At 46.5% G+C, this 71,915-nt stretch overlaps 1 protein-coding gene across 1 annotated transcript; it reads right to left on the minus strand.

Annotated features, from left to right (window-relative positions):
- Window positions 1-7,012: 7,012 nt before the first annotated feature.
- STK35 (serine/threonine kinase 35) lies at window positions 7,013-54,604 on the minus strand. Its single transcript, XM_010379020.2, has 4 exons — window positions 53,941-54,604; window positions 52,752-53,349; window positions 38,139-38,888; window positions 7,013-11,806 (listed from the first exon to the last, which is right to left on the minus strand). The coding sequence occupies exons 1-3, from the start codon at window positions 54,232-54,234 to the stop codon at window positions 38,176-38,178; spliced, it is 1,605 nt and encodes a 534-aa protein (XP_010377322.2). The 5' UTR covers window positions 54,235-54,604; the 3' UTR covers window positions 7,013-11,806; window positions 38,139-38,175.
- Window positions 54,605-71,915: the final 17,311 nt, after the last annotated feature.

The following is a 71,915-nucleotide window of genomic DNA, read 5'->3' on the forward strand; positions in this document are numbered from 1 at the left end:
ATTTTAACTGTTCTCCAAAGCTGACTGGGGAGTGGGTGTGCGAGTCTCAAAGGACAGTTCAGGGAAGCGAGTTGGGGCCCTGAGAGCAGAGAACTGGCTGGGTTCCGGGGTGCAGGCAACTGGCTCAGCTCGGCAGGCATCCATGGCTAATCATCTTTTGTTCCCAGATTACTGCTCATTTGATGACCCAGGAAAATACAGTACTACTTTTCTGTGCTGGAATTGGGTGTCCTCCTCTCCCAGGCCCCATCCACAGGTCAGACTTTGCTGCCTGTCCAGAATTATGCAACACAGATGTCCACACGCTATCTCCCACCAACAGAGCTGGGACCAGACCCACCTCTCTTAGCCCCTTAGATCCCTCTTGCCTGGAACAAAAGTTCTCAAGGTATGTCCTCAATATATCCCACACTTGCCTCCACAACTCTGCCAAGTCTCTTTCAGTATTGTCATCTGGTGCATGGAGTTTTGCACATAGCAGAGGCTCAGGAAACACTTGTGTGATTAGGGGATACAGGTCTATATGCATTTCATCTGTGAATCCCCAGTACCTAGCAAAGTACGTGCTCAGTGAGTACTTAAGGCAGGCAGGATGAAAGCAAAGCTTTGTACAAGCAAAGCAAGCTGCTCCACGGACCCATGGAGCAGCTGCATGGGTCCACTGAAGGAATCAGAGCCTTCTCCCTCCAAGTATTCAAAGCCCTTTATTTGTATGAATGCATTTGACCCTGAGAATAATCCTGTGATGGCATTCTTATCATCTTCCTCACCTTAGAGATGAAGACAACAAAGCCCACAGAAGTTACATCAGTTTCTAAGGATCACACAGAAAGTGGCCAACATGGGGCTGTGACCCAGGCTCTGTATTTCAGACCCCACTCTCTTTATCACCAGATACTGCCTCTTCCCACATCTCTTCCATATTCCCAGCCTTAGAAGACAGCTGACACACAGAGGCCATGCATGTTTACTGAATAAATGGTACACCAACAGACAAGGGCTAGGCAGTTGTCTTGTCTTTGCCTAGGTCTGCAGAACTAATATTGAGAATGACAATACCTAGCCATTACTGGGATGAGCCAGGGGCACACTCCGCGTGGCAGAGCGGCTAGTTGCCTACCCCAACGTCCAGTTTCCCCTCGGCCTTCGTGACAGGACCATTGCCCCTGTTTCCCAGCCTCCTTGGCCTCAGATGTGGCCATGTGAGCAAGTTCTAGCCAGCGAGATGTAAGTGGAAGTTTGGTGTATGTCTTCAGGAAAGTTACTTAAAAAGAGAGGCAAGTTCTCTTCCTCTCTCCCTTTCTGCTGCTATTTGGGATGAGGATGAAATGCCTGAAGCTCCAGCAGCCATCCTGGCCCAGGAGGTGACCTTGAAGATAGAAGCCACTTGCTGAAGACCAGGAGATGGGATCCTTGAAGACTTTGGGTCACCAGCATGGATTGCCACCATTTCATGTGAGAGAGAAACCAAGCTCTAGCTTTCTCTGTGGCTTCTGTTTGGGGTCTCCTGTTTGTCCAGTGGTATCTAATCCTCACAGACACAGGTGCAACTTCCTGTTGTTTTATTGTACTTTATTTTAGAGACACAAATAAAATATCTCGCTCTGGCACCCAGGCTGGAGTACAGTGGACAGCCTCAATCTCCCAAGCTCAAGGGATCCTCCTGCCTCAGGCTCCCAAGCAGCTAGGACGACAGGCTCATGCCACCCCGCCTGGCTAATTTTTTTATTTTTTGTAGAGATGAGTTCACCCTATGTTGCCCAGGCTGGTCTTGAACTCTTAGGCTCAATGATCCTCCTGCCTTGGCCTCCCAAAGTGTTGGGATTACAGGCATGAGCCACCAACCCTGGTCCAGGTAGTCATTATCCTCATTTTGCATATGAGGAAACTGAATCCTAAGGAAGTAGAGCAACTTGATTTGAAGCCAGGCAGTCTCATGGTAGAGCCTGTGTACAGAACCACTAAACTACAGGTGCCTCCCGGAAGAATGCTAATTGCACGTATTAGGCACTGGGTAAACACTAGTTGGAGGGTGGCTGGGGTCTGCCAGTGTGGGAACTAGGAATGCAGGGGTTTTGGCAGTGTCTGTGGTCTGCTGGCTGGGGGAACTGCACTCTGTGTTCTTACCACATTCAAGTGGTTGATGCCTGGGCCCTACAGCATTTTGGCAGGGCACTCACTGTGGTTATTAAATTCTTCATATTCTGGTCTGTCCTTAAGGAACCAGTAGGCCAAGCAAAGGCAAGTTTTGGACGCTTCTACAGGAGGAAAATGATTCTAGCCCCATGTGAAACAGGATGGGGCAGCTACAGTCCTCTGAAAGGGAATTAGGATTTTAGAGCTGCAGAGGTGATCTTAGCATCTCCCGAAGTGGGCTCTGAAGCATTTCCCCCAAAACACTAGAATTAGAAGATGTTAATAGGTGTTCAATGTAGAAGCATCACGGATCCAAGAAGCTTGAGAAACCGGGTTATTGCAGAGCTTCTCAGGGCGGTCAGCATACATCGGCACCTTCTAGGAAGGAAAGGAAATACACAGTATTCCTTAACGTCATTTGAAGTTGGAGCCCTTCTATTTGAGAAGCACTTCACAGGATGTCTTTCTAGTTTTTAAAAAATACTATCAATAGATAATATTTATGAATAATTTACTGCATGCCAAGTATTGTGTTATGTAGTATATATGCACTAGCTCATTCATTCTCAGAAAAATTTGTGAAGTGGGTACTTGTAGTGCCATTTTATAAATGAGAAAATAGGCTCGGAAAGTAACATGGCCAAGGTCACAAGACTAAGTAGTAACGCAGAGGTCAAACCCCTCTGATTACAGAATCCGCCACGCTGTTAGATTCAGGAGGTAACTTGCCACTTCTGACACGGTTGGTAGGAGGCCATGATGGATCTGGATTCAGGTATTTTGACTCCTTTTCCAATTACTGTTTTGTACTTTGCTGCTTCTAGGTCACGGACACGCCAGATGGTGGGTGATGCCCATCTCCCTACACTGTACTTCCCTCCCACAGACCCAGAGCTGTGGCCAAGGGATCAGCTGGAGATGAAGCAGAACCTCTGGGCCTGCCCATCACCAACGTGCACATGGCCTCTCCTTCCCCCTGTGGACCTGACACGTGGACTAGTCCCTGAGCCCAATCTATCTGTCATGGGCCATGCTGTCCAGAAGCCGGCACTCAAGATCAAGCCCTGGACTACTCTAGGTGTGTGGTTTTCACATTTTTAAATGGTTGAAGGCAAACAGAATAATATTTTGTGACAATTTGGTGAAAACTATGTGAAATCCAAATGTCAGTGCCCATAAATATAAAGCTCTATTGGCACACAGCCCTGCTCATTTGTTTACATGGTGTCTATGGCTGCTGTGTGTTAGGACAGCAGAGTTGAGGAGCTGCAGCAGGGGCCCTATGGCCTGCAAAGCCTAAAATATTTGCTTTTTGACCCTTCACAGAAAATGTTCGCTGACCCCTGTTTCCAGATGAAAAAAATCAAAGCCCAATAATACCATCATTCACATCTGGTGATTTCCTTCTCAAGTAGTTGGTTTCATTCCTAATCAGGGGTTGGCGGGAATGAAGTGGACTGTGACTAAGCCTCAGGAAAGAAGAGAATTTGCAGGCCAGGCACAGGGTGTGGGCCAGGGCTCAGGAGGCCTGGATTCCTGTCCTGGCACAGCCCTCTATGCTGCAGGCACCCGAGGAAGTTTCTTCTACTGGGGTTGTGAACTAGCATGCTCTGATATGATATGCAAGCAATAAATACATATTACACATTTACTATGTGCCTTCTCAGGCACTGCTTAAGCATATCTGTATCTATCCATCTATCTCACATACATACACACAGATTCATATACACACTTGTGTATATATACAATATATAAATCTTTCTGCTAGTGATAAGTGCTATAAATAAAAATCAAGCATGCTAAAGAGGTGGTGATGGTAAGGTGTTTCTTTATAAGGGTGGCGGGGAGGCTCTCTCAGGTGAAATGAGCAGAGACCTGTATCAGGCAGTGAAGAAAGAACACATTCCAGGTAGCAGAAACAGCTGGTGCGAAGGCCCTGAGATGGAAGTGTCCTGTGTGCTTAAGCAATAAGGTCAAGATGGCTTGGAGGCAGAGCCTGAGGGGGTACTGGGTAGGAAATGGATCTGGGAGGCCATGGAGTGGGGAGGGTCTGGAGAATATCTTAGGCATAATAGGAGCCTACAGTGTCCTGTGCCACAGCATGATCTGTTCTGATGATTTAAAATGATATCTGTTAGTTAGAGACTGGATTGAGGGGTGGAGCTCAATGCCTCAGGAACTCTTTTGAATTCTCAGGGTGAGACATCATGAGGTAAAGACTCCCTGGGAGGCCAGCAGACCCTGCAGCTCTCCAAGTTGAAAGGCTCGAAGAGGGTGATGGCACCATGCCCACCACGCCTCAGAACAATGGGTGGTGAGCAGTCTGTCTGGGGGCACTGCAGGCTGAGGGGCTGTGGCATGGCCTGGAGAGGGGCAGGATTAGGCCAGGCAACAGGGTGGACTGAGTGTGGCCCTTTAGACCTCGTCTCTTCCGGAAGTCTCCCCGAGGGTCCTTGGGTTGCAATGGAGCCTTCTCCACGCTCCACAGCCCCTGGAGCTTCCCTCTCTGTTATACCTGGCATGATATGAGGATGTACCCGTCTTCTGACTCCCCTTCCGTGGGCCACGAGCTCCTTGCTGGCAAGGCCTGTCTGACTCAGAAGCACTGAGTAGGTGGCTGGGAGTGGGTATTAATCCAACAACTAAGGCAGAGGCTGGAGCTGGAAGGACAGCCAGCAGCGGCTTAGGAGAGGAAGATAGTGAGGGCCCAGATGTCTAGCTTCTTCCACTGGCACGGACACTGGCCTGGTTCTGTATTCCAGATCCTTCCCTCCAGGGTCTGGGTGACACACTCAGACCCTGTATTACAGTGATACATCCCACGTTCCTCACCATTCATCTTTGAACCCTGCCCTAACTCCATAGGACACAGGGAAAGGAGATGCTCATTGAAGGGGTGCCCGCCAAGCATTTTGCAAGAAAAACCTTTAGTCCTGAGAAGTGGGTATTTACTACTTTGTAAATGAGAAAATAAAGTCAGAAAGGTGACCTGCCTCAAAGACCCAGTAAAGAGCAGAGCCAGTTGTGTTCTTTTAACCATCCTAGGCACAGGTTATGCCCCCAGCAGTTGCTGGATCCATCAGTGTCTGGATCAAGAGTCTAAAGCATCTACTGTCCATTCTCCCCTTATCCGTTATTAACCTGTAGTACAATGGCATAGACCTAGTCTATAACAACTTGTGACCACTTTATATCCACTCAATTGACTATAATAAAAAGGACAATATAGCAAAAATGTGGGGCAACAGGAACCCTAGTGCATTGCTGGTGGGGATGGACAACGGTGCAGACACTTTGGAAAAGCCTGGCAGGTCCCAAAAAGCTAAGCAGTGACTATATGACCCAGTAATTCCACCGCTTGGTATATACCCAAGGAAATTAAAAACATGGAGGGACTAGGAAGTGATTGCTAGTGGGCATGGACTTTTTTTTTTGAGATGTTCTGGAATTAGTGTAATGGCTGCCCAACTCTGTACGTGTACTAAAAACCACTGAATTGTACTCTTTAAAAGATGAATTCTCTCGGTAAATCTGTTAATAAGAAAACAAATTTGTGGGCTGTCCTTCAACTTTCAGGTTATTGCCCAGGCTAACGACAGAAGTATCCTTTTCTAGAAGCCCCATCCCCAGCGGCCATTGGACACCAACTCTTGGGCCCGGAATGTAGTTTATTCACTCGCAGATTAGGCAAGCCAGTCTTATCTCTTCCTCTAACTCACACATTCCTAGGTCCTGACTCCATCCTCTTGCAGTTTTATTTTTCCTGGGTTCCCAGGTCTCCCTGGGAGAGCCCCCGAATGACGGGCTCCACAGCAAACATTAACCCTCACCAGACTGGGAAGCCCCACCAAGGCTGCACGATGCCAGGAGTCAGGGCTCAGCGCTCAGCAGACTCCGGGAGAATCCCAAGCCTGTCTCTGGGAAAATCAAAAAACCATTTGAGGGCCTACTATGTGCTGGGCCTAATACTAGGTTCTCGTTTAGCCTGCAACTGGTGTGAAGTTAGCTGTCATCACCCCCACTGTCGTTGAGGAAGTAGATGTTCAGCAAGGCCCAGTTACCTGTCCCGGCTGGCAAGTGGCAGGAGCTCTTCCCCCAGCCCACCTGGCACTCACCCAGCAGTCTTGACTTCTCTGGGTTTTAGTTTTCTTATGCACAGAGGGGCACACATCACACCTACTATGCAGTACGATGGTCATAAAAACATCTGGCTTTTCATAAATTCCAGTCCCTGGTTCTCATGGAATGTGGCTTTTGTTGGCCCAGGCAGAAAGGGAGATGGGCTATGCGCTCTTTTTCCCATTCCCAACCCAACCAGGATGGCATGGCTTGATTAGACCCCTTTGATGTTTGGACATGGATGCTACCAACCTCAGGGCACTGAGCTGACCTCTGACCTTTGATGGAACTGACTTCTTTGCTAGGCTTTTCCAAAACTTGATCCTTACACCCTTGCTGCTGTGGTATGGAGGCCCACCCATTTTAGCTCTTTGTTAAAACTCTCTCAAAGGTAGAACTTGCAGAACCACAGGGCGAGGGGTTGAGCGGGCTTCTGAGATGTCCGGAGGAGGGACCCACAATGTTTACTTAGGCCCTGGACCCCCTGGAAGGGCAGACCAGGTTTGGTTTGGATCCAGGATCCCCCAGTCGCAGCTGCACGATTTTAGACAGCTTCCTGCACTTCTAAGTGCTGGTTTCTCTGGTGTAGAATGGGAAGGCCAGTCAAAGGCCACCAGGCAGCTTCCTCAAGCACGGGGACATGGAAGCGGCCAAGGATCCTTCTCTCCCGCCACCCACCAGCTGGGACGGGGGGCTGCAGCATGGGCTGGCCTCGCCACCCTCCCAAACAGGGGCAACAAACCACAAAACACTCTTTTTCAAATCACATATGGCTTCTTTGACCCCATCAAATAACTTTATTCACACAAACGTCCCTTAATTTACAAAGCCTCAGTCATTCATACACATCAGGGGATCCACAGTGTTCAAGGAACTTAAATATAATGTATCATACCAACCCAAGTAAACCACGTACAAAAAATACTCATATAAAGTTGTTCACACGTAGGTCCTAGATTACCAGCTTCTGTGCAAAAAAAGGAAATGAAGAAAAATAGATTTATTAACTAGTATTTGAAACTAACTTTGTGCCTGGCTTAAAACCTCCCTCACACTCGTCTGTCCCACACAAATATTTAAGAAGTCACTGACTTCTTAAATGTATTCCTCGGCTCTGATGAAAAGAAGCCCCTGGCACAAAAGATTCCAATGCCCCTGAAGAGGCTCCCTTCCTCCTGTGGGCTCTCCTAGAAAAACACCAGGACGGCCTCCCTGCTGATACTGTCTGTAATCTTAGGGGGCCCTTGGGCAGGCAACGGCAACGGACTCATCTCTTGACGGCTGTAGATGCTAACACTGGCCAATTCAATGTCACACCTACTGGTTACCCTTTGAGGGTGCTTTCTCCAGACAGAAGCCCCTCGAAGCCTAGGTAGGGCAGGATCAGAGATGCACCTGTGTTGTCTCGAAGGCTGTGCCACAGCCCAGTATGACAGCTTGGCAGAGCCAGTATCTCTGGATTTCTGCCTCCAAAACCCAGTGGCCTGAAGAGCTAAAAAAATGTCAGTTTGGCTCTTCCAAGTTTGCCAGGGCTGAGACTCCCAGGAGCTATGTCTGTCTGGGGGCTGCCAGACAGGCCTAGGAGGGAAAACCAGTCAAGGGAAGGGATAGTCTGAGACCCACCTAGAGTAAGTGCCACCAGCGCCCCCAGATGTTGGGGGAAGAGGGGCGCATGGGCAGGATGGCGAGTGGGAGCAGCACTTGGTGGGCAGGGCTGGAAGGAGCCATATGGAACCAGGCAAGGGCAGAAAGTTAGGGTCCCTCCTTAGGGGGTGGCAGCCTGACTCCTGCTTTTCTAAGTTTCCAAAAGATACCCCAAGGCTAAAACCCAGACATCCATCCTATTAAGATGTCTTCTAAGAAGGTAAACAGCTAACAGCATAAAAAGAAAATTCCCACAATGCCAGCTCTTTTCCTTCTCTTAGAAAAAGATTCAAGCAAAAATAATCATCTTATTGCTCCAAACACTGGTTTTCTAGGCTAGGAGACAACTGATATGTTAAGGAGCTGAGATCTTGGAGGAAGGGAATGTGGAGGTGGGGAATGTGCAGCGCGAGGAGGCCGTGAGGAAGGCGGGGAGTGGTCCTAGCACCACAGGGTCGGGAGCAGAGGGAGCGGAGGGCGTTTGCCCCTGCCTGGGGCACCTCTGCCCTCATTCACTTTGGGGCCCCCCTGGCAGTGCCACTAAGGAGGCCAGGCCCTGTCCAGAGTCAAATCTCCACCCAGTGTTGGGTGTTTCTCCTCTGACTGTAAACAGGGTGTTTCTTAAGTAAACATTTAATATACTCCCTCAGAAAGGCAGCCACAGGGGCAAACTATGTCCAGGTGGGAGGAAAAAAATTCCCATTCTCCTGACCCAATGCCTCTGGGATGAGACGAGGCTAAGGCCTGCAACCTTAGTCCCCAGTGCCCAGAGAGGGTTCAGATGGGGCCAGTCTCGAATGAACAGACTGAGGCATCCTCCTGGCTACTCCTGGCTAGAGGTAAGAGGCAGAGAGTGTGCACCTGTCCAAAGCACAGTTTTTCTGTCCTGGGCTATAGCTGCAAGTGAGTGCCCTGGTGGTGGTGGGGAGATGCGGACCTGGCTACGGGCCTCAGGAAGAGGGTGTGCGGGGTGAGAGGGTGATCCCTCCCCCGTGGTTCTCTGGGTATGAGAGAGACAGTGAAAGAGCAAGTGACAGAGGACATAGATAGGGAGAAAGAAGCCACGCACTTCCAGCTGAGCCAGGAGGCCTGGTCAGGGGAGGACAATGGAATAAGGCACTACAATCTGTCCTGCTGATTCTTTTGATGGGAAAACCAAGTTGAGATCCCTAACAGCCGAGGTCAAGAGCCCCACTCCAATGGGCTATCCTTGCCACAGACCCAAGGAGAATGAGTGACTGCCGTTTTGAGGTTTGAAAACTCCTAGAACTTGGGCAGGTCCTACAAACTTGGCGGTGCTGAGCTGACGCACCAGAGAGCTGCTGACAGCCTGAGACCCAGTGAAGACGCAGGAGTGGGGACGTGACAGCGAGCGGAAGCCGATCCACAAGGGGACAGGGGAAGAGTGGCACTGAGAAGACTACAGGTGCTACCTGGGGCTGAGCCATGGCCAGTTCTCTCATCATGGAGGAGTTGGCTGAGTGCCCGAGGTGGGCAAGTGTTTGAGAAAGCAGGGGAGAGATAAGAAGGAGGGGCAGGCACTTGGGGCTAAAAAGCTGGCCTGCATTTACGCTACGGAAAGAGGTCATGCCACTAAGCAAGAACCAGAAGATGAGGGGGCATGGAGGCTGGTGACCCCTACCAGGCTGCCCACCCGACACCTACAGGGGTGCTGTTTCTTGCTATTCTGATAGCAAGAAAAATAACAAAGGGGAAGCACGATGGCTCCAAGAACTTATTATTTAGTTAGAGCTACGGGATCTGGGGAGGGAAGAAAAAGAAAATAAGGGGCTCATTAGGCTGGAGCCTCACTAGGGATGTTATGGCGTGGGCTGTAGCCAGGGACAGGGGTGCTGGGTTTGGGGACTGTTTTTCCCATTTGCTCATGTACAAAGAGACAGCTGCCCCCAAGAGAAGGCAGGGTGGCGGGCAGAGAGGGAACATGCACTGCAATTAGGGGACGCTGCTGTTCCCATCCTCTCGGCTACAACTCAGTGCACTCAGGAGGCTGCCTGAGAAGTCAGAGACAGGACAGACAGGCAGTCACAATGGGTTTTGGCCCAGGAAGGGAAGGGCCTGGTTATCACCTGTGGGATCCTGCTAACAGCAGTCAACCTTCCGCTCACAAGGAAGAAAGCTTGGTGTTAAGGGGGTGAGAGAAGGCTGAAAGAATGTGAGCAAACATTACTGAGCCTGGCCTGATGCACTGTTCTCTCTCAAATTCTCAGGGCCAAAGGATTGCTGTTTAGCAGGGAAAGGCCCCTGCCTTGGTCACATAGAAACGGAAATGCCCTTCAACCGTCTCCCCTATCAATCCTATGCTGGTTTAGGTGAAACAAAAAACAAAAACGAACACAAAAGGATTCCCTTCCCCCTCCCCAGAGGCCCTATACTATGTGGCCATAATGGGGTGAAAAGCGTTCGGAGTGGCCAGGCAAGTCCAGACAGGGAAAACACAAGAGCATTGCCCCTTCTTGCAGGGGGAGAGCAGATGGGTTCAGAGCAGCAGCCCAGGGGGAGGGAGGCTTCCCCTAGGGAGGTGCGAGTGTCGCTGCAGAGTGCAAGGATGGCTGCAGCAGATAGGCATGGGTGGCGGGCTGAAGCATCACGGCTGGGGAAGCCTGAAGGTGGGGGCCCATTTGCGGGCCTAACGCTGCAGGGGTCTACCCAGTCCCACGACACCTCCCTGCTCTGGGCAGGTCTGCTGTTTTCCCATTGGATACGTCTATACTGAGAGCAGGCACCTAACAGTAAGTTTCCAGGGGTGAGGGAAATGGCGCTTGACATTATGTGTCACCGCATATGATACCACGGACCCGGCACACAGGGCACGCCCTTCACTGTGAGGACACGACAATGGCAGCCAGTTCAGGACACCCTGTTATCATGGCAAAGTCACAACCAGATCTGAGGGCCTCAGGCCGTCTCTGTGACACGTGGACACTACGGGACACATGTGGGAAGATGACAATCCAGGAGGCAGTTAGGTGAGAAGTGCTGACCTCATGGCAGTGACAGATGCCTGCTGAAGACCCAGCTGTGTTCCACACAGTTTGGCACAACAGTTTTTCCCAACAGAAAGGCAGGCTTACAGCGCTGGGATGGCTGCCCCACCGCCAGCCAGTGCGAGATGGTCACCCTCCACCCCTCCCTCCCCGTTCCCTGCAACACAGGGCGGAGGAGGAATGGATCCTACCACTGTAAGTCCTGGTGTGGCCTGGGGCTCTCAATAGCTTAAACAGAACAAGGCCTGGACTTGAGACCTTCTTAGTTCTCCTGGCCAAGCCCTGGCCTTCCTCTTCCAGGTGGTTCTTCGCCTCTCATCATCTCCGAGGCCCAAGGGCGAGCCAGGGCCAGCCCACCAAGGAGTCCGGGAGTTCCTGCATCTGGTAGGGAGGCGTGGCCCAGAGGCCTCCTTGTGTCCTCATGCCCCATTCCAGGAGAAACCCCCAGATTCCCTATAGGGAGGCAGGCCTTCTCTGGGGAAGTGAGGTGTCATAAGTAGAACTTGAGAGAAGGATAAAGGAGGAAGACAGAGGGAAAGTGAAGGACAAAACCAAAAATAGCTCCCTAACCCCTTATAAAAAGTAAAACTGAAATTTATACATATGCCTTGTCCACACTGAATTTCTTTAAAGAAATTGGTGCCTGTCCACAGCATTGCTTCCTGCTCTTCTGAAGTCTCAATGGTTTAAATTAAAAAAGAAAAAGAAAAGAGGGGGAAAAAAAAAAGAAAAAGAAAAAAAGAAAGCAAAACTAAAAAGAAGCGGGAAAACCCAAACAAAAGCTTCACATTGCCGGAGATCCAGCTGTCGGGAGATCGCCAACCGGCCAAGCCACCACCTGTACCCTCTGCCGTCCTCTGTAGGAGACGTGGTGAGACTGGGGGTCCCGAGGAATCGACCTGGAAGACAGAAAGTGGGTAAGGAGGGGACATTGGTCAGCAGGCCTGGGCACCAGCTCCCAACCCAGAGGAACACTGAAGTTGTGTGTGCTGGGCTCTGTGGGGCAGAGCTCTAAATAGACAGGGTAAATCTAGCTTCACAACCTCCCTGGTCTAGACACACATGCTTATTTTTCAGATAGGGAAACTGAGGCTCAGGTTAAGTAATTTACCGAAGGTCACACTGACCAAGGGGCAGACGCTAGCTGGGAACCCAAGCATGCTGGCTCTAGCTGTCAAACCAATCGTGAATCCTGGCTTCCCCGTACTATTAGGAGCAAGACATCTTGAGCAGGGCCCAGCCTGGAGAGTCTATCCCCACAGACCCTGCTAGCATTGCTTCCACCCATGCTTTCTTCCCCATTCTCTGTGACTCATTGTGCTTGGTTATCAATGCCACAGCAACCCTCTCTAGGTTCAGTAATCCTGTTTTACAGAAGAGAAGAGTGAAGCTCAGGCCTCTGAGAATCCAAACCAGGCTACCTGCTAAGGTCATAAGAAGGGCCAGAATCCCACACCCAGGGGCACGGCTGGACCAGGCTGCACTGTCTGCTGCAGTGCACTGTGGGGGTTAAGAATGAGGGCTCTGGAGCCAGAACGGGTGACTGAGCAAACAGGAGCTTCCACCTGACTGTGAGGAATTTAAGTCCTCTGTTCCCTGGTCTCACATCTGTAACTGCATCACAGGCTATTATGAAGATTAAACAAACGTAAAACCAAGAAGAGTGCCTGATCCTATTAGTATTGGCTATTATTTGGAAACTGCCTTAGTGCCAGGCCTCAGGTATAAGACAAGAAGTCTGTCCTTCAGTGGCTTATTCTACTGGAGGCCGAGAATACAAGGGCCCACAGAGATTAGTCTTGGGCAGTCCCCGCTCTGAGCTATTGGATCAGTGCTAAGTATAGCACTGTCCTGGGCAGGGCGGGCCATCTAGGGCAACAGTGCTCCAGCCTGGTTGCACATGGAATCATCTAGGAGGTTTTTTGAGACAGGGTCTTGCTCTGTCACCCAGGTTGGAGTGCAGTGCCTTGATCACAGCTCACTGCTGCCTTGAACTCCTGTGCTCAAGCGATCCTTCCACCTCAGCCTCCTGAGTAGCTGTGACTACAGGGCACATGCCACCACACCAGGCTAATTTTTGTATTTTTAATAGAGACGAGGTTTTGCCGTATTGTCCAGGCTGGTCTTGAACTCCTGGGCTCAAGTGATCCACCTACCTTGGCCCATCTAGGAGTTTTCAAAGTGCCTGTTTTCAGCCTGAATGACCAAAGCAGACAAGTCTTGGTGCATGCAATCCCCCAGTGGCTTCCTTTGTGAGGCAGAGCCAGCACCATGGCTGCCATGACTTGCCACCTGCACAGTCTGACAACACCAGCTCGTTGTCCTCAGCTCCTGGGAAGGGACCTGGCTAGTCCTCCCAATAGGCAGCAGGATAGGACAATATTGGATAATTTACTGCCTGTTGGCCTTAGTTTCTTCCTCTGACCACTGGGGGTTCTTGGTTGAGGTCTGAGTGGAATGACTCAGGTTCCTGGCCCATAGCAGTTACGAACATACTCAATGAGTCCACCCCTTCCTAGCCAACTGTCCCCAACCAGAGAATATAAACGTGTTAAATCTGAACAGGCCATGATTTTCAGCCATGCAACCATTAAAAGTGTTTCCGGCTGGCGAGGGTGGCCCCCACACTGCTGGAGGAGGGGAAAAGCTTCTGGAAGGTAGTCTGGCACTGTTTTCAGGGCTTCAAAGGTGTTTAGACTGGTGGCTCCCTGAAATTCCACTCCTGAAAGCCAAGCTTAACAGACAAACCTAAATATGAAAAGAACTTTATGGATAAAGAAGTTAACTGAAATATTTAAATTACAAGGCAATAACTCACAAGTCCAAAAATAAGGATTAAGTAGGCCAATGATCCTTCAACTCACTGATATACTACAGAGGAAATGAGATCATTGCGTGACATTTTGAAGATTATGACAAAAGCACTTCCCTGGGGTAGGTGGAAAAGAGTAGGCTGCAAAGTTGTGTAGCACACAGCATGACCATAACTATGTAAAAACACAAACCCCCCAGTGTAGGAAAATCTGACAAGAAATACACCAAAATGTTGTGCTTGTTGTGACTGGATTTTCCTCTTCCCCCACTTCTGATTTTTAATACTGAACACACACCAATGTCACATTTCACTTTTTAATAGGAAAAATAGGGTACTTCAAAGAACAAGAAAAGCCGGCAGCTCCAATAGAGAGGTCCAGATATGGGGTCTCGTCTGGACTCTTCCATGCCCAGTGGACAAAGGAGAGCTTCCACATTGCCAAATGTGAGGTTAGACTGTGTGACTCCCTGCTCTACCAGCCCAAGGAGCAGGTGACCCAGAAAGTGGGTGTGGCTGATCTGGAAAGAAAATACAGGATTTCTCTGGCCCAGTCTTTCACTCTGCTGCTTCTATTCCTTGGTCTGTTAATTCCCCTAAAAAAAAAAAAATCCACTAGTGGGTCTTGTATCCCAGTTTTTGACTTGGAAAAAGAAAATCATCATAAACATATTCCCTGATGATTCAGCAGCCATCTCAAACTCTAGCTCTATTTAGCATGCCTATTGCTTTCTCTCCGTGCTCTCCATAGACACAGCAGATCAACCTGAAGATGGAGGAAGAGGGTATATAGGGTAGGCCCTTACCATCTGAGACATTAAGACCTTGTGAAATACGACGAGAAATTATACAGCCACATGTGATGTGCTAAAATAATCTTTGGGACCAGTTATGACTTTCCGGCATTCCTTTCCTCCCTCCCTGCGGACGATCTCCTGAAAAGGATGCCCATCATCAGGAAGGTAGCACGTAGCAGCTAAAAAGCAGTGTTGGCAAGGAGGCAGGTTCAGAAACCAGGGGTTCCTTTTCACATAATAAACTAGCAGAACACAGTGTGACTGCAGGTCAGACCAACAGCACAGCACTCTGCAAGAACTCCTCAGACACCAGCTTGTAATGACCACTGTAATCACTGGGTCCCACGCCAGGAAGCGAAGCTGACATTTCCCAAAGGCTCCTCCCTGCTCCCTCTAGCTCTGGCACTGGCTCTGGTCCTCCTGTTGGACGCCTCAGAACAGCCTACAGGTCTGAGTCTGGTTCGCTCTTGTGGGCACAAAGAAGGAAAAGAAGAGGGCTCTCCACTGGGGAGAGGATCTTGGCTTGGGGTTCTTTTCCCGTCTGCCATCACAGAAAGAGCACTTTTCCCAGGGAGCTAATAGCACAGTAAGCTCACCGACTGGTAATGGAGGCACTTTCTGTAGCTATGAACAGGAATGGCTCAGACCACATGGTTCTGAGTTTAAGCAGCAGACCCTCCCAGGTATCTGTGGGCACAATAAAGGGTGTAGGTCTCAGTCCCAGTGGGCCCCTGGAGAGGCCTTAGGCTTGTCGTGCTTCATCCTAGCAGATGCCACATCTCAGCTCCCTGACCGCTCAGGCTGTGCCTAACTGCCAGGCTACCAGCTTCTACCGGGGCTCTTCTTATCCCTCTCTGTGGAACCCCGACCTCGGACCAGAGCCCGCTCCTTGAGGGCAAAAGTCACACCTGCTAAGCATAATGAAAAGCAGTGATGTGATAAACCTGCAACTGACATCCGTAGTGCCCTTCCATGATTACTGTGAGGAGGGATTTGGCCAGTTTTCACAAGAAAACAGGCCCAGAGACATGGAGCAACTTGCCCCACACCAGAGTTGCTGAGCAGTAGAACCAGCACTTAATCCAAAGTTTTCCAGCTTCACTACCCAAAGTTTCTGCACTATGACGGTCTTCAATCAGTGCTTCCACAGCTGGCTCAGCAATGGTTCCAACAGCTTGCATCTGAGATGATCCTGGGGGTGGAAGGTGCCAATGACCTGGGAAAACGTGCTATGCATCCTTACCTTTCTCATTTCAGCTCTTGGACCAAGTTCTCTCAGTGCATCCCACCTTCTTATTTCTAACTGGCATAACAGCAATCACTTACTGAGCAGTCGTATGTGCAAGTTCTAACTACATTATAGGGAACAACCTCATAAAGTAACATTGCTTTCCAATCACTGTTAAAGGATCGAGTGTTTTACATCCATTGCCTCATTTCACCCCGGCAACCCTAAGAGGTAGGGGTTATTGTCCCCCTAGTCTTAGAGATGAGAAAACTGAAGCTCAAGAGAGAACAGCCTCATAGCCAGTAAGTGGTAGAGAAAAGGGTTTAACTCAGGGCAGTCTCACTCCAAAGCCCCTGCTTTTCACATGTAACGATGTAAAATCCCTTCCTAGAGAAGACAAGAAGAGCTTAAGTGGAGTTTAAAACCCATCTAATCCCTTCATTTATAAATAGACTCACTCAGAAAAAGACTCATGGAAGGCTTACGTGCCGGTACACAGGTCTAGTGCTCAGGGGACAAAGGGGGACATGGTGCCAACGAGGCAGTGAACAGTCTTCCAGCAAGCTCCTCTGCCAGTCAGGCAGGTGTCTGGTCTGTTTAAGGAGACTGAGAAACTACTCTCACGAAGGCCATTAGCAGCTGGGAGAGCAGAAGCCTGGGAGATCTGAGGGGAACATGCACAGGAGGATGGGGCTGGAGACAACGATGGCTCATGTGTTCACCTCCTTCCCCTACTCCTCAGCCTGCAGGCACAGAATACCTTGGTGATTATCCCTTACTCTAAAAGGATGGCCTTCCTACTTTATTAGTGTCAAAATGTCATTACCTTTTGCTTTCTTTTCTAAGACACAGGGTCTCACTCTGTCATCCAAGTTGGAGTACAGTGGCGCAACCATAGCTCACTGCAGCATTAAATTCCTGGGCTCAGGCAACCCTCCTGCCTCAGCCTCCTGAGCAGCTGGGATTACAGGCACATGCCACCCGTAAGATTTACAGGCACATGACACCTGGCTAGATTTAATTTTTATTTTTGTAGAGACAGGGTCTCACTACGTGACCCAGGCTGGTCTCAAACTCCTGGCTTCGTTCATGCAATCCTCCTGCCTTGGCCTCCCAAAGTGCTGGGATTATTATAGGCATGAGCTACCATGCCCGGCCTAAAACGTCATTTCTTTGATGAAATGATGATGAAAGTACGAATGGTTTTAAAAATTGCTTCCCTCCCGGACCTGCCTCCCCAGTTTTTAAAATTGCCCCGTCTTAGGAAATAAGGAAGTCTGGTAACCACGAGGTTTATCCTCACTCCAGTGCTCTCTCAGGGAAGAGCACAGGCTCCACGGCAGACAGTCCTGGTTCAAATACAAGCTCTGCTGGAGACAAGGGGTTATTGATCTGAGTCTCCTTCTCCTAAACTAGAAAATGGGCATGGAACTCTTTCCTCTTCAGCGGCCTGCTGTGAAGACTGAAGAATTCTTCAAGTAAATTGCCTGTCATGGCACCTGACACAGGGTGGGGCATTCAGTAAGATCCATCTTGCCGTCATTCATGTTAATGATCATTTTGGTTCTTAGGGTATCACAGACTGGACTTCAAACCCAAAGGCCAGTTTTCTCTTTCTATCCTGCCTCTCAGATCTAGTCAATAGAAAACAAAGTCATCCCACTGGCATACTCATAGACTAAGGCACAGTATAAACTCAAAGTGGGGTATTACTGGGTAGCTAGCCAAGAATTCACTCTTCCCTGAATTCGCCCGCAGCCCTGTGTAGTGGTATTATCACTGTGTAGCGGTATTATCACTGAAGCTAACGATGCCCATGACATGCTAGCCGCCATGCAAGCTTAATACGCAATACCTCATTTGTCCCAAGGACCATGTAAGAATTATCCTCATCTTACAGATGAGCAAACTGAGGCTCAGGTTATTAATTTTCAGCATATCGTGCTGTGGAGCAAGCAGGTCTCACAGATGCACAGAGGGAAAGTCATCTGTCAGGGTCACCGAGGGCAGTCCTCCCCTTCCTCTAAGTGGGGTTAGCTTCCAAATGAGTCATTCTTCACTTGTTTAGTACACCAAAGCATCTGACTTTTCACATTCAGACATCAACATGCCAGCCCTGGGGGGTTCGGTGGCCCCAGCACGAATGTCTCTTCCAATCAGTCAGAGGCACCGAGGCCAGGGAGTCACACTTTCTGATGCATCATTCCCCTAAGGCTGAGCTCCCAACTGTGGTGCTTAAAGTAGGGCAAAAACAGGGATGACTGTGCTGTGAATGTGCCCGTTGTCAGGGTTGAAAGAACGGGAGTGCAAATGGGTAACACTGTTTTCAGTCTTCAGATATACAGAAGGAGCAAGATGTTAGGAAAAAGAGGAGCAGGAGGGCAGAGATTATAACAACATATACCACAGGAGCTTCGCAGTGCTCCGTGACAACCCAGAAGATCACAGGTCCACGCCTTACGACATCTGAGCCCTGACCAGGAGACCAAACTAAGGCAGCTCACCCACAGGTAGATATCCAGGGGCAGGCCCCAGATGCAGAGGAGCGTGGCTCGGAGGTGGTGTTCTCTCAAGGCATGGGCTTTGGAGTAGGAAGATCCAAAACTTACATCCCAGCTGACCTTCACCAAGTCAGGGTTCCCCGAGCCTCAGTTTGCTCAGCCTAAAATAAGGAAATGTCTACTTTGCCGGGCACAAAGACCAGTGATAATATACACAGCAGGCAGAGTGAGGTGCACAGGAGGCACCTTAGTAAGTACAACCGCGGCTGCAAATCACATCCAAAAATACACAACCAAACTCACAAAACCTCACCGCAGTCACTTGCTAGGGCAAAAATTCCATACCAGATGCCTGGCCTCAAGTTGATCTTCTCTTGAGGTGACAGCCTCCCTCCTGCTTTGGGTCTTCAGCTCCTGCTGGTCTGGCTACTCCAACTCCCACCCCCTATCTGTCACTCAGATCGCACTCACCCTTTGGGTTCCCCTCCATGCGCCTTCCCCAGGAAACACTCCCAGAGGGCCCAGTCTCTATGGGAACTCTTCTGTCCCCCTGCCCAGTGAAAAGGCATTGATGACCTCAGATCCCACTAGCCTTGTCGTGTGCTCCAACCTTACCATCTTAGACCCCGAGCTTCCTGCAGGACAGAGTCTGCTGCTTAAGTCTCTCAGGTGACCAAGCAGCTGTGTTGGGTTTTTAGGAAGAACTCAAATACCAGGTGATTGCTAGAAATCGGGAATTAGTACATAGCAATAAAACTTCACAGAATCATTCATTCCACATGATAGGATTTTAACATAAACACATGATTATAAAAAAAAAAATCTCTGCCTTTGGTTGAGTTCCTGCGTCACTGCCAAGTGCTCTGCACATGTTCCCACTGAAAATCCCAGCAAGCCAGGTGCGGACAGTGATGCTCAGAGAGCTGGGCCACTTCTCCAAACTCCAGCAGCTGGTAAGGTATAGAGCTGGGACTGTGTCCAAGTCTGAAGCCCATGCTATTTTTCTACCATGCTACAGGGTGCTGCTCCCCTCTCACACCTTCAGAGCCGGGTGGGAGAAATAAGGCATGGAGGGATTGTAGATTTTCCTGACATTACATAGCCTATCAGTTACACTACCAGGGGGCTCCTGTCTAGATTTCAGCTCTCTCCACTGCTCCTCCCCTTACTGACTTCTCAACAGGAGGCCTTCTTTCAAGGGGAAGAAGACGGCCAACTTCGGCAAATACATCTGTTTTACGTGGAGGGGGTCCTTGAAAGCCAAGTGTGGCTATTTGGAGCAGGCCCGGCCTCAGAATGTGTCCCCTGAGTCTAAGTTAGATATGGTAAGAGGTTAATGAGAAGAGTAGAATTATGATTGGAACACTGTGATTTAGTCTGAAGCTATGGACTTCCCAAGATGTCTTTTCTTTTTTCTGAGATAGGGCCTTGCTTTGTCAGGCTGGTGTGCAAAGGCATGATCCTGGCTCACTGCAGCCTTGACTTCCCTGGCTTAAGTGATCCTTCCACCTCAGTCTTCTGAGTAGGGACCACAGGTGCATGCCACCATGCCCAGCTAATTAGTCTTATTAGTCTTGCTGTCACCCAAGCTGGAGTGCAGCTCACTGCAACCTCCGCCTCCTGGGTTCAAAGTGACTCTCCTGAGTAGCTGGGACTACAGGCGCGCACCACCATGCCCAGCTAATTTTTCTGGTTTTAGTAGAGATGGTTTCGCCATGTTGGTCAAACTGGTCTTGAACTCCTGGGGTCAAGTGATCCTCCTGCCTTGGCCTCCGAAAGTGCTAGGATTACAGGTGTGAGCCACAATGCCCTGCCCAAGATGTTAAAATGCACAAAGCCTCTTTCCAGACCCAACCATTTGTAAAATGGCAAATACATCCTACAAGTCTCTTTAGCTAACAAGTGGTCCAGGAGGTGGAGTCCTGGCTGGGGTGCTGCCAGGTATGGTGGGGCTGGTGGAGGACTCCCATATGCCACATTCAAAACATACGGATTGTTTAAAGAGGTGGCTGGGGCAGCCCTACAAAAGTAACTGAGCACCAGCCCGTGCTCAGCAGGGGTCCACCCTTTACCTAGCCACCCGCTGCAGCCATCTTCTAAATTCTGTTCACCTACTTAAGTGTATCCAGAGGAAGCCAGTCCCACGGATTCTCTGAAACGTGGACGGTCGCCCAGGCTATAACAGCACAGATGCAATCACAGGAATGTGCTCCCAGGAGGCAACTTACTAAGAGGCACTGAAGTGAAACACAGGAAGATGAAGGATCTTGCCTGGTGCTAAGAGTAAAGGTGGGAAACCTGGTTCCAGGCCTCTCTAGCTCTCTCCCTACTCCCCTCTGGAGACTTCATTTCTTCACCTGCCAAATAAAGGAGTTGGGGCCAGCACAGGGGTTCTTAATCTGGACTCCTTCTAACCCCAAGGATGCACAGGTTCTGCAAAGCCCCTGAAGGCTGGGAAGTTCAATGTATATCCCAGGCATTTTTTTTTCTTTTTCTTTTTTTTTTGGACACAGAGTCTCACTCTGTCGCCCAGGCTGGAGTGCAATGACAGAATCTCAGCTCACTGCAACCTCCACCTCCTAGGTTCAAGCGATTCTCCTGCCTCAACCTCCCGAGTAGCTGGGATTACAGGCGTGTGCCATGACGCCCGGCTAATTTTTGTATTTTTAGTAGAGACAGGGTTTCACCATGTTGATGAGGCTGGTCTTGAACTCCTGACCTCAGGGGATTCGCCAGCCTTGGCCTCCCAAAGTGCTGGGATTACAGGCGTGAGCCACTGCACCTGGCCCCAGGCATTTTTTTAATGGTAGGATAATACACCATTCAGATTCTGAGAAAGGAACAGGGCACAAAGAATACTGAGAAGTAAGAAGCCCTTTGTTGGTCCCTTATTTATTAAGGCAAAAACTAACTGGACAGCGGCACATGATCCTCTCAACAGGGCGCCATCAGCACAGGTGAGAAGTACAACTTGTGTGGCTGGCGCTGAGGGAAATCAGGCCAAAGAGTGTTTGGAGGCAGGCAGACTTCAGCCCAATGGACCACAGCCCTTTCTAACAGGGCAACAGTGAGTCCTCCTCCTCCTCCTCCTCGAAGGTTTCTCGCAGAACCTGAGACCCATCGTCACTGTTTTTTTTGGAGATAGAGTCTCTCTCTGTTGCTGAGGCTGGAGTGCAGTGGTACCATCTCAGCTCACTGCAACCTCCACCTCCCAGGTTCAAGTGATTCTCCTGCTTCAGTCTCCCCAATAGCTGGGATTACAGGCGCGCATCACATGCCCGGCCTGAGACTCCCCTTTAAAGTGGATGAATGTTATCAGCAGGAGACAGGCTCTATGCTGCGTCCCTGAAGCTCAATCCATGTCCCACTTATACAAGGAAGACACACACACTCTTGCAGCAACAAGTGGCAGGCCCATGTAAGGCCCAGTAAGTCAGCACGGTATGACTGACTGAGGGAAAGGGTCTGAGCAGAGCTTAAGGCTGAGACAGCGTGCTGCTGCAAAGAGATGTCAGCTGCATCTCAAGTGTGCCAGAAAGTCAGGGCAGTGGAGCAAACAGTTACTGTGAAAGCTCCTAGACATGAAAACTTGCTTAATATTGTTTTAAACAATTTGATTCCTTGGAGTACACTGCCAAAAGTGCTAAGTATTAAAAAGTTTGCCAAATGCACAGAGAAACAGAAGGCAAGACTGCAGATTCTGAGATTTGGAGGTCTCCGTGGTGACCAGCAGGCAGGGTTGCACACTGACTGAGTCATCTTGTCTGCGTCTGAGAACCCAGACTCACTTAAACCTCATCTTTCTGGCCTTGGGAGGTTAAAAGGCAATAGGGCACTGGGATGGTAGTTCCTCTAAGCACTTTAGCTAGTACACAGGCACTGGGTAGACCCCAACACCAACTAAGGGGAACTATTTGTCTCTAGAAACAGCATGGGTAATTGGCAGTTAGCTGCATGGATACCCTAATTCCCTTCCTCCACTTATTAAGTGTGGGGCTGAAAATAAAAAAGCTGCCAACTGCCTCAGTTGGTCCCTAGAGACAGGTTCAGCTGTGGCTGCTGTGATTAGCAAAGAAAGAACCCAAGGGAAAGGCTGAGGTTCTCAGGGCCCTTGCCAGGAGGAAGATGCTGAGGTGCCATTACTAGCTAAAGGGGAGCGGTCACTTTTCCATATGGGGACAGAAAAATTTGTAGTTACAAAAAGAAAGATGCCAACAAGGTCGTTCCCACAGAAAGGTCCTATGAACTTCTGGTTACAACAACCAGTTAAAGCTCACTAAGCCAAGGGGAACTCACTGGAGGCACTTGCTAAGGGGTTTGGAGATCTCTCTGGGGGAAAGAATGCTATCACAAATTGTTAGTGAGAAGCAAAGTGAAAACGTATGATTAGCCTATGAGGGTTTGGCAAAAACAAACAAAATAGCAGGATGGGGGCAATACACCGAGCCATCGACTCAACTTTCACTAGGAGCTAGGAACTGCGCCGGACACAGCCTACAGTGAGCAACACTTACTGCACTGACCAGACATGGAAATGGGGGCCCAGGGAAGGTAGATCACTTGCCCAAAGCCGCCCAGCTAGTAAGTAGGAGAGCTATCGTTTAAACCTAGACTGACTAGTCCAACAGGTTCAACAGCAAGTTTCTTGATGTCTTGACACCAATATAGAAGCAAAGGTTTCTCATCTTCCTATTCAGATGTTCCCCTTTCTGCCTTCCCATGCTCTGGAAGGTGCCTGCGCAGTCTCACACTTTCTGGAGACATGTGCTGCTGGTGTGGCATCTCATCTCCTTCTCCTGGGGGACTGACAGTTCTCCCCTCATTGTTACTGACTCACCTGCCTAAAATACAGCCTTGCTCACCACTACCCACTCACCCTCATCTTTTTTGGCAGGATGAAGTTCATTCTCCTCAGGCTGGCATTCAAGGCTCTTGGCAACTTAGCCCTATTTAGCTTTCTACTCTAGCCTCTAAGTGTGAACTCTCGGTGTGAACACACCTAGGGATAGGCACTCTCCACAAATTCCAGTGTTCTGTGTTTGGACGTGGTATGTCCCCTACTTCAAATATCCTCATCTGTTCGTCTTTCTTCAAGGTCCATCTTAAGTCACGTGTCCTCTACTTTGCCATCACTTAATTCTTTGGCAAAAGCCAGCTCCCTCCTCTGAGCTCCTGGTGACCCTGAGACAGTGTGGTGCATATGGACTTGCTCAGATGACCTCTCTTTGGTAGCTCGATGGAGAGCATGAGCACTGGAGCTCTGGCCCTTGAGCTGGCATGAGTTAGCCATGTGGCCCGTGGTAAATCACTTTCTTTCTCTGGAGTGGGAGTTGGGACGACAATACTCTGGATGCAGGTGAGGATTTCACAACATTTAAAAAAGAGTGGGGAGTACTGACGCTGACTCTGCATAGGCCTAGGCTAATGTGTGGGCTTTTGTTTTTAAGCAAAAAAGTTTAAAAAGTAAAAAAAATATAATTTTTTAGAATAGAAAAAAGCTTATAGAATAAGGATACGAAAAAAGAAGGGCCAGGCATGGTGGCTCAGGCTTGTAAGCCCAGCACTTTGGGAGGCTGAGGGAGGAGGAGAGCTTGAGCCCAGAAGGTCGAGGCTGCAGTAAGCCGAGATCGTGCCACTGCACTCCAGCCTGGGTGACAGAGCGTGACTCTGTCTCATGTTTGTGTTTTAAGCTAAATGCTAATGAATCAAGAAGTTTTAAAAAGTTTTTTAGTTTAGAAAGCAAAAAAGTTACAGTAAGCTAAGGTTAATTATTTTTAAAGAAAGAAATTCTACAATAGTGCACAGTAATGTCCTAGGCCTTCACACTGACTCATTACTTACTCACTGACTCACCCAGAGCAACTTCTAGTCCTGCAAGCTCTATTCACAGTAAGTGCCCTATACAGGTATACTATTTTTAATCTGTTTTTTAAAAAAACAAAAAATTTTAATATAATTTTGAAGAGATGGGGGTCTCCCTATGTGGCCCAGGCTGGTCTCAAATTCCTGGGCTCAAGTGATCTTCCTGTCTTGCTCTCCCAAAGTGTTGGGAATATAGGCATAAGCCTATTCCCATGCCATATTGTTACTGTACCTTTTCTGTATTTACATGTTTAGAACACAAACAACATTGTGTTACAACTGCCTATAGTATTCAGTACCACGACATGCTGTACAGATTTGCAACCTAGGAGTAATAGGCTCTATCTACCATATAGCCTAGGTGTCATTTAGGACTGTGTAAGAACACTCCATGATGTATGCACAAAGACAAAATTACTTCACAATGGATTTCTCAGAATATATCCCCATCATTAAGTGATGCATGAGTATATAGTGAATGCAGGATGATCGGCAAGTTCCTAATTCTCAGTAACCATTTGCTGAATTTGTGTAAAGACCTAGGGTCCCCAGCGTTCCAGGGAAGGGGGTCTGGTGAGCAGGCAGATGACGCAACCTCTACCCACGGCCTATACTGTCATTCAAACCATGGTGTGACAGGATGGCCAAAGGAGTGACTCCGAAGCCCCTTCCCCACTGGCTGAACGTCCAGATAAGGTTGGAGGGCCGCCCCTCAGCTCCTGATGCTTGCACTTAGAGACCTGAAGATCACTGAAACCAGGGACTACAGACCTTCTTCCTCTACCTCCCTCCCCTGTATGCCTTTCCCTAACCCAAAATAGAAAGTATTTCCCAATTTACAAATTAAAGTGGTTCTCAAAATCAATTTTACAGCCAGCAATCATGACTCTGATGTTACATAACTAGTAAAAATAAATAAATAAAGAGAGAGCGAGATGCCCACACTGGAGAGCTGCCCTGTGACAGGATCACCAGGCTGCCCATGTGACAGGACCCCGCATAGGTTTTCAGCTCTAAAAAGCAAAACAGTACAAAAACAACAAAACGCCATGTTCTTGAGACACAATTATAGCAGAGTGCAGATGCAAATAAGGACAGAAGAGCAACACATCATCACCTAATGAGAAGCTGATTACCAAGAAAAGAACAAAACGTAGCAAGCCTCAGTCATGAATGCAGCCCTGAGTCCAAGGGGCCACTCTGTGCCTGTGAAGGTGCTCTTTGTTCAGCAGCAAAACTGAGATCCAACAGTCCTGAGAAGACCCAGATAAACGGGCGCCACTTACCACAAACACCCACGCAGGAGAGAGTACAGTCTTATGTCCGCATGACCAAGACACATTTATGTATCTCCCTACTCTCTGAAACCCTCTCCTGCTGCAACATTCACTCTTACATGGCTCTGTCCCCACCACCCAGTCACTCAAGCCACTGATGGAGTCAGCTCTGAGCCACTCCTTTCTACCTTCCAAATTCAATCCATCTGAGAGCCCTTTTGAATCTCCAAAATGCACCTTGAATTCGCTCCCACTTCACTACCTCCCCTAACCTGGACAGCCACAGCCTCCTACTTGGGCCCCCTGCTTCCACACCTGCAGGCGCAGCCACTGACTTCTTCCTCAACTCCCACGCCTCGACCACCACACTCCAGCCAGCTCCCTTCTCCTCTGCTTAGCAGAGGCCTCATCCTTCGGGTCTCGGCTTCAATGCCACCTCCTCAGAGAACCTTTCTCTGACTGCCTTGGGCAAGTCCTCATTTTCTGCTATTTTCATTTACACACAACTGAAACCGTACCTATGGTACTCCCATATGACATGTCTCCAAACTCAGCACCTCAAGGGTGGGGACCATGTCTGCTTTTTTCACCCATGTGTTATATTAATAGAGGCACCCACCACAGTGCCTGACACACAGTTGATCAAAAGATTAACGGGCCCCCTCGGGCACGCATGTTTTCCTTTTTATTGGTGGGGGAGGGGGAAGCACATAAGCCCGCACACATTCCGAGATACTAATTCTCGCTCTGCCACCAGCGTGCCTGAGAACTGGCATGAAAGGGCAGCAGGACCCAACGCCTGTGTGGTACCTGCTGCACACCTGGCAGACCTATGCCAGCTTTTCATTCACGTTCCGTGTAATCCCCACGGCAAACCCTCCAGGTGTTAGCAACCCCCCTTTACGGAGGTGGACTCAGAGGGTCAGAGAGATGCCCAGGGTTTACATGAACTGAGGCTGAGAATTCTCCTCTCAAAGTCACGTTTAAGATTCCACTTAGAGGCCTGGCGCAGCGGCTCAAGACTGTAATCCCAGCACTTTTTGGGAGGCTGAGGTGGGCTGATCATCAGGTCAGGAAATTGAGACCATCCTGGCCAACATGGTGAAACCCCGTCTCTAATAAAAAACGAAAATTAGCTGGGGTGGTGGAATGTGCCTATAATCCCAGCTACTCAGGAGGCTGAGGCAGGAGAATCGCGTGAAGCCAGGGAGCCGAGATCGTGTCATTGCACTCCGGCCTGGCAATAGAGCGAGACTCCGCCTCAAAAAAAAAAAAAAAAAAAAAGAGACAGCCTGAGTGGGAGTCAGTTGTCCCAGGGTCCCAGAACCACATCCACCATGGAACTAGGAACATGCCAGGGCAGAAGGAACGGGTGAAAGGGACAAGAGTGGTCCTTCAGGCACCTTGGTTCTCTGGAGAAGAGTGGTTCTCAGGCACCTTGGTTCTGTGCTGGAGGAGTGACTTGCCCAAGTCACAGTGCTAATTATACGATTACCTACGGAATTATAGAAGCCAGGACCTTACAGGCCCTTCCAATTCTCAGGCCTAGGTCCAAGCTTTTTGAAGGTAAAAGGGTAAAAGGTGAGGGCAATGGTCTGCATGTTTAAAAGATGGCAGGGTGGATGACTGCACCTTTACCCTCTTTTGCCAGAGCAGTTCTGAAGGTTTTGTGTTCATCAGCATCATCTGGAGAGCTGACAATACCCCACCTCAGTTTCCAACTCAGTAGCTTTGAGGTGCAGCCAGCAATATGCGTTTCTAACAAGTTCCCAGGTGATGCTGCTGGTCTGGGAAGCACATCCTGAGAACCACTGGTGCTAGGGTTTCTCACTGACGCTGTGTGTTGGGGGGCGGGATTGAGTGAGGAGGAGCAGAAAGGAGACAAGGGCTTGAAGACATCTTCACCAACACTCCTTACTCATGACATCCTCTGTTCCTGCTGCAGATAAAATGAAAGCAATTTTTTAACCATGGTTAAACTTCACCCAGGTTTATATAATTAGGCTGAAGACTCACATTTGGGTCTCCGTAGGGCATAGATCCCAACTCAGTTCTAAGAGCAGGAGGGAGTCTGACATTACCGCGACAGCTGTTGTCCTGCTTACAGGACTCCGGAGCAGCAGGAAGGAGCTACGTGCTCTCTGAAGGCTTTTCCTGCTATACCTGTTGGTACCTCGGCCCTAAGATGCTCAGGTCAGAAGAGGGAGAAGGACCTCTGGACCATGTCAGTGGTGACATCTGGATTTCAGTTTAGGCACTTGGCCTAAACTCCAAAATATTTTTAAAAGTTAAAGTTAGCCTGTTTGTCTGGGGTGTGGTACAATCACTTGTTTCTGCTGTTCTATGCAAACCAAGGGTTCCGTCCAAACGTCATCAGATCCAAGATGCAATCTGGTTACTAACAACAGAGTCTTTACTTGTGACTTCCAGTTCTATGTCTGGTACAAGGCCGGGCTGTGCTGGTAATGCCCGTACAACCTGCCAAGATCTGACAACACTATACTCCCAGCTCCATGCCTTAGATTTGCCCTGGGCGTGCATGGCTTTCTGAGAGGGCATGTCTTAAACACATCCAAAAAAAGTAGAAAAGAAAAAACAAAGGGGTGCTGTACATGGTGAAGGGTTCTTTCCCCACAAAGATGGAAGTAAATGCAGAATGAGTCAACTGGTTCACATCATCTTTGTGGTTTTCCCATTAAAATAGACCATCAATACTAAAACCCAACACGATGTAACAAGGCCAACCTGCCTCCCATTACAGCTACACTACCATGCCTCTGAGTTCAGGGGAAAAAAAAAAGGTGCCCATTCATAAAGCGACTTCCCCAAGCACCACATCAAGATGCTTTTCGCAGCCTGGGAAAAGGCATTTTCATCTTCCTCACTATGGCCTGTGGAGCGCCTGGGTGGCCCTAATCCATTCCTCCCATGTCCCTAGACATCACTTTCTTTAATAAAGAAACAAAATACAGAGTTCTGACCTGTGTACAATGCAGGCTGAGTTATAGCTTTCCCCTGGCACCTCTAACTGAAAGTGAAATTTCTTTAAAGTTGGGAAATTCATTGCAGTGTTTTACGGTATTGATTTATTTTAAACTTGCTTGGCAGTTTTAAGGCCTGCCATGCCTCTGAATCCTAGAAACGCTGGAGGAGATCTCCATTTCCTCTGATTTTGTAATACCACAGTGGACTCACTAGTGGAAATGAAAAGAGGGGCTAGGAGCCCAAATGCGGCTACCCTAAACAAGACAGAACCTTGGGCACTCTCCCCAGGTCCTGGGTCCACAATGTATCTCCAGTTGGGAATTTCACTACCTGAACAGTACCCTTTCTTCCTGTAGCTGATCTCACCTGGCTTATAAGGTACCCCTAAACCTATTTTCAAGAACCAGCCTGGAATACCATCTCCTCCACTCTTTCCTGTCTTCCTGTATCTCTACTGAGCCATCTATAACCCACTACAACCAAGTGTCCATATCTTATCTGCATTATTAAACTAAGTTCCTAGGAGACTATACTGGGGTCAAACAATCAATGCCTCTACTGGGCAAGTGCCTACCACATGCCAAAAGGGCTCTTGCCCACCAAATCTGACTTGGCTCTAGACTCTTTTGACACAGAGCTATGGGCAGCCACATCATTCAGAGTAAGCACGAGTGATGGATTTCTTGCTTAAGTCAGGATTCAATGAGTGAGCTGGAAGATTTGTCAGAAATAAATAGAGCAACTGCTGCCATTCTGCTGGGTCCTCATCAACCTTGAATCCCTGGATTCACTCAGAATGGGCTTCTGCCAGGGCACCAGGACCACAGACACGTACAATGCCTTTGGCTCTTATTGGAGCCGTTTCCTCATAGCTGGTGCCAGACACTGGTTTACTGACAGCATTCCCTCAGTGCCGGGTGCTTTCCCAGCGGCTGGTGGGTGGAGGTGTGCTTTGGATCTCCTACTTTCCAACCTTTTGGCAATTTTGACCTGGCTGCATACGTGGCTCCTGCCTTCTCTGCTGCCAGACCTTGGTTATACAGGTACCTCACACGATCCCAGCCTTGCCTCCTCTGCCAATGTTTGGGGCAGTCATTATAACACAGGAGGAATCCACGTGCAGGCTGACCTCACCTGAAGGGATGGCTGGTGGCCCTGAAACAGTGTGCCTGTGCTGAAACCAGTATCAGATTGTGAAGGACACCCATGGCAGCCCTGGGTGCTTTACTGTGGGGTGCTATTGGAGGGGAAGCCTCTGTCTGCCTCAGAATAGAAACCCATTAAAAGTGGCTTTAAGAGGCTGTAGAACGCAGAATGGAGTAGCAGAATTTCCAGACAGATACACCTTGTCTCAAATCTTGGCTCTCAAAACCTTAGGAAAGTGATTTTCCGCTTCCTTATCTGCAGAAAAGAGGGCACATAACAGAATAGCTAAGCAGATGATATATGATAATGATACATGTAAAGTGCTTAATTCAGGGCTCGGAATAAAAAGGCAGGGTCTCTGCCCTGCACAAGTCAAGGGGTCCCTCAAAGCAGGTTTTGATAACCAGTAGCTATTACTGTTGGTGGGAGTGTCTTTGTGTCCCTGGGATAAGAGGAAATGGGAGGTGGAAGCACCCCTGAACATCAGGCAGCTTTGCTCACAGCTGGACGATTACAAGAGCCACTTTGATTTGCCCAAAGGGATGCTATCTAGGTTAGGTGGAGCCAAGGATGCCACGGAGGAAGAACATGTGAGCTGCAACTGGGCCTTGACGTCAACAGCCCCGGGCCAGGCCTGTCCCCTCATGGATGCTTTCATGTCCTGCAGAGCTGCAAGGGACAGATTATCCCTGGGGGGCCATTGGCCCCATTACATAACTGACAGCTCAGCTTCCTGCTGTTGATGCGGCAGAAACAATCAAGAGATGGCAACAGCAGGTCACTGGGGAGCTTGTGGGACTTACAAAAAAAAAAAAAAAAATACCAGCCTTCCCCACCTGGGGAGGAAAACGCCTCAGAAAACACCAGCAGAGAGATGAGGCCCCAAGGGACATGTCTCTTTGTATACAGGTACCTAGAGCCACCAGGGTCTTCACAGTTGAAGACTGGGCTTCAATTTCCTGAGAGAAAAGAGAACCAAACACTCCAACTCTTCACTCACAACCCCCACCTCTTGTGAAGCTGTTCAGCGCTAGTGAGATGGGGTGTGGCAAAGCTGTGACCCCTACTGTATGGGGTCTCAGGGGTTCAGGGGTTCTGGATCTGCCTGGATCAAAGAATTGATCATCATCAAGAGACACCACCTGGACCCCACGATCTCTCTGCTCTTAATAAAACCTCCATTCTTACCCACTTCAGGGTACAGCTTAGCATTTCCCATCTCCCATCCTCCCTTTGGGAAATTCAAGGCTCCAAAGACTAAGCAGGGATCAGCTTCTGGGGTGCAAAACCAAACCACTGCCTTCGACCCCTTGGCAGTTACACATTCCCATGAAGGAAGAACCTTCCTTGCTTCTACTTTCCTTTGGGCTCCCTGGCTGCTCATCACCATACTCTTGACCTTTTCAGAGTAGGAGAGGAACTATCTCCTCTTGAAGCCTACTAAGTGTTCCACACCACACATCTCATGATGCTCTGGGCTTGGTGGGCAGGAAATTCCATCTACTTTGATGCTCAGTTATTTGTTGAATTCAATCAGGAAAACATTTTAAATTTAAAGATGATTCAATGAGGCAATATACCAAACTGGTTAAAGCCATGGACTGAGTCCTGGGTTCAAGGCTAGGCTTTGCCCCTTCTTAGCTCTGTGACTTCCAGGAATTTACTTGAAAATAAGTAAAGGAATTATTGGTCATAAAGCACTCCGCCCAGGGATGACCATGAATCATTGCTGTTTTGGTCATCTTTGGCACTGCCGCCCTTCTTCACAGCCTTACCCCTCAGGCTGCCACACTCCTCAGCCAGGCACCAGGTAAAGGCAAGGGAGGGCAGTCCTGTAAGGCAGGAGCTAGTTCCTGGCCATCCTGAGAGCTGGGCCAGGAAGTCATAGAGTGGACCTATCTAGTACTGGGGGTCCCAACTTCTCACCTCAAACCATTTTACAATTTATCCTCCAGAGACTGTTTTGAATACTTTGCTGTTTAAAACAAACCATGTTAATTAAGCATTTGTTTTCCATTTTTTAGTATCACTGCTGATTAACTTGATAGCTATAGTGTAACAACACAGTTTGGGTGTAATTCTAGCACAAAGCAAACAAATTGGTCATTGAATTGGGCTTGTATGGCTTCAACAGGTAAACATGCTCCTGCCTGTCAGCTAAGCTGAAAGGGCTTGTGAATTCCTGTCTTAGATTAGGGTTGTACCAGAGGTCTGGGGACACCTGGGGTACAACCTGAGATCTTGCAAAATAGAAGTAAAATCTGAAGCGTAGGTGAAGGGGCCAACACAGGTAACCCAGTATGTTAGCCGAGAGCCACATCTTTGGACCCCAGGCAAGGGATAAATGTGTCATCTATTACTTCAACAAGAAATTAGGCCTGATTTCCTTCTCTGATGCTAGGCAGCTACCAAGATCTCATGTGGAACTAGAAATACTTTCTGTGACCCCTCAGGTCACACCAACATCTGATTTCCTTCAGTAGGCCTTAGTTGCCCACTCCAAAAAGACGTCATTCGAGGGCTTTGGCTTCAAAAGGCCCTAGTAACGGAGGTTTGTATATCAGACAGCAGACTTGGCCATGAATGCAGATTCCCTCATCCCACAACACTCTCCCTGGTAACACGTGGGCGGAGGCACCTGGAACATCAGTTTGGCTGGCTTCCTGCTTGGGGTGAAAGACTGTGGCTAGCTGGTAGGAACCATTAGGAATTATTAAATATCTTTCAAAAGTGACAAATAAGAAAGAGATCAGACCCATCATTGAGTGATCTTTAAAAATAGATATACTTTTCTAGAACAAGTGATTGGACAGGGTGGGCCTTGACTACATCTTTGTTTCAAAAGAAAAGCTACTTCGCAATCCACAAAAGTGAGGCTACCAAAGTCCACTGTCTTCAGAGGGAAACGGAAGCCAACACTTCTACCTAGGTCAAAGTGTGGATCTAAACAATGCTACTGTATTACAATTAATTCAGACTGTTTACACAGGGCACTTTCACAACCTATTGTGATCCCCCCAACAACCTCAATAAGATACATAGGATCAACTCCATTTTATAGATAATAAAACTGAGGCCCTCAAAAGTGGAATAATTTGCCTAAGGCCACACAGTCAGGAAAACACGGAAATAAGACTCCATCCCTGCATTGTTACTAGACATCAATTCAGGGGAATCCCAGGTTTCCAACCCAAAATGCATTTCCTTTTATTTTTGCAAAAAACTAAAACTAGTTAGCCCTGACTTAAACGCGACCCTGAAATCTATAATCCTAAAACACTGAGGTGTTTTTTCATCATGGTGGTATACGGGTCAAGTGTATTTACTTATGCAACTAGAGTTTTTTGTGTTTTTTTTTTGTTTTGTTTTATTTTGTTTTGAGACAGGGTCCCTCTCTGTCGCCCAGGCTGGAGTGCAGTGGTGTGATCTTGGCTCATTGCAACCTCTGCCTCCCTGGTTCAAGAGATTCTCATGTCTCAGTCTCCCAAGTACTGGACCTATGGCATGTGCCACCACACCTGGCTAAGTTTTGTATTTTTAGCAGAGACCAGGTTTCACCATGTTTCCCAGGCTGGTCTCAAACTCCTGAGCTCAAACGATCTGCCCCTACTCAGCTTCCCAAAGTGCTGGGATTACAAGGCATGAGCTACCACACCCAGCCTATTTTAATTTTTAATAGTACAAACATCCACAGATATAACCCAAAACAAAAGCTCTTTGGAGTCTGTAAATTCAAAAATGTAAAGAGGCTTTCAGACCAAAAACTTTGAGAACTACTGGTCTATTCCTTCACTGTCTCCAATTCCTCTCCTCTTCCCCTCTCAAATCCACCCTAGTTACAGGTTTCCCCATTACTCCACCAAAATTGTTTGTAAGTACTGATGCTTTCCCATTTACTAAATCCAACGGCCACTTCCTCTCACTCAATCAACTAGCAGATGATGCCACAGCTGGCTCCCTCCTCCTCTTGCTGTCTTTTCCCCTCTCTCTGGCTCCTTCCTTTCTTCCCACCCTCAATGTTGCACCACCTGGAGCTCACTCCGCTGACCTCCTCTTGTCTATTACCCACTCCAGTACTGTGGCAAATCTCTAAATTTGTATCTCTAGGCCGGACCCCTCCCTTGAACTCCAGACTCATCCAACTGTCTACTCTACACCTGTAGTTAGATTCTAAATAGGCATGCCAAACTTTCAGATAACTAAAACCTAACTTTCTCCTGCCAAACCTATTCCTCCCAATGCCTTCCCCACCCTATTTAATGGCAGCTCAATATTCTTCCAATCACTTAGGCTGACACCTTGAAGAGATGATTAATTCCTTTCTCTCACACCTCACATATGATCCAGCCGGAAATCCTGCTGGCTCTGACTTCAAAAAAAAAAAACAACCCAAAATCCAATAATCACTTCTCTGTTCCACTATTTCAAGCCATCGTCATCTCTCACCTGGATTACTGCAACAGCCTCCCACCTTATCCTGTTATTTCAAGATGCAAAGTGATCCTTTCAAAAGAGCAGATATCACACAGCTGAAAACATCCCCATGGCTTTCCCTTTTATCCAAAAACACAAGCCAAAATCTCTACAGAGGCTTACGAGGCCTACTACTTGGCTCCTGTTATTTATCTCTTCCTATACACTCCTTGCTCACTCTAGCCAACTTTCAGGACCTTCATAGTGGCCATTACCTCGGTCTGAGATGCTCTTTCCCCAGAAATCCTTGGGACTCACTCCCTCAACTCCTTCCAACATTCGCTCAAAGGTCACTGTCTCTGGGAGACCCACTCTGATATCTTCCATTTAAAAGTACAACCCCACCCTTCCCTGCCGCCCAAGCTTCCTATCTCCTCTACCCTGCTCTACTCTTCTCACCCTACCCTCTCAACGCACCCAGCACGGAGCACTTTCTTGTACATTACCTATGGGTACTGTCTGTCTTCCCAAGAGAATGAATGTTAAGCTCCACACTGCAAAAATTTGTTTTGTTCACCATGTCTAAAATGGTACTTGGAAATAGTTTCCAAAGAACATGTTGAACGAATAAATGAAATTAGCTTGTCTATCTACAAAACTTGGCAGGAGAAAGGGAGGTCAGACTCAATGTTCTTCCCGAATCAAGCCTCAGATTCTCTGACTAGTCAGATACAGCTTATCTACACAACTGATTTGAAGCTTCTGGCAACACAGGGTTTGGCTCTGGTCACAGACCTGGGCCCAGGCCCACAATTCTAAGTGCCCACCTAAGACAGGAGAGGATAGGCTATGGTCAAATTGGCACCACTAGTACTGTAAGGATTAGCTATAAAAATCACAAAATGAATTAACAAAACAGCCTGGGACACTCACCAGTAACCATATTCCTATCATTCCCCCTCTTCTCAAGGTCACCTATTTCTCCTAGATGAAGCAATCACTCCAATTTAGCCAAAACTCTGCCCTGCAAAACAGCACAAATCTCAAGTGTGGATATCCAAATGGAAGCCCTGATCTCAATTAGTTATGACAACCCCACAATCGTAACCTAAATTCAGGTCCCTCTTCCAAGGACAACTTTCCTACGCCACAGCAAATCTGGATTTTAAGAGGTCTTTCAAAAGCAGAAAGGATGCGATGGAAATGGGAAGTGACAGCACAAAATACACTTTAAACAGTCTAGCCAACCCTTTCGGTTTCTAATACAGCACTACCCTAAACCTAGCTTTGGGGAGTGCTGTTCTCCTACCCACGGGTGGTAGGACCAATTGGCCTAGCACCTGGAATACATGTTTGTGGAATGAAAGAATTAAACCTAAGTGACTCACTCCAGAAATACATTCACTGAGAACACTGCACACGAAACCAAGCTCAACTTGGTATGAGCCAACCCCACCTAGAAACCAGAGGATGATGAAGGGAAAGGGAGGGAACCCACCCAAGTGATGGAAAGCTCCGTGCTTTATGGCTCCTGAGGCTCCCTGTGAGCACTAGGAGATCAGCACTAGCTCCATCACCTCAACACGACCAGCACAGTGTTAAGAGCAGCTTACTTCTAGCTTACCATATTAAGGGAAAAGGGGGTGGGGGATGCTTGAATAAGGTACACCCATCCTTAATTTAGTAGGATCTGGGGTAAATTACTTAATCCCTTGCAGGGTTGTAAAGGTGAAACAAATGGTACATGTGAAACTACCTAGCATATATGCTGGTCAATTTTCTCTTACACACACATTAAACTTCAGTCCAAATGAACTATTCTGCTGTTCCTATAAATATACCTTTGGGTTTTCCAGCTTGATTTCTGTCTACACTGTTCCCTGTCCTCTCTAATTTCCACGTCTACATTCCTCATTAACCCAAATTGGTCTAGTCTCTCAAATGTGGCAGGCTCCCTCTGGTTTCAGGTCCTTTGCAGGGGTTGGTCTGTCTGTCTGGGATGCTCCCTCACCCCCAATTCCCTCCTCTTGACTCTGCATCAACACCCGAAAGATCAATTTCCCTGAATACCTCTTCTCCTTAAATAGCTATAAAAAAATTATGATTGGAAGAATCAGAACTAGTGACTCACTACAAAAATACTTTCATTGAGAATACTATACATGAAACCAAGTTCAACTTGGAGTTTCTCTCCCTAATTAAGATGCAGAATTCATGAAGACGGGAAAGTCTCTGATTTGGCTTCTCATGTCACCCCAGAGCCTAGCACAGTACAGTCATGGGTCGCTGAACGATGGGCTGCTTAACGATCTCTGAGAAATGAGTCACTAGGCGACTGTTGTATAACGTCAAGAATGTACTTACACAAACCTAGATGGTGTAGCCTACTATACACCTAGATGACATGTATGGCCTATCGTTCCTGGGCTACAATTCTGTACAGCATGTTACTGTACTGAATACTATAGGCAGTTGCAACACAATGGTAAGTGTTCATGTATCTAAACACAGAAAAGGTAACACACTGCACCATAATATTCACTGTAACATTACAACAGCTGCGTCACTAGGTAACAGGAATTTTTCAGTTCCATTATAATCTCACGGGACCACCATCATATATGCCATTCCTTGTTGACCAAAACGTTGTTCACGCGGAGCATGACTATACTTGACAAAGGAAAGCTCACAATAATATTTTTGTTTGTTTTTTTTGAGACGGAGTCTCGCTCTGTCACCCAGGCTGGAGTGCAGTGGTGCAATCTCGGCTCATGGCAAGCTCTGCCTCCTGGGTTCACGCCATTCTCCTGCCTCAGCCTCCCGAGTAGCTTTCTTTGACTACAGGTGCCTGCCGCCACGCCTGGCTAATTTTTTGTATTTTCAGTAGAGATGAGGTTTCACTGTGTTAGCCAGGGTGGTCTCGATCTCCTGACCTCGTGATCCGCCCACCTCAGAAAAAATTTTTTAAATAAGCAAAGACTTCTACATAAATATTCACTAATACATTCTTTTTTTTTTTTTTTTTGAGACGGAGTCTCGCTCTGTCGCTCAGGCTGGAGTGCAGTGGCTGGATCTCAGCTCACTGCAAGCTCCGCCTCCCGGGTTCACGCTATTCTCCTGCCTCAGCCTCCGGAGTAGCTGGGACTACAGGCGCCCACCACCTCGCCCGGCTAGTTTTTTGTATTTCTTTTTTTTTTTTTTTTTTAGTAGAGACGGGGTTTCACTGTGTTAGCCAGGATGGTCTCCATCTCCTGACCTCGTGATCCGCCCGTCTCGGCCTCCCAAAGTGCTGGGATTACAGGCTTGAGCCACGGCGCCCGGCATACATTCTTTATAGTATCTAAAATGGAAAACATCTGTTTTCTAAAGTAGGAGAATGGTTAAATTATGGTACATATAACGGGAATGTCACACAGTCCCTGAAAAGCCATACTTTTAAAGTACGACATGGAGGAATGCTCAGATTAGTAATGAGTAAAAAGAGAAAGACCTCAACCAACTAAGGCAAGATCTAAACTATGTAGAACTGGATGTGTGAGTAGGTGGGATACAATTAGAGGTAGCGTTTATTCTCTGAAAATCTGTTTACCTCTTATGCACACTTTCTACAGTGAGCATTTATAATGATGAGAAAGAGCGTTTCTTAAAAAAGGGAGATTCAGCTTAAATGCAACCTCCTCTCAGGAGACTTCTCTAGACTTTCCAACTTGTACTGAGGTAACTGCACATTTCTCCCATCAAGACATGGGGGGGGGGTCTTTGATAAGAAGCACTTAGTTTTCTTCAACTTTGTAGTCCCCCCCAACTTCACAGGGCCCATCCCAGGGTCCAGAATGAAGAACCCAGTACAAGAAGCGGGCACACACACAAAAAAAAGGGAGGCTGGGCATGGTGGCTCATGCCTGTAATCCCAGCACTTTGGGAGGCTGAGACTGGCAGATTGCTTGAGGTCAGAAGTTCGAGACCAGCCTAGTCAATATGGTGAAACTCCTTCTCTATTAAAAATACAAAAATTAGCCGGGCACGATGGCAGGTGCCTGTAATCCTAGCTACCTGGGTGGCCGAGGCACGAGATTCACTTGAACTCGGGAGGTGGAGGTTACAGTGAGCCGAGATCCTGCTACTGTACCCACTGCGCTCCAGTCTGATCGACAGAGTGAGACCCTGTCTCAAAACAAAAAACAAAATCACAACAACAGAAAGCACTCACCTAGTTTAAAATCACCCAAAATGCTTAGCCCTGAATTTTAAGCAGCACATGTGACCTGGTCCATTCTGGTTTCAAGTTCAAAGGCATCAGGCCGGTCCTGTGGGTTAGCAGCTAACATATCTTTCAAGAGCTGCTTGATCCCCTCAGACATGGAAGTCCTGCGTTTTTGGGGGATGTGCAACTCCATCTTTGGGTTTTCTAGCAGCGCCTCACCAACAGGGACGATCTCAGTCCCCTGTTTAATGTAGGTCCCCAGGAGCTCCTTCTTGGTCTCAGAGTCAATAAAAGTGATTCTTTCTATCATTGCCCAGATGATAATGCCCAGGGCAAAGATGTCCGCCTTGGCTGTGTAGTGTCCCTCCCAGACTTCAGGAGCCATGTAGAAGTCCGAGCCGCAGGCTGAGGACAGCCAGTACTTATTCACATTCACATTTTTGTTGTCTTGATTGCCCTCTTTGCCTCGGGGTGCCAGCCCAGCACAGACCTTGCTTAGTCCAAAGTCGGCCACTTTGAGGATGGGGGTGCCAGACCGCTCTGTGATGAGGATGTTGTCTGGCTTCAGGTCCCTGTGCACAATATGGTTTTTGTGCAGGAAGGCAATGGCGCTCGTGAGCTGTAGCATGAAACTTTTGTTGGTGGCTGGGTCCGGCCTCCGGGACAGGACATACTGATTCAGGTCTCCGCCTTCACAGAACTCCATGACAAACCAGAGATAGCAGGGCTCCTCAGCATAACCCAGGATCCTTTCTCCTAAGTCAAAGAAGACAGGAAGGAGCTTGAGTGAGATGGACATAGTCACACTTTTGAACTAAAGGACGCAGTGTATTCAAGAGTGACACTGGTGACAAACAACTGCTCCAAGGGGACCCGCAAAACTGGCACTGAGTCCCTTTCTACTGACACAGAACAAGTCCAGGTATGACATGGGCACCAGGGACTGGTGTCAGGCACCTGGGTTTGGAATGAGGCCCAGGTGGAAACTCAGGTTTTACCGCTGTCTGCTGGACTGCAAGCCTTTTTGTTTCATTATACTGTCTCCAAACAGGCAGTGCCGCACCACCCACACCTCCCAAGGCTGCTGGGCAGATGGGACAAGGAAAAGCATGCAAGAAGGCTGTCACGGGTCTGTGGCTTCTAATATCATTGTTACTCCATGCTGAGCAAATGACCTTCCCTCTTTTTTTTCCTGACTTACAGAAGGATTCTTGTTAACGTACCTAGAATGGCACTACCATTTCCTTTATTTCAGAGGCACGCTCCTACAATTTCCTTGGTTTACTTCAGAGGCACACTCCGATCCATCCATATTTTCTGCGAGCCCACCATATGTCTAGCACGAGTTAGCTACATAACATGTCCCGTCTCTATGAGGCTTAGTTTCAAGGAGATGACAAGTATCCACAGCAGCAACCATCAGAAGCCGTACATCTCCATCAGGGTCAACACCTATGAACAGTGAAGTGAGGGCAGGAGCCGCCAGATCTAAAGGTGTCAGAGGGGACAGGACTGAACTTACCCTGTAAAAAGGCAGGCAGTAGATCAGTGGGGGAGCAGGAAGGTAATTCTAGGCTGAAAGATGGAATGGATGATGGAACACAGGGACAAAAAGACCAGAAAGGTATAAATAGGAAGGCTGGTGGGAACGGTGGAGTCTAAAGTGGATGTACAAGATAAGGTTTAAATTGTGTGGGCTTGAAACTCTAGGAAAGCTGGTGACCAACCTCTCCAAGCAAATCTCAATATTCTTTATAAAGCAATTGACAGTCCATTGAATCTTTATGTGGATGTTGTTTGACGACTACAACTGCTCCCAAAGCTAAGTCTAAGAAGGCAGATGTTTTATCTCGCTGATGAGGAGAGGCTGGGCCTGCAAATGTGCTGCCTTGCTCTGGGTGGTCACAAGGTCGTTTGTAACTGAGCCAGGACCTGAAGAGAAATCCTCTCTGGCCCCAGAATGGAGTATCCATCCTACCAAAAATAACTGCACTTCCTCAGATAGCTTCTGGCAGAGGGTTCCTTTTACTAGTCATTTACTCTATTATAATGAAATGCAGTGATCTGGGTGAGACTCTGCTAACCCAAAAAGGCCTGAAATTACCAAGGCACGCAGTCTACTAAAGCCAGTGGTCTGAGTTCTGGGTTGAGCTAAGACGATGTGACGTAAAAAACAAAAGCTTGGGCCCAGCGCGGTGGCTCAAGCCTGTAATCCCAGCACGTTGGGAGGCTGAGACGGGTGGATCACGAGGTCAGGAGATCGAGACCATCCTGGCTAACACGGTGAAACCCCGTCTCTACTAAAAAATACAAAAAAAACACTAGCTGGGCGAGGTGGTGGGCGCCTGTAGTCCCAGCTACTCGGGAGGCTGAGGCAGAAGAATGGCGTAAACCTGGGAGGCGGAGCTTGCAGTGAGCTGAGATCCGGCCAGGCCACTGCACTCCATCCTGGGCGACAGAGCGAGACTGTCTCAAAAAAAAAAAAAAAAAAAAAAAGCTTTAGGTTTTTTATCACAATCGGATAGACCTCACTTCCCTTGTAATTATATAATTTATTTGCTTATATTACTCACAATCAAAGTAACACAGGTAGAACCAGTTTAGGGCAGATGTTTTTTGTTCTTTTCAAATCAGTTATTTCCCCTCTCATAATCCTCTATCTAGGTCATGGGCAGAGGCCCTCTATGTAAAAATACTGCACAATGAAGCATCATTCTGAAGCGCAAGTCAATCCAGATGCTAAAGACCCACAAAAAGGGGAGCAAGAAATGTGTACTAGAGGTAGAACCAGAAAGGAAAAGATTAAAAAGCCATCCAATTCCCTTTGCAAAGGTCACATCAGAAAACACTGAAACTGGTGGGAGAATAAAGAGGAATTGTGATTATTTCATATACAAAGTTAGTAACTATGGTAACCTAAGGAAAAAGAAAACAAGTCTGCAAAACAGACTATAATCTAAGTCCAGGTTATGAGAACCCAGGGAAAGAAAAAATGGTTAAAAAAAACACCCCAAAGTTTATGAGTGGTTGGGGGAGACTGGATCCTCGGACTGAGGAGCTGTTCTGAGGAAGGAGCTAGACTCAGGAGATGCTACAGGAGGGGCTGTTTGTTGAGAGGAAAATTCTGGACAGGAAGAAGTATTCTCAGAATCACACTCAGCAACAGTGGGTATGACAGAATGGAAAACTGGGAGCGCAGCTATTTGTCCCAGATACAAAAGTGTTATTATTTTTACGAGTCAAGGTCTCACTCTGTCGCCCAGGCTGGAGAGCAGAGGTGCGACCATAGCTCACAGTAGCCTCCAACTCCTGTGCTCAAGTGGTCCTTCCGCCTTGGCTTCCCAACATACTTCCATAAGAAGTACTTTTGAGGCCAGGTGCAGCAGCCTCAATAGTCCCAGCTTCTCAATAGCACCCAGCCTCAAAAGTACCTCTTTGTGCAGGAAGGGCCCGTGGACTTACTTCATGAGAAGCTGTAGCGTGTGCTTTCAAGCACGCACTCCTAGCTGCCCGGGAGAAAACAGACACATCGTAATTCTAGTCCTTTACTCCAAGCAGATTGTCTAATGGGGTCTCAGCTACCTCATGGCCAGATGGAAGGAGGGGATGTGGATGATGCCAGGCACTCGGAGGCACTTGGTGAAGTAACAGGAAAAACACAGACCAGGAAACAAGGAGTTTGGATTTAGACCCCAACTCTGACCACTGCTTCACTGGGTGGATTCTTTGTTGCAAGGAAAATACAGGGAGACTGAGGTGTGATGAAAAGATGGCTAGAACCCTGGGCAAGTCCCTGAACCTCTCTGAGCCTCAGTCTTTTTGGTACCTCAGTCTTCGCATCCATCAAATGAGATAATGAAAGTATACCACATGAGTACTGTGAATTAAGTCAGATATGAACTACATTTGGCAAAATGTAAGATCTTTTTGGGGAAATGAACCACTGACCATGACCAACATCATCATTCCCACCCAACCCCAACCAAATCCTTGGAAGTCACCGATTTCAATAATCCCAGTGCTGTAGGCCATACAAGTAAATTTTTACATATTAGGCAAAAGATGAAATTTAGATCATCGAATAAAAGTGGATTATTCCATCTAAGACATCATACTTCTTAGGCTGTAACAGCTGAAACCCATGTTCTAGGTAGACCAGGCTACTCCTATTTGATCCCTCTCCCTAGGCCTGCTGCCCCCACAATCTCTGCAGGTACAATTGAAATGTGCACCTTAAGGCTAGCTGCAATGCCAATCTATCTTACACTCACCTGATTTCCCAGTAAATTCCCTCTTCTGACGAGCCAAGGCCCTAGTATTATATTTTTATTTTAGTTTTTGTTAAATTATACCAGATATCCTGGTTAGCAATCTATGGCTTAACTCTTCTACTTAACCCTGAGAAATGCTGGCACATTCTGCAGATGTTTTGAGGTCGGGGGACTAGATTTCTTACTCAGTCTTCCGGCCTCCCCAGGGAGACCTGCAGTCATTTCCAAGGTGCCTGTGCATCGAGGAAGGGAAAGTAACGAAACTTTAGGGGATTACTGAACACTAGTTCCAAAAAGACACCAATTCCCAAAGAACCAAAGTATCACTGCGGTCCACCAGTCAGAACAGGACTGACGGAGGGCAGGTGATCCATAGAGTTTTAGCTCAGGCCCATCTCACAGTGGGCCCCCAACCCCACCCACAACTGTGGGTATTTCCCCAGTTTCAGGATATATAATTGGAATAGACATATGCAGCAACCACTAAAATCCCCACATGAAATTCAGTTTTTTGAGCTGAGAGGAACAAATAAAATTTACTTAAGTTTTATAATTCCCTTGTCTGGTATAATCTGACAGTTGTATAAGATTAGTAAGAGTTACAAATTTAGCTTACTTCCCAGAGAGGGAGAAAACAGGCAGGTTATTTGGCCATAGTAAGGATTTGAGGTAAATTAGCCTGTGAAAGCCTATTGGGTTCCAGGTACTATTTTGAAAGTTTATTATGCGAGCTGTCTCATCTTACCAGGCACCGTTTTACAGGTGGGGCAACTAAGGCTGAGAAAGGCTTCAGAGTCTGCCCAAGGGCCCTGCCATGAGTAACTGTGGAGGATAGGAGACAGCCCCCACAGCAAGTTCTCCCCCCAGACCATGCTGTCCCCCAGCTCAGAGGGCTAAAAAGTATACTTCCAAGAGAGCCAGGCCTGCCTTTGGGGACAGTTTTACTACCTTTCCTTCACGTCTGACAGTCAGGTGACCGTAATATAAATTAGGTATTTCAAAACATATCCTATGCCAGTTCACGGGGAGAGAAGATGCTTAAACCCAAGAACAAAACCAAGCAGGTGTCTCGCATCGCATTAGTCATGGAAATTGATCAGTAGTGCTGAAGCTCCCAATAAAACATGGCTTGCTTTGCTGAAAAACGTGAGGCCAGTAGGCTCAGCATAAGGACAAGCCAGTAGGAGCTTTGGAAAGACAGGCACTTCCTGGAAAGAAACACAAAATGCTCTGGATTTTACAAGCCTATCCTTAAGGCTCCTCCAGAAGTTAGATTTCCAGGTTTTAGTCAACGCCACTTAAACAATTTCTGAGCACACACTGCTCTTGAGACACAGAGGTGCGGTGAGATGAGGGGCACCCCTGCCCTTACGTAGGCTTCTGGTCATTAGAAGCAGAATGACTACAGCTGTAAGAACTAGGAAGCAGGCCCAGATCTGCCAGGAGTCGGGAGAGAAGCTGGGATGAGAGGAAGGCAAGCTGAGAATAACTGCGAGAGGCCTTGCAGCTGCGTCTCCCAGGATGAGGGGAGTGGGCACAGGAGCACGAGGGTGTGCTCCAGGGACACAAGCCGTCTGGGTAATCACAGAAGAGTTCCAGTGAATGTCCCGGAACGAGGCTGGAGCTCTTCTAAGGCGGATTTAGACTTCAAGAAATGGGAAGTGACTGAAAGTTCTTAATATATTTTATTTATTTACTTATTTTGAAACGGTTTAGCTCTGTTGCCCAGGCCGGAGTGCAGCCAATCACAGCTCACTGCTGCCTCTATATTCTGGGCTCAAGGGGGCCTCCCGCCTCAGCCTCTCGAGTAGCGGGGACTACAGGCATGCGCCACCATGCCTGGCTATTTTTTTCTATTTTTTGTAGGGACAGGTTCTCCTTATGTTGCCCAGGCTGGTCTTCAACTCCTGGGCTCAGGCAATCCTTCCACCTCAGCCTCCTTAAGTACTGGGATTATAGGCATGAGCCACCATGCCTGGCCACTGACGTATTTTAGAGATACGTTGCTTATAGAATCTACAAATCACCAATTTCAAGACATACCATTTAAGCCATATAGGCTGCTAACAATACTACGGACACACCATTGACTAAGTCAACCTCTGATTTCAGAGACGTTAAATTGTGAAAAAGCATATATTCGACAATGAAACAAGTTTCTTATGGAGGCATGAGGGGTTGGCGACAGGAGACAGACTAGCGGCCGACTGACTTATCAAGAGGCTCTGAAACCCGGTGAAGTGAGGGCTGGCAAGGGAGGAGGTGAGAAGAGGACGTGAAAGGTCTTAGAAGTTTAGGATAAATAAAATTTAATAACTTGTCACGTAAGACAGAAAGGAAGAATTCAGAGTATCTATTCAGATAGTAATTACATTTCCTCTCATAGGTGAGGAGACTCAGGAGCAGAAGATTAAGTAACTTGCCTCATTGAGGGCAGGACCTTGAGTTTCATAGCCTAGATTCTCAGCAGAAGCACTGCAACTGCCTCAGTGCCAGCAGCAAAATCGCACACCTGGATGTGCTAGTTCCCACAGTGGACTCTGATGCATGTCCCCAAGAGTTTAATGTTCATCCAGTACCTCGTGATGGTCCAACCACACAACATGCAGATTTGTCTTTCAGCAGAGGACTAATTAGGACTTTGACTTATGCACACTAGGATGACAGCAATTTAGTAATACATATAGGAAGTCTTAAAAATGCTCGATCCATTTGAAACAAAAATCCCACTTGAGGAATTTATTCCAAAAGTGTCAAAAAAGACACAAACAAGCCTCCCCACCCAACAAAAAAAACACACACCAAACACTAGAAACACTCAGAACTGGTATGCCATACAGAGTAAGTCAAAGTGGAGGACTGGAAAACAACTGTCCAAGAATGAGAATGAGTAACAGTTAACTATGGTAATACCAATTGGCTGAAAGTTTTAAAGTATCATTATACTTCAACAAAAGTTCACTTAAAACGTCAAAAGAGAAAGTCACATAGCATGTAATAAGCAAGTTTTAATGTGAAGGGGGAAAAAGGCAGAATATTAAGTTATGTCTAAGAAAAAGGATTAGAGGGAACCCTGAAAAATGAAGTTTGAATAAATTATGACCATAGCCATCCCTGTTTAATTAGGAGTTGTACATTAAAATATTTTAGTTAAAGAGCTGGCTCAGGTGAAGATCTGTCCTGAGAAGCTAAAGACACAGACCCATCCTGGCACGTCTTCCCAAAGAAATATGAGCATGTGGACCAAGAATTGGTCCCATTCTCAATGATTTTGGGCTATGTCATTATAAAGAGGCTGGGTACCATAGCAACACCACAGGGTGTGTCCAAAGTACTTCCTAAGATTAACAGACTTGTTACGCTGGCTGTCAGGGCAAAACAGTGTCCAGAAGAGGACAAGAGTAAACCCACCGGCCGGACAGGGGCTGTAAAGCCAGCCAAGCCTGGGGTCAACATTCCCTCTACTACTTGCCCCCCGACCCCCCAATTACATAGCTATATGATCCTGGGCAAACTTCTTAGGACACTAAGAATCTGTTTAGTTTTTTATAAATTGAGAAGAAACACATCACTGGACTGCTCTAAGGCTTAACTGTGACATACAAAGCACACTGAAAGGTGCCTGGACACCAGAGCAGACTGCTACTGGGTGTGAATTATACTAATGTCTCTGGATACCACTGGCAGCTGTCCAATAGTTATAAGGCAGCCTGTCAAGAACACGGACACTGGAAAGAGCATCTGGATGTAAACCTAGGCCCTGACCTTTCTCTAGTGTTGTGCTGGACAAGCAACTTGACCTTGATGGATATTGATTTTCTTGTCTGTAAGAACAAGTTATAAAAACAACTTTACAGTGGCGATAATTAAATGAGAAAAGGAATACGAAAATACTATGAAACGCTAGCTATTACTACTTGGAACATTACAGGGGTTTGTTAAAATGTAGAATCCACCAGCCAGGCAGAGAGTTGGGGCACCCCTAATCCATGGCAGTCCGGGCTCAAGTATCTCTCTCCATATGTATGGGCCTTGCCACACACCTAAGCCTCAGCTCTTGCCAGGGTTGTTTCTGATTTACCCTTTTACAACTCATCCTTCCTTTCCCCAGATTTAGTCCACATCCCTGGCAGCTGATTCCCTCAGAGCACCTCTTACAGGCTGCAGTGAAGTAACACCTGTTGTACTGTAACTATCTCTTCCGTCAGACTGGGCACTCACGGTGAAATGAAATCAGGTCTCTGGGTTCCCCATGGTATACCACACGCATACCTAGGTGGTCAATAAGAGGGTGAAATAAATCAAGATACAAGTTGTGAGCTGGAGAGGTGTAAAAAGAGAAAGAACATAGAAACTAGTAGTAGGGTATGCAGAATACACAAGTTAAAGACAACTAGGTCAGAATCCAGAATTTAGAAGTCACTAAGGAGGGTTCCTAGCCCTAAAGATACCAGCAAAGGCCACATTTGAGGTGAAAATGAACAGACTACTTCAAGTTCTACTTAGGAAGCACTCCCCGAGAGTTTACAATAAGAAAGACCTTACCCAATGCAACCCCAATTAACCAAAGCTGTTAATTAAGGAAGGGCTGCTTCTATCTCCTGAGGCTGGTACCTAAAATCCAATGCACATAAAAAGCAGTCGGTCAGGAGCAAGAAGTCTGTGTGGTTGCCCCAAGTCATTCAAGGGTAAAGCAGAGAGCAGGTGGGGTCCCTGGCAGCTGAGACACACAGAATGAACCAACAGAAATCAACAGTGCCACAAGCACTGATCAATATACAACTAAAAACAAAGAGGAGCCATTAGTTTCTTTTTTTTTCTGTCACCCAGGCTGGAGTGCACTGATGTGAACTCAGCTCACTGCAACCTCTGCCTCCCGGGTTCGAGCGATTCTCCTGCTTCAGCCTCCCGAGTAGCTGGGACTACAGGCGCCCGCCACCACGCCCGGCTAATTTTTTGTATTTTTAGTAGAGATAGGGTTTCACCACTTTGGCCAGGCTGGTCTCGACCTCCTGACCTAAGGTGAACCGCCCACCTTGGCCTCCCAAAGTGTTGGGATTACAGGCGTGAGCCACCGCACCCGGCCTCAGCCATCAGTTTCTGAGTAAAATATGATTATGTCCATTTTACAACCAAGAAAAACAGAAGAACCTAGAACTTAAGCTACCTGTCCCAGCAGTACCCCACAGCTGTTAAGAAAGCATACTCAAGTTTGAATGTTTGAGCTTGAATCCTGACTTGGTTACTTGCTCAGCTGTTTTACATTGGGCAATTTCATTAACCTTGGTACCTCACTTGCCTCACCTGTGAAATGAAGGTAATCATGGTATTGACTTCACCTGATACATAACAACCTGCAAGTTTCAACTCTTATTTACAGGGTGAAATTGGGACTAAAACCTCCCGACTCTGAGTCTAGCATTCTATTGTATTGCGTTAACTTACATTTCCTCAATGCCAGCCAGTTCTCTGCCTCTTGACCTAGGGGCTCTCTAAACTCCAAGACCCAAGTCACAGAAGAGGATTCAGGGTTGCTTTCTAACGGCCGGGGAGGGAATGGCCTTGCTCTGCTCTGAAGATTCTGCAGGCACTCGACAAGTTGGGGAAGTCTGCGGGCTGAAAACCTATCTACTGCTAAGACCCTGGTCTCTCCTATACTATTACAGTTCCTCCCTCAGTTAGTTCCTTCCCCTGCTTCCCCCAATGCCCTTAACTAAACTCCCAGAGAACTGTACTGTTTTCTAGGATGCTACCAGTTGTGACGCTGCATTATGTTCATGTGGGCATGAGTCCTCTGCATGCCTCATGGAGAACTCTGCATAGCTTCTTATAGTAGCCTGGCTCAAAGCCACTTGGTGTGCAGACAATGTTACTTTCCAAGGCCTCGGTTCCCAGCCACCTAAAGGCATCAACATCAAACAATTGGTAAAGAACAATTAGTGTCTTATCAAATTGAGTGTAAGCTAGGTTCCCAGCTCTTCCAAACTTCTAACTATTCTGTTGTATGAGTCTTGAGAGTTTGTCCTGGATTTGTGTGTGTGTGTGTGTGTGTGTCCTCACTTGCTATTTGTTGGAAGAATCAGTGTGTGCCTTAGACAAAGCAACAGAATTTCTAACTGACAATGACTCAGGCTTGCCTGCTGTCTAAGTGGCAGTAATCTTGAACCTTGTTTTAGGCACATTCAGGACAGGCATTCTAGCAATGGAAAACAAGGGGATAAAAGCAAACTGTTGATGCCTTCACTCCTCTCTTTATGTGAGAAGTATTTCAAAGTTAAAAACATGGGCACTAACCCTTCAACCAAATAATTTACAGGATTGTAAATGTGGTTTAAAAAAGCCTGGGAGGCTGGTTTGAGTGCTATCACTAACTCATTGTGGATAAAGTTTTGTCCCTTTTCTAGGCTTCAGTTTCCTTCCTTGTGAAACAGGCAGCCAGGTCACACATCTACGACCTCTTTCTATTCCTCCAAAGCTTCTGCTGTCTTAACGCTTCTGGGCAGGACATGTTTGGTCTGTGCACAGAACGGAAGGAGACAATGCATTTAACTCTATCAAACACAATGGGGTAAGACCAGAAACAGCATTTCAAGACATTTCTCTTTTTCATACTGGATTATTTTATTAGCCAAATAGTGAAACAGACTCACTTTGTCTCTTCACCTATCCACAGTCCTAGGCACCCTACTTTCAAGCCCACCTTCTCCCTAACTCCTGATTCTCTTTCCTCTTAATTCTTGTACAAAGCCCTTGCTAATGAGTTGACTGGTCATTTCCTCCAGTGATCTTGAATAGCATTTAAGTCTTCCTCCAGCTCTCAAACTTTTCAAATGTAAGTTCCTTTGGGGCAAGGGGTGGTGTGTTTTGCTTTGCTTTTTTTTCCTCCCCTTCCAATACCACAGCAGGGACTCAGCATTAGGTTTAGTTGAGACTTCAAGACAGATTCACACTTTTTGGCCTGTTTCAAAATCATTCTGAGTTTTAGGAGGCAGGGTCAAGGGTGACTGCAAAGGACTTTTCTATTTAATGAGAGAGCTGAACCAGGTTATCTCTAGGACTCCTTCCAGTTCTAACATTACTGGGTGGTATCTGCATGTGTAAACCCAGGGTCCTAGGACAGATCAAGACCCCTAAATTTTGGAATCCAGAATAAGGAAACTTTAACTTCGAGTAATTTTGGTCTCTGTCCTCTATTTTAATATTAAGAAACAAAAATGATTACCTATTTACTACTTGAAAAATCAACACACTGCAAGTAAGCTTGAATGTCATTTTCATAAGCAGAAACAACACACATTTTCTTCACTGCTCTGTCTCTGAGCCCTGAACACCGTAGAGGTTCAAATATTTTCAATACAACAATCAACTGAAAGGGACGGATCCAATCTAGTATGTGGCCTAAAGCAAAAGATTTCATTCTTCTAGGTCTCGGTTTTAGTTCGCAAAGGGAGGATGAAAACACCAGTGTTTCTGTCAACTTGGTGTGCCTGACAACACAGAAAATAAGGTGTGTTCTATGGTGAAACAAGTTTGGGAAACTTGAGCAAGAACAATGTGAATCTTGAAGTGGGTGAGGTACAAAAGTACAGAACATGGTGTGAACTTATATGAGGCAGTGAATTCCTCCCTATGTGGAGCACTTGCTGACATTAAGTTTGCACAGTGACCCTATGTACCTAATGTCATAGGTACATACTCACTATCTTACAATAAAGGAATGCTCCTCACAGGGTTCAAACAATTTGCTTCATGTTTTGTGCAGTCAGTCCTGGGATGAGCCAGGGGGTCTAACCCCAAAGTCCATGATACTAACCACTATGCTATGCTGCCATGGGTCACTTTGGAATTTTGACAAATTCTTCGGGTGAGGAAAGTCTACATAGTATTTATGTGTTGATAGAGTAGGCAAGAGCTTCAAGCTGAGGTTGAAGGTTCGAGACTGGCATCCACGAACTGAGGACACAGGAATAAACATTTGGCAAAGTGAAGTCCCACATGCCAAGGCAGTCTTGTAGTAGGAAGTCCCAGTAGAGGAGAAGACTGGGGAAAGTCTGAGAATAGAAGGACTTCAAAATAAGTGATGCGCTCCTAGAATATGGATAAGATAAAAGAATATCCTAGGGAGCCTTTTTTTTTTCTTTTGAGACAGAGTCTTGCTCTGTCGCCTAGGCTGGAGTACAGTGGCACGATATCGGCTCACTGCAAGCTCTGCCTCCCAAGTTCACGCTGTTCTCCTGCCTCAGCCTCCCGAGTTGCTGGGACTACAGGTGCCCGCTACCACGCCTGGCTAATTTTTTTGTTTTTTTAGTAGAGACAGGGTTTCACCGTGTTAGCCAGGATGGTCTCCATCTCCTGATCTCGTGATTCGCCCGTCTTGGCCTCCCAAAGTGCTGGGATTCCAGGCTGTGAGCCACCGCGCCCGGCCTTTTTTTTTTTTTGAGACAGGGTCTTGCTCTGCCGCCCAGGTTATAGTGCAGGATCATAGCTCACTGTAGCCTCAACCTCGCAGGCTCAAGCGATCCTCCTGCCTCTGCCTCTCCAGCAGCTGGGACTATAAGCCTGTGCCATCATGTCCGGCTATTTTTTTTTTCTATTTTTTGTGGAGACCAGGGTCTCATTTTGTTGCCCAAGCTGTTCTCAAACTCCTGGGCTCAAGCCATCCTCCGGCCTGGGCCTCCCAAAGTGCTGGGATTAACAGTCGTGAGCCATTGTGCCCTGCTGGAAGTCTTTTCAAAACAAAAACACTCACCCTGGGGAGAGGGTGGGCTTCTCAGAATGGATGGGGCAGGGATGGACTTTATACAGTTACACATCTATTTAAAGGACTCCAGGTGATACTGATCCACATTTCCAACTCCACTGTCAAACAACTGACTTGCAGTGGGACAAAGCATTCTCTTGGGAAAGAGACTTCCTACTACAAGACTGCCTTGGCATGTGGGACTTCACTTTGCCAAATGTTTATTCCTGTGTCCTCAGTTCATGGATGCCAGTCTCGAACCTTCAACCTCAGCTTGAAGTCCTGCCTACTCTCTCAATCTTTAAGCTGTGCAAAAGCTCCAAACAAGGTTTTAGGAAACCACCTTCTCCAAACTCACCCCAAATCCTACCCATTATTAAAAGTTCATCCTCAGGGTACGGAGAACAGCATTACACCTTTGAAAGGATCCAGGCCTTGAATCAAGACAGATCTGGGTTCCCGTCACTTAAGCTCTGAGAAATACAAGGAAACCAGGAGTCCAGTCTAACTTCTCTTTCAAGTGGATTAACCCTGATCAAGTTATTTGTTCACTTCTAAGTCTTAGTTTCTCTATTTATAGAAAGAGGATAGAACCTACTTTTGAAGTTATTACCTAAAAATTATTTTAGCACTAAGACCACAGCTGGGACTCGGATTAGTAAACTTTCTTCCCCTGGATCCTCCTGCCTCAGAAAGTCTCCTCAAACTTTCTACTGCCCCACTCCTCCTCTCCGAGCAGACACTTAGCTACTGGTAGTATGAAAAAGGTTTGTAGGTACTGAGTAGTTAGGATGAACACATTCCCTAACTGCAGTTAAAACCCGGAAACTAAGATAATTGGTTCTTCCAGGACTGCAAGACCTCTTGCCTCAATGAACCCCATTTTCCTTTTAAGTGAAACCATTTGCCAGCCAGCCTCTGAGGTTAAAAAGATTAAGAATGTAAAACGGAGGAAAAAGATGTTGGATGCTTTGTTATGTGACAGCTCTCAAGGCCACCTGTGAGGGCTGTCAGCCTGCATGCCTCAGAGGACCAAGCCAGAAAACCGTCAGTTTGCTTGGCTGCCTGGGATGAAGGGCTGGGGGCCTCAGAAGAAAAGGCAGACGAGGAAGTCACAAGAGTTTGGGGGTTGGAGCTGGAGGGTGTCAGGAAACTTGGGAAAGCAAGACAGGGAGAGGATACGGGTGGGTCCAGTAAAGTTTTTTCTTTTTTGTTTTGGGAGGGAAACAGAGAGGTCCTAGGGGGTGAGGGGACTCTGCAGTTTTGCTACTAACTGAACCCAACCCCTCCTCCACTCCCCGACGGATCTTAAAAATAGAAGACGTTTAATAACCATAGCTCACAAATATTGAGCAGTTATTAAGTTAATGGTTAGCACTTAAACGAGCTCTTGTTATGGAAATACCAGCCAACGTTAGGCTCCGGGACTGATCCTGGGACCGGAGAGAGGGCCGAAAGCCTGGAACCAGGAAAGGAGGGTGTGTCTGGGCACAGGGTGACAGGGACCAGGTCTGAGGCCTAGAAGAGCCGGGAACAGTGTGGGTCAAGCCGTCCGGAGAGCAGGGGGTCCAGGCCCTGCGTGGGTGGGAAGGCCCGCGGTGCTCCTACCTTTCAGTGAGGTCTCCACCAGGCGCAGGTAAAGCTGCGAGCTCTTGTTGCCGTGACTCATGCGCTGGGCTAGCCCGTTGCGCTGCAGGACGCACTCCTCAAACTGCACGACGTTCTGGTGGCGCCGCTTGAGGCTGGTGAGGGCCCAGAATTCAGCCAGCGCCAGCTCCACGTTCTCGGGGGCGTCGCAGCGGATCTTCTTGACCGCCACCCGGGCCCCACTGCGCCCGGCCACTGCCTCATAAACCACGCCGTAGCTGCCGCGCCCGATCTCCGCCAACAGGCTGTAGCGCGGCCGCGCGGACCCGCCACCGCCCTCCGGCCGTCGCCGCGCCAGGAAGGCCTCGCCCGGGGCCTCGGCCGCCACCGGATCCATGGCCTGGGCCGCCGCCGCCGGCCTCAGCTTCGTGCTGGGCGCCCGCGGCACTGGGCTTCGCCTTTTCCGCTCCGGGCTTTGTGTACCTCTGCGGGCGCCGTCCTTCCCCGTTTCCATGGCTGCGGGCGGCGGGGGGAGCAGCAACGGCGCTGCCCGGGCCCCCCCTGCCTCATCCCTCCGTCCGGCCCTGGGACGCGGAAGAGCGGGACCTTGGATTGTGACCTACGGGCGAAAGAATCGGTTAAACGACCAGGCCGAGGCGGGGAGGCCAGGAGCGTAGGCCGCGGGGCGTACCACCTCCTCCTCCCCCGGCCGCCGCGGCCCCTTTAAGACGGAAGCCACCGCCGCTGATTGAACGGGGGAGGGGAGGGGAAAGCGGGAAAGACGGAACCACTGGGCAGCGGATCAGAGGGGGAACCGGAAAGAAAAGCAAAAACTCTGCGTTCTCTCTATTAGCTTGTCATGTAGCGATAGGAAAAAGAAGAGCCAGCAAGCTTCACGTCTTCTGAAAACCGCCTTAGGACGCGATTTGGCCGGCGGAAATCTTTTTCTTTGCCTGGCCCCCTCCGTGACGTCCCTCCCCGCGCCCCGCCTTGTGTTCGCCCGGGTGTAAACAGTCCATTGAATTAAGCCCTAGCGGAGCCCAGCGGACCGACCCAAGTCCCCGAGGGCGGCGGGTAGAAGGACTGGCTCAAAAGTTCGGCTTCTCGGAGCGCGACCGGCCGAGGACCCGATTTCCCTTACCAAGCGTGGAGGCAGTGGCAGTAACTCCAGCCTCGGCGCTGGTCTTAAGTCCTCGAACGGCGCCCTTACCTGGCCCGCGCTCTTCCACTTCCGGGCGGCCCGTTTCCCCCCTGGAGCCCCTGCCTGGGGATGGTCCGCTCCGGGCCTGGGCTGCCTCCGGGACCCAGCAGCGCGGGAGGTGGTGGCCCGAGCCCGGCGTGCAGCGGATCCTTCTGCTGCCGCGGCGCTCGCTGGGGAGGCCCAGGCTCCTAGGCTCCCGTGGCTTTCCACGTGTTCGCGCCAGCTGAGCCCTTTACATAACCTCTTTATATAAGCTGCACCTCCCGCTGGCGCCCGGGCCAGCGGAGACTCCTGGTGGCCCATCCCCCGGGAGGCCAGCCGAGTGAGTCCTGCACCGCCCGGTCCTGCCAAGGTCGACGGAGCAGCCGCAGCCGAGCGCACCGGCACGCCTTGCCGAGACCCAATCACCAGCGAGAACACCCAGCCAACAAAAAATAGGCGCCAAATTCCCGTGATCCGCGGCGGGCTCCGGGTCTCCGCAGCGGCCCGGGCATCACCACCCCTTCTTGCCTGACCTGCGTGAAGACCAACCGTCCGCAGTAGGCGTCTAATAAATACTGATTGGGTGATGTCTTGGTCGTTTGATTCATACGTCGCGCCTGGGAACCTCAGGGACTGGGTTGGAATCCCGACCTTCCCTTCTACCCAGTTATCTTGTGCAAATCATTGACCCACCCTGAGCATCCGTTTCTCTGAGGATCCATTAAGAATGGGTCTTAATTCTCAGGAATGATAGACCCAAATGAAATACCTAGACGGACGCTAATTGGTGTGGGACTGAGTTTTATTACTCAAAGCTCCATTTAGGCACAGATTTTTGAATATTTTGTTTTGTACTTTGTATTTCTATGTAGGCCTAGTGGGTGCCCAGTGTTTATTAACTGAATCTACGGATAGTTATTGAACACCCGTAATGTACTAGGCACCATTCTAAGTCGCTGGGCAAGTCTAAGTCTAATAGGCATTCTAAGTCTAATAGACAAGGCAGTTTCTGCCTTGGTTGAGGTTCTGTGCCACTGCAGGAGACAAACCACATGGGTGGCCTTGGGCAAATTAATCAACCTTCTTGTGTGTTTGTTCCTCACCTGTAAGAAGATTCACAGAGGTTATACAGGTAAAGCACTTAGGACAGCCTTGCACACGATGTTAAATATTATTAAATAAATGCACAGGATAATTTTTGCCAGTGATAAGTGCGATGTAGAAAAAGAATGAGCTAAAGAGTGCTCACTGGGGACAGGCCATTTCTGATAATGTATTTGGTCGCTGAAAGCTTCTAACTGTGTTTGTGATTAAATTTCAAATTTACACGTAAATTTCAAGAATCGTAAAGATCATATGCTTTTCCACTAGAATAACAAATTGTTATATTTTGCTGCATTTCCATATCCTCTCGTATGTGTGTATATATACACAAATACATGTTGTGTGTGGATATCTATATGGTATATACCCCAAAAGAAAGGAAATCAGTATACGGTATATAGATATTCACACAACACACACACATAGCATATATTTTTTACTACATCGTTTTAGAGTTTCCAACATCAAGCTCCTTTATCCCAAATATTTGTGTGTGTTTCCTTAAAAAAAGACATTATCTTGCATAATCTCAGGACAGTGGTCAGAAATCAGGAATTTTAACAATTATACAATTGTTTAATACACTCCATCCATATTTAAATTTTGCTAGTTGCCCCAATAGTGTCCTTTATAGCTATTCCCCAGGATCCAATTCAATATCACACGTTGCACTGAATTGTCAGGCCTCTTTAGTTTCCTTCAATCTGGAAGAGCAGTTAGTTATCCAGCCTTGCTTTGTCTTTCATGACCTTGACATTTTTGAAGAGTACTGGCGAGGTATATTGTAGAATGTCCCTAGATTTTTATTCATCTGATATTTTCTTATGATTAGATTCAGAGTATCCATTTTTCTCTCCTCCCCACTGCCACCCACCCATCCCGTGCTATTCTGAGAGGGTATGCATTTTTTGGCAGGAATGCTACTGAAAAAAGTTGCCTCCTCAGGGCCTTTCATCAGGAGGCACATGACATTGTGTTTGTCCCCGTATTCCGGGTGTTAACTTCCATCCTTTGGTTGAGGTGGTGTAGGGGGAGGTACACTCCACCATAAAGTTACGATTTTTCCTTTTGTAAGTATTAAGTATTCTGTGGTAAGATATTTTGAGACCATTTAAATATCCTGTTCTTCAGACTCTTACCCACTGGTTTTAGAATTCATGGTGATTCTTTTGAAACAATTATTATGGTTGCAAAATGGTGATCAGAAGGTCTTTTTAACCATGACCATTAACCATCCCTACCCTCCCCATCCTCATTCCCCCTCCACCCTTCCTAGCCTCTGGTAACCGTCATTCTACTCTCTATCTCCATGGGTTCAATTGTTCTGATTTTTAGATCCCACAAATAAGTGAGAACGTGTGGTGTTTTTCTTGGCTTATTTCACTTAACATAGTGATCTCTAGTTCCATCCATGTTGTTGCAAATGACTGAATCTCATTCTTTTTACCGGCAGAATAGTACTCCATTGTGTGTAAATTCCACATTTTCTTTATCCATTCATCTGTTGATGGACGCTTAGGTTGCTTCCAGATCTTGGCTACTGTGAACAGAGCTGCAACAAACACAGGAAAATCGAAATACTAATTTCCTTTCTTTTGGGTATATACCCAACAGTGGGATGGCTGGATCATATGGTAGCTCTATTTTTAGGTTTTTGGGGGAACCTCCAAACTGTTCTCCATAGTGGTTGTACAAATTTGCATTCCCACCAACAGTATATGTTCTCCACATCCTTGCCAGCATTTGTTATTGCCTGTCTTTTGGATATAAGCCATTTTAACTGGGATGAGCTGATACCTCATTATAGTTTTAATTTGCATTTCTCTGATAATTAACAATGTTGAGCACCTTTTCATATTTCTGTTTGCCGTTTGTATGTCTCCTTTTGAGAAATGTCCGTTAAAATGTTTTACCCATTTTTAATTGGATTATTAGATTTTTTTCCTATAGAGTTGTTTGAGCTTTTGATGTATTCTGGTTATTAATTCCTTGTCAGATAGATAGTTTGTTAATATTTTCTTCCATTCTGTGGGTTGTCTCTTTGTTGATTGTTTTCTTTGCTGAGCAGAAGCATTTTCAACTTGATGTGCTCCCATCTATCCATTTTTGCTTTGGTTGCCTATGCTTATAGAGTATTACTCAAGAACTCCTTTCCCAGACTGATGTCTTGGAGTTTCCCCAGTGTTTTCTTATAGTAGTTTCACAGTTTGAGGTCTTAGATTTAATTCTTTAATCCATTTTGAGCTGATTTTTGTATATGGCAAGAGATAGAGTTCCAGTGCCATTCTTCTGCATATGGAGATCCAGTTTTCACAGCACCATTTATTGAAGAGGTTGCCTTTTCCTCAGTGTATGTTCTTGGTACCTTTGTTGAAAAAGAGTTCGCTGTAGGTATGTGGATTTGTTTCTGGGTTCTCTATTCTGTTCCAATGGTTTATGTTCCTGCTTTTATTCTGGTACCATACTGTTTTGGTTACTGTAGTTCTGAAGTATAATTTGACGATTTAAAGTCAGGTAATGTGATTCCTCCAGTTTTGTTTTTTTTGCTTAGGGTAGTTTTGGCTATTCTGGGTCTTTCATCGTTCCATTTAAATTTTAGGATAGTTTTTTCTATTTCTGTGAAGAATGTCATTGGTAGTTTGATAGAGATTGCATTGAATCTTTAGATTGCTTTGGGTAGTATGGACATTTTAACCAATGTTGATTCTTCCTATCCATGAACACGAAATATCTTTCCATTTTTTATGTGTCCTCTTCAATTTCTTTCATCAGTGTTTTATAGTTTTCATTATAGAGATCTTTCATTTCTTTAATTCCTAGGTATTTAATTTATTTATGGCTATCGTAAATGGGATTACTTTTTAAATTTCTTTTTCAGATTGTTCACTGTTGGCATATAGAAATGCTACTGATTTTTGTATGTTGATTTTGTATCCTGCAACTGTACTGAATTTGTTTATCAGTTCTAACAGTTTTTTGGTGGTCTTTAGGTTTTTCCAAATATAAGATATAATATGCAAACAAGGATAATTTGACTTTTTCCTTTCCTATTTGGATGCCTTTTATTTCTTTCTCTTGCCTGATTGCTCTAGCTAGTACTTCTAGTACTGTGTTGAATAACAGCGGTGAAAGTGGGCATCATTGTTGTATTCCAGATCTTAAAGGAAAGGCTTTCAGTTTTTCCCCATTCAGTATTGTACTAGCTGTGGGTTTGTCATATACGGCTTTTATTATGTTGGGGTATTTTCCTTCTATTCCCAATATTTTTAGGGTTTTTATCATGAAACGATGTTGACTTTTATCAAATGCTTTTTCAGCATCAATTGAAATGATTGTATGGTTTTTGTCCTTCATTCTGACAGCCTTATTTTATCTTAATTACCTCTTTAAAGACCTTATCTTCAAATATAGTCACATTCTAAGGTATGGGAATTATACTTTCAACATGAATTTGGAGTGAGGAGGGACACAATTCAGTCCATAATAGCCTCTTTGGCATTTGGCATTTGAATTGAAACCTGAATGTCAAGAATCCAGCTCTGAAACCTAATGAAAAGTCATTCCAAGAAGAAAGAACAAGTACAAAAGCCATGAGATGGGTACAAGCTTGTGAAACCAGCCATGTGGTAAGATTTTAAAATGGTACAACCTCTTGGGAAAAAAAAGAAGTTTGGCAGTTTCTTATAAAGTTAAATATATTTCTACCCTGTGGCCCAGCAATTCCATGGGTCTAAGGTAAATGAAAACTTTTGTTAATAAAGTGACTTGTATAGGCATTCACAGTGGTTTTTCCCATAAGAATTCCAAACTGGAAAATGCTGCAATGTTCAGCAATAAATGAATGGATAAACAAATTGTGTTATTCCCATACAATGAAATGTTGAGGGTGTGTTAGTGGGGGGAGGAATAAAGTATTGATTCAACAGCATGTATGAATCAAAATAATTATGCTGAGTGAAAGAGGTCAGGCACAAGAGAGTACCTGCTAGATGATTCTATATACAATTCTTAACAATGCAAACTAATTTGTAGTGACAGAAAGCAGATCAGTAGTTGGGGTAGGAAGGGTGGATAGAAAACAAAAGGACATAAAACTTTTTGGGGTGATGGGTTACCTAGTTTCAAGGTAGGAATATATTAAAACACTTCAAATTGTACCCGTTAAATTAGGTGTATTTATGTAAATCAGTTTTACAACTTTAACTCAATAAAGCTATAAAAATATTGGAGGGAAAAAAGCACATACTATAATTCCATTAATATAAAGTCGAGCAACAATAGTCTAGGGTGGCAGAAATTATATCAGTGGTTGTTTTTCAGGTGGAAATTGACTGCTGAGGGCCATGGGAATTTTCTGGGTGATGGAATTTTATTGTGTATAAATTATACCATAATAAAGTTGAATTAAAACATGAAAAAAAAAATCAAAACCCTGTAGCCGTGAACACTTATGTCTTTACTTAGCAGTTTCTAAGGACAGAAGGCTGCACTGTGCGGCCCTGGCCCCATTCCTGTATCCCTGGCTTCGTAGGTAGAGCACAGCCAGCAGTGTCTTTCCTCCTGGCTAGTTTTCCTACCTGATTTTGTTTTGTTTTGTTTTCTAATACACATATACTTGTTTTTATTTTGTTTTTAGGCATCTTATCTATTCATCCATCTATTTGAGACAGTTTTGCTCTGTTGCCCAAGCTGGAGTGCAGTGGCATGATCATGGCACACTGCAACCTCAACCTCTTGGGCTCAAGTGATCCTTCCACCTCAGCCTCCTGAGTAGCTGGGAATGTGGATGCATGCCACTAGGGTTTTACCATGTTGCCCAGGCTGGTCTCGAACTCCTGGCTCAGCCATCCTCCCACCTTGGCCTCCCAGAGTGCTGGGATTACAGGCATGAGCCACTGCACCCAGCCTATTTACTTTTTATAATTCCAGCTTTTTTTTTTTTAGATTCTGGGGTACCTGTGCAGGTTTGTTACATGTGTGATGCTGAGGTTTGGGATACAATTGAGCCCATCATCCAGATAATGAACATAGTAACCAGTAGCTTTTCCGCCCTTGCTTCCTCCCTCCCCACCCTAGTAGTACACAGTGTCCATTCCTGTCTTTATGTCCATGAGCACCCATTGTTTACTCCCACATATAAGTGAGAAAATGAAGTATTTGGTTTTTGGTTTTCTGTACCTGAGTTAATTTGCTTAGGATAATGGCCTCCAGCTGCATCCTCTACCTGAATTTTGAGAGAGATTGAATATGAAGTTCTGGGAGGACTAGAAGGAGTGTGAATCCTTTTATATGCTGTTAAGGGGGCCAGACTACTTGATAAATCATTGATGGCTTGACCAAATTTTTAGTTTTTGTTTTTGTCTTGCTTAAATTATGGAAGTAAACTATACTTTACTGTTAGGACTAATAGCCAACATTTACTAAAGTTTTCTATCTGCCAGGCACAGGGATTAACAAAGAATTATGACAATTCCATAAGGTAGTGACTTTCATTAGCCCCATTTTACAGATGAAGAAACTGAATGTGAAGCTGGCACAGCTGGGTTTCAAACTGAGGCTCCAGCCACTCCACACCTCTTTATTGGACTCAGCCCCTGCCTAAGCTAAGCAGTGTAAACATTACAGCGAGCCCTCTTCTGTATCTTTCTTGTTGACAAACATGCCTGCCTCAGTATCCCTGGAGCCTCAGACAATGCCAAACACCTGAGCTCAATATTTAGTGACAGAAGAAATGAAGAAGAGAAGAGCAGCAGTGAGGTTTTTTGTTTGTTTTTAAAATGGAGTCTCACTCTGTCGCCCAGGCTGGAGTGGAGTGGCGCGATCTCGGTTCACTGCAACCTCCACCTCCTGGATTAAAACGATTCTCCTGCCTCAGCCTCCCGAGTAGTGGCATTACTGATGCCTGTCACCACACCTGGCAAATTTTGTGTGTGTGTGTTTTTAGTAGAGATGGGGTTTTATGTTGACCAGGCTGGCCTCGAACTCCTGACCTCAAGTGATCCATCCACCTTGGCCTCCCAAAAGGCTGAGATTTCAGGCATGAGCCACCACGCCTAACCAAGCAGTGAGGTTTTCAGCCCTTCCAGCAGGACAGGGATGTGGAAGGAAGCCCTTCCTCTGCTGAGCACAGAGAGCTGCATGGAATGTCACATCATTGGTTGTGCTCTCTACACTCAAGGAATCACTGACACTGGCTGAATAAAGCAATGGCTACACTTTTACTGTAAGAAAAGTAATTCATTTAACATTTTTTGAACCCTTACTCCTCTATGTGCAGTTTTGGAGCTGATGTTTGGGGATGAGCAGGAGAAAACTCAGTGTCTGTCTTTGAGGGGCTGACATAGACAATACAACAGTGCAGTTATGCAGTCCTGCATCACAGCAGTCCCATGGGGGACCAGAAAGTAAGCAAAAGATAGCAAGGGATGGGGATCGGGTGCGGTGGCTCACACCTGTAATCCCAGTACTTTGGGAGGCCGAGGCAGGCGGATCACCTGAGGTCAGGAGTTCGAGACCAGCCTGACCAACGTGGAGAAACCCCGTCTCTACTAAAAATACAAAATTATCCGGGCGTGGTGGCACACATCTGTAATTTCAGCTACTCAGGAGGCTGAGGCATGGGAATCGCTTGAACCCAAAAGATAGAAGTGGCGGTAAGCCGAGATCGCACCATTGCACTCAGGCCTGGGCAACAAGAGCAAAACTCCATCCCCTCCCCACAAAAAAAAAAATAATAATAAAATAAAAGATAGCAAGGGATGGGGTAGATGCTATTTTAGAATGGATGGTTTGAGGAAAGCTTTCTAAGGAAGTGACCATTGAGCAGAGACCTGATTTAAATTAAAGAATAGATCAACTGCATCTCCACTGGAAGAGCATTTCAGATCAGAGGGAATAGCGAAGGCCCTAGGTGGGAGGGAGCAGGCAAGGAGACCAATGTGACCTGAGCTGAGTGAATGGGGGAAGAGTGGTGGGAAACACGGGAAGAGGGATGTGTGGGGCCCCATAACCAGGCAGGGACTCGGTGACCATGAAAAGAATGGTGGACTTACTGAGCACTTGCCGTATGCCAAGCACTATGGTCGGTGATGTGGCTGGACACCACTGGTCCTCCTTTCACACGAGAGTGCTGAAGCTCAGATAGGCAAGAACTGTCCCAAGTGAGAAGGCAGAACAGTAAGGCTGAGGCTGGTGATCCATCTCCGTACTTCAGGGGGCTGAGGACACCCGAGGGGCAGCCAGCCCTGGGGGTGGTGCCATGGGAAAGCAGGCAACTTCGTCCTGGGAGGGAAGGGTGGATGAAGTGAAGGAGTATGGAGGAATGGAAGGTAGGAGACAGGGGACTGAGGCTGCTCCCGAGGGCTGGGAGAGGGTTTATGCAGAGTGAGGAGGAAGGATTGGGGCTGAGGATTAAGGCTGGGGTTGGCATGGGGGTAGGGGCTAGGAATCAGGTGATGTGGCGGTTGTAGAAAGGGGAGCCAAGGGTGGGAGAGGGTTAAAGGCAGAGAGGCTGGCACAGGGGTATAGGAGGAGGATCTCAGGAGCAGGAGGTGCTGAAGGCAGAAGCTTGAGGTGGCCGCCTCAATGAAGGAGATCCCCTGAGCAGGGAGTACTAGGGAGGCCTGGAGGAGAGTGTACAGTCGCCTTGGAGAAGTCCCCTCCCATGAAGGCTCTGGATTTCAGAGGGCTCCAGGAAGGCTGTCTCCAGGAAATGCTGGAGCTTGTCATGATGCCTAACACCATACAACTCACAATAACTCTACGTGGGAGAGGCTGTTTTAGTCCCCATTTTATAGACAGGAAGACTGACCGCATGTGGTGGCTCATGCCTGTAATTGCAGCACTTTGGGAGGCAGAGGTGGGTAGATCACTTGAGGCCAGGAGTTCAAGACAAGCCTGGCCAACATGGTGAGACCCTGTCTCTACTAAAAACACACAAATTAGTCAGACATGGTGGCACATGCCTGTACTCCCAGCTACTTGGGAGGCTGAGGTGGGAGAATTGCTGGAAACTGGAAGACAGATGTTGCAATGAGCCAAGATCATGGCCTGCACACCAGGAACCTAGAGACAGATGTTGCAATGAGCCAAGATCATGCCCTGCACGCCAGCCTGGGCAACAGAGTGAGACCCTGTCTCAAAAGGGGGGGAAAAAAAAAAAAGACAAATAGGAAGACTGAGGGTTGGAAGTTGTTACATCACCATACCTGGTATTTGAACCCCAGCAGCCTTAGGTTTGGGTATCCATGTTTTCAACCACTAGACCTATGGCTCTCAAGCTTGAGTGCCCAATCCACTGGCATCACCTGGAGAGCTGATTAAAACCCAGATAGCTGGAGCCACCCACAGTGTGACTAATTCAGTAAGTCTCAGGTAGAGCTTCATAATTGCATTTCTGGCAAGGTCACAGGTGATGCTGATGTTGACATTGTTATCCCAGAACCATGCTTTGAGAACCACTACATCACACTGTAATGTTCCTAGACTGAGCACAAAGCAGAAGGAACTGAAGAGGATTTGAGTTCTGGTAAGAAGTCGAGGATGAATAGGAGCTGAATGAATTACCTAGGAAACTAAGCAAATAAAACATGAAGTGATTATTAAAGTCAAGAAAACAAAAACAATTGATAAGAAAAACATTGTAATCATCATAAACTACAACACTCAGCTGGAAATAATATTACATTGTCATTGTCATGTAAAACAGCACTTTGACGTAACTAAAAATTATGATATAATTATATTGGGAGATTTGGAGAGGGAAAGTGTGTCTGTGCATATGGTGGAGGGGGAAGAAAAGGAGAGATAACTAAATCCTTATCTTTCATAGCCATGAGTGAATAAAAAAAATTTTAAATCAAGGAGCGATCCCATAATCAAGTTTGGAAAAATACAGAATTAAAGTTATTGCTTCTGGAATGGGATCAGAGGTGAAACAGGATTTTTGTTAAAAGCTTTGTGGTAGTATTTAACTTGTAATGGTATCTAACTCTTAAACATTATGTCTATTTATCATTTGGATTAATATTGAAACTAAAAATAAAAGTGGGCATGAGCTTTAGCCACCACTGAAGCAGCCTGTCAGCTTGGTGGCGCTGTTCAGCTTCTGGCCAGGGGTTCACCTGTCCTGCTTGTATTACCCAAACACATCTGGAGAGCTAACAGTAGTACCCTTATGACACTTGGGGAACGCTAGATTAGAGACACTGCACCCAGTAAGACTCAACAGAGAGGCTTCTTGTCTATTAAATGAGGGTCTCAGTTACAGAAAACAAAGATGGGTGCAGATAACAGCCACCCTATCTCCAAAATTTAATGGATGGGTCTAATTTCAAGTGTTCTTCCTACTGACCACTGAAAAGGCTAAGAAATGTCTGACATTTCTTCCTCTCCCATTTGGGAATGGCATACAACTTTTTGTCAGGCTATGCATCTGAATATTTGCTGCCAGAAATTGGTTGCTAAGTTCTTAGGAGTTGTTTATGAGTTTTGGAAAGATAAAGGGCTATAATGCCAAATGATCAGGGCAAAGGCCTTAATTCTGTAACTACTGGGACATTCAAAATAAATTATTGGGGCGTCTGGTTAAAATGTACACAACCATAAGGCAACAAAGTACACTCATTAATCAAAATGTAAAGTGATACAGCCTTTTAGAAAGGCAAATTGATAACTCATTTTTTATTAATATAATTAAAAATTCATACACTTTGATCAGCAATTCCATTTCTAGGAATTTATCCTATAGAAATACTCAACCAAGTGTGGAAAAATATATGTGCAACAAGGATTTTATTGTGGTGATATGTATATATTATAATAAAATATTAGAAACAATACCAAGAGTAGAGGCTTGGTTACATAGAGTCATTTATTTAAATACAGTATATGCCCATCACAAGAAGGAATTAGCTCTGTGTGTACTACCATACAATACTTATACACAATATTTTGTTACATAAAAATGCAAATGCAAACAAGCATCTGTAATATGACCTCATTTTGTTTAAACATGTATAGATAAATGCTAACCTTCACTGAGTTACTTCTGTGTATTCCGATGGTTCTAAGTGCTCATATGTAATAACTAATTAATTAATCCAATAAGCCTTAGGGTAGGTTTTATTTTTATCTCTATTTTCCATAGAAACTGCGGCACAAAGAGGTTGTATTACTTTCTCAAGGCCATGCCACTAAAAAGTGATGGAGCTTGGATTCCAGCCCTGGTGTATCTGATTCCAAAGCTCTTGATCTTGAACTTGTACATGATACAGCGTTTGTACTTACATGTTAATTTTTGTATACATAATGGAAACTTTTGTACAAATAATACTCTAGATGCCAAGAATTCTCCCTAAGTGATTCTTTCACTTTCAGGATAACTTTGTATGATTTGAAGTTTTTATGTGTGTATTTGGGTATTAATATGAGTTCTTTTTTGTAGGTATTTAAAAAGTAAAATTCCGTTTAAAAAACAAGTAATGTACAATAGTGTAGAACGTACCTCATCACTCATTTGGTCAATGAGTACTTACTAAGCCCCTGCTGTTTGCCAGATTGGGGACTGAGATGAATGGAACTCAGTTCCTATTGTAGAGGAACTGAACTCATGGTCTAGAGAAGACACGAAGAAACATCCAGTCTTGTCTTTTCCAGCTCTATCACACTGTGATGCTGTTTTAGAGTTTGGTTGGTCAGTGAGAAATGAGGCTGAGCCCGTTATCAACACTCACGGTGTGCCTCTTTCAACTAGTGGGAACCAGGGTCTGTGCTGGGCCCTGAACTTTATATACTACCATTCTTTCTCTATAGAAATTATTATTGGTTCAACAAACATTTACGATATGTTAGCCCCCATGTTTGAGTTGGGGATCCCGGGATGAATAAGACGGTCCCTGGTGGTAAAATCTCACCATATGGTGAAGAAAACTGATGTGTTTACAAACAGTTACAGTTCTCCCTTACTGAAAATAATAACTAACATTTAAGAAGCATTTACCAGACACTGTTATAAACACTTCTCAATATAATAATTTATTGAATTCTCAATCCTGTTATTATCTCTATTTGACAGATGAGGAAACAAAGACACAGAGAAGTTATGCAGCTTGCTTAAGAGCACACGGCTAGGAAATTAGCCGGGGGTGGTGGCTCATGCCTGTAATCCCAGCACTTTGGGAGACTGAGGAAGGTGGATTGCCTGAGGTCAGGAGTTCGAGACCAGCCTGGCCAACATGGTGAAACCCCCATCTCTACTAAAAATACAAAAATTAACCAGCCGTGGTGGTGGGTGCCTGTAATCCCAGCTACTTGGGAGGCTGAGGCAGGAGAATGGCTTGAACCCGGGAGGTGGAAGTTGCGGTTAGCTGAGATCGTACCACTGCACTCCAGCCAGCCTGGGCAACAGAGCAAGACTCCATCTCAAAAAAAAAAAAAAAAAAAAAAAAAAAAAAAAAAATCACACAGTTAGGAAATAGTTCAGGAGAGTCCCACCTGGAGAAGTGCTTAGAAGAGCATAGCCAGAGAGCCCACCCTGTGGTAGAACAGTCATAATAAAAATAGTATTAACCACCATAACAGTACTTGTTGCAAATCATACAAAGCTTTGTGGGATTTAAAGTGCTTTCACCTATTAAACATGTCTCAACATTGGGTGGCCCGAAATATAAGGTGTCCCTCTCATTTGTCACATGAAGAAGATTGCAGAAGAGAAAATATTCGGGGGCTCAACTTGAATAGATAAATTCTTAAGGTGGTATAAATAATCCAACATCTATGTAAAATTTAATTTATTATTTTAGGTACATACACACTTTCAAGATTATTTGGAAATATTGGATTTTCTCCCATTCTTCCATTTCACAAAACAATTTCTTTTCATCTCTTTCTGAGCACCTTTGATCTCAGTCACTGGGGATGATTTCTATGTCACTCAACCCACTTTCTAGGTCACATCATTTTCACTCCTATGTAAACTGTGATCCAGTACTTTTTGAGCCTCTATATGACGCTTTCTCTGAAATATTTTAGAAGTCTCAGTGCACTAAATCTTAGGACAGATTGTTTTTCCATTTCTCCCATTGATTTATATTTGTGATCACAACATCCAAACATTTCATGTATTGCTTTTAAAAGTGCTCTTTCTTAAGGCTTACATCTTTATAAAGTGTGTGAGGTCAGTCCCCAGTGTAATGACTTACATCCATGTCAAAAATTGCTTGCCTTTTTTTTTTTTTTTAAACTACTTCCTTCAGATGACTTCTATAGATTGGCCTATCTCCAACAATACTTTGTTGTTTAAAAGAAAGTAATTGAGAGAGTCTAGGGAATATGAAAGATTCTGTGAGCTTTTATAAGAACTTAAATATAAGGCAACTGTCTCTTCTGAGAGATTTTTTTGGGGAAAAAACACCTTGTATTATGTCCAGGTGTATACTGTATGTTAACTTCATTTCATTTCTTTTTTTTTTTTTTGAGACAGGGTCTCACTCTGTCGCCCAGGCTGGGGTGCGGTGGTGTGATCACAGCTCACTGCAGCCTTGACCTCCCCAGGCTCAGGTGATCCTCTTGCCTCAGCCTCCCAAGTAGCTAGGACTATAGGTGCTTACCACCACGCCCAGCTAACTTTTGTAGAGGCTGGGTTTTGCCATGTTGCCCAGGCTGGTCTTGAACTCCTGGGCTCAAGCAATTTACCTACCTCAGCCTCCCAAAATGCTGGGATTACAGGCATGAGCCACCACTCCTGGCCAGACTTTGTTTCTTAAACATTCCAACCAACCTGTAGAGGTCTGTATGGTGGGCACTATCCCCATTTAACGCATGAATAAGACTCAAAAGGTGAGGTGCTTTGTCCGAGGTACCTAGTAAGTGGTAGGACTGGGACGCAAATCTAATTCTGTCTGATTCTCTTGACTCATCTCTCCCATTAAAGCACTGAGAAAGTTTCTAAACCACCTTCCTCATTTAGATCGCTGGCCCTCCACGAGTGTGTGAAGCTGTGCTGACAGAATGCTAATGCTGATTAATTTATTATTCTTTTATTGCCTTATGGTTGTATAGCTGTGTGCAGTGTTTCATAAAGAAAACAACAAAACAATTTGCAAATATAAAACCCAGATGCTTAATTTTAATTTCTGGGTTTCTGTTTCAAATCCATTGCAAAACAATGCGGGTTGTTTACACTATAGCTAAACTCCCCAGTACTTACAAAGTTCCGGGAAAGCTGGTCTTAGGTCCTGAAGTGATGTATTTGCTGGCGTTTCTTTTGTTCTTGGAAACCAACTCTTTCAGGAATGAAGTGGGAAGAGACAATGGTGCCTTCCTTATGGGTACAAGGTTCCCTACAGTGGTGTGTGTGCTGGAGTTGGCTGTTCTGTGCTTCTGAGAGCTAACTGTGTGCATCTCCTTTCCAACTCTGTTCAGTGACATCATGCTGGGAGCTTGAAATCAACCACAGTGGGAGTATTTACACCGTAGAAATGGGCAGTGCTACAATCAAGTCTCCCTCCCTCCTCTCTCTCCTGCAGCCCCTCCCCAAAATGATTTAAACTCCTTGTGCCTTGGGAATAATAAGAGTGCTTCCCTTCTAGGTTATTCTGAAGATTTAGTGAGATAAAGCATGGAAGGCACCTGGCACTACCTGTGTGTTTATGTATTTAAGCAAGTAATGCATACTTACAGTAGAAAAAAATCAAACAAGTAAATAGAAGGTTAGAGTGAGAAGGAAGTTTCCTTCTCAACCTGGACCTCCATTCCAATTCCTATCCTCAAAGGCAAACTCTCTCTCTAAATCCTTCCAGAGATGTGCTCTGAGATGTATATATTCTAAATGGGATCATGTAGTTCTAATTTAATATTTTTAAGGCCTGGTCTATGATTCCATTTTTGGATGCACCATGGTTTGGTTAACCAGCCCTCTGTGGATGCCACTTAGGTTGTTTCCCATCTCTTGCCAGTAAAAATGATGGGCATTGAACAACTTTGTCTTTTGCACATAAACATGAATATATCTGTAGGCTCAATTCCTGGAAATAGAACTATTAGGTTAAAGGATCTGAGCATCTTAATTCTGGTTTGATTGTCGAATTGCCTTCTAGGGGCCATGCCAATTCACTTTCCAGTTCACAGTGTAGGCAAGTGCTGGAGTCTCCACAGTCTTGGGACATTGTCCAGCTTTTTCATCTGTGTCATCTGATCGTTTTTGGCACCTAAGACAGGTAAATGGTCCTCATTATTATTGTTGATGGAGAAACCCGGTTGCAGGGCGGAAAGGGAGTTGCCCAACACCACCCAATATCCAGGCTTCTGCACACACACAAAGCAAAGAAATGATAGTTGAGGCTGGTGCCGTTAGCCCTGCCAGGAAGTGGGAAGTAATCCTTGCGCCCTGGGCAGTTGGAAATTCTATGAACTTGCTTTGCAGGCTCTTTATCATCCTTGTTTTTCTTGAGTGCAATTTCTCAGGAACATGAAGGATCAAGAAGGTGTGAAGCTCTGGTGCTCTGGGAAGCTTCAGTACGGCTTGTTCTCTACTGTAACAGACAACTTCCTGAAATACAGATGCCATTTCTCTCTTCAGAACCTTCTGTGGCTCCACATTTCTCAAAGTTCCTGGACCAGCAGCACCCGGGAGCTGGTTAGAAATGTGTATTTTCGCCTGGGTGCAGTGGCTCACGCCTGGAATCCCAGCACTTTGGGAGGCTAAGGCGGGCGGATCACGAGGTCAGGAGATCGAGACCATCCCGGCCAACATGGTGAAACCCCATCTCTACTAAAAATACAAATTTAGCTGGGTGTGGTGGTGTGTGCCTGTGGTCCCAGCTACTCGGGAGGCTGAGGTACGAGAATCGCTTGAACCCAGGAGGCAGAGGTTACAGTGAACCGAGATCGTGCCACTGCACTCCAGACTGGTGACAGAGCAAGACTCTGTCAAAAAAAAAAAAAAAAAAAAAGAAAAGAAAAGAAAAGAAAAGAAAAAAAAAGAAATGCATATTTTCAGGCCCCTCCTAAGACCTGTGAAATGAGATACTGTGGGGGTGGGGCCTAGTAATGTGGGTTTTAACAAGTCCTCCAGGTGATACTGATATATACTCAAGTTTAGAACCACTGATTTACAGAATAAAGTAGCTCCACAGTCTGGGACAACTATGGCCCCAACCTACCTTTCCTACTGTATTTCCTTCCTCCAACAATTTTTAAACCTACTTAGCTACCAGCTCCTTCTAAAACCCCCCTGTGCTTGGAGCAGAAACCTCTAGTTGTCTTCCACTTTTTTCTACAGCAACAGAGGCCCTCATTTAAAAATTGTATTTCCTAGTCTCCCTTGTAACTGTGCTCTGGCCAATGGGACAAGAACAGGAGTAAAGCGTGCAACTTCTGAAATGTGCTCTTAGGAGGGAAGAGCATGCCTGCCATCCCCTTTCCCTACTTGCACTGACTGGAATACAGATGTGATGGCTTTGGACCACGCAAACAGATGAGGACTGGGGCTCAGGAGTGGTGGAGCATCAGCAAGGAAGGAGTCCGGGTTCTTGATGCTGTGGGGTCACTGTGGGAGCCATAGAATACATAAGCCTGGACTGTTATAAAAGAAAGAAACCTATTTTATTTGACCACTGTGACTTTAGATCTATGTCAAAGCAATTAACTATCTTCCCTAATACAATACCTTCCTTTATGCTGTCCTCCCTCTACTGGCCACATCCCTCTCTTCCTTTCAAAAACAAAATCAAATGCACTTCCTTTCCCTGATCCTGGGAGCGTTGATTTCTCTTCATTGGTTGCTCATTCCACTTTAGAGTTCTTGTTGCCGGACAACTGGAGTCAAGTCATTTCACCATGAGATTGGGAGCTCTTTGAGGCAGGAGCCAAGCTGGGTCATCTTGGAATATTCCCACAGTTCTGACTCAGTGTCTGCCACACAGTAGATACCAACAGACATTTTTCAGGGGCAATTTTAAGTCAGCATCTGCATTTTTCTATGCTCCTGGCTAAATTGTGCTTTGATGGGTACTTTGGATGAGAACTGAGAATCAATTCATAATCTGATATTTGTGGCCTGAAATTATTTTCCACTTCCCAGAGCAGCTGTGGATCAAGTGGACTGAGATTGGCCCCTAATGGGTGCTTTGGGGACGGACAGGAGTCGGGAGTTACGAGGAAGGTAGTAAATTAGGAGGAAATCATTTGTTATACGTCTGCATAACCCACTAAACCCCTTTCTCTCTGTGTTGGGTCTGAATGGTGTGTACAGGCCTCAAGGTCAAGACTTGTGAGAAACTGTGACCCAGTGCAACCTTTTTCAAAAGGCCACTCCATCATTGCATACCCATGTTTCATGCCCCAGGAGCATGAAACTGGTTTCTCAGAACAGTGTTTTTTCCATGAGACCAAGCTACATCAGAACGCTCTGACCTTTACTCTGACTCAGAACTAGAAGTCTAAAGCAATATGCTGTCAACCAGATTGGCGCACGCTCTCTCTCTCACTCCCTTGCTCTCTGTCTCCCTCTCTGAGTGCCAGGCATTGTACAAGGCCCTTGGAATACAAAGATGAAAAGACGTTCTCTTTACCGCAACTCACTTGTAAGGGCCAGAGCATGCATGGACAAATCCTCACCAAATGTGATCAGGGGTTACCTGGGGGACCCTGAGACCCTTTGAAGGGATCCATGAGGTTAAAACTATTCTCATAATAACACCGAGGCATTATTTGCCTTTTTCACTCTCATTCTTTCACAAGCGTACAGAAGGTTCTACCCCAGAATCGAGCCCAGATGCATACAGTCATCCCTCTGTATACACTGGAGGTTGGTTTCAGAACCCCTGAAAATACCCAAATCAGTGCATACACAAGTCCTGCAGTTAGCCCTGTGGAACCCCTGGAAACCAAAGCCCCTC

This window comes from Rhinopithecus roxellana, chromosome 13 (assembly GCF_007565055.1).
Source record: "Rhinopithecus roxellana isolate Shanxi Qingling chromosome 13, ASM756505v1, whole genome shotgun sequence".
Lineage (NCBI taxonomy): Eukaryota > Metazoa > Chordata > Mammalia > Primates > Cercopithecidae > Rhinopithecus > Rhinopithecus roxellana.

Coding starts and splice junctions, on each gene's coding strand:
- STK35 (XM_010379020.2), bottom strand. CDS start 54,234: ATGGGCCACCAGGAGTCTCCGCTGGCCCGGGCGCCAGCGGGAGGTGCA. Junction 53,350..53,940: donor AGTGGAAGAGCGCGGGCCAG/GTAAGGGCGCCG, acceptor TTTCGCCCGTAG/GTCACAATCCAAGGTCCCGC. Junction 38,889..52,751: donor GGTGGAGACCTCACTGAAAG/GTAGGAGCACCG, acceptor TCTTTGACTTAG/GAGAAAGGATCCTGGGTTAT.